At 42.6% G+C, this 70,016-nt stretch overlaps 4 protein-coding genes across 4 annotated transcripts; all 4 read left to right on the forward strand.

Annotated features, from left to right (window-relative positions):
- The first annotated feature begins 6,993 nt into the window (after positions 1-6,993).
- Positions 6,994-16,575, forward strand: LOC136053337 (protein maelstrom homolog). The gene is made up of 12 exons (XM_065744100.1): positions 6,994-7,125; positions 7,587-7,673; positions 8,369-8,465; positions 9,726-9,881; positions 10,405-10,446; positions 11,022-11,149; positions 12,498-12,552; positions 13,054-13,195; positions 14,318-14,380; positions 15,188-15,320; positions 15,595-15,673; positions 16,460-16,575. Exons 1-12 carry the CDS (start codon positions 6,994-6,996, stop codon positions 16,573-16,575), a joined length of 1,230 nt encoding a protein of 409 aa, XP_065600172.1.
- Positions 16,576-24,566: 7,991 nt separating this feature from the next.
- LOC136053338 (protein maelstrom homolog) lies at positions 24,567-34,167 on the forward strand. The gene is made up of 12 exons (XM_065744101.1): positions 24,567-24,698; positions 25,180-25,266; positions 25,962-26,058; positions 27,319-27,474; positions 27,998-28,039; positions 28,615-28,742; positions 30,091-30,145; positions 30,647-30,788; positions 31,911-31,973; positions 32,781-32,913; positions 33,187-33,265; positions 34,052-34,167. The coding sequence occupies exons 1-12, from the start codon at positions 24,567-24,569 to the stop codon at positions 34,165-34,167; spliced, it is 1,230 nt and encodes a 409-aa protein (XP_065600173.1).
- Positions 34,168-42,158: 7,991 nt separating this feature from the next.
- On the forward strand, positions 42,159-51,844 carry LOC136053339 (protein maelstrom homolog). The gene is made up of 12 exons (XM_065744103.1): positions 42,159-42,290; positions 42,852-42,938; positions 43,634-43,730; positions 44,991-45,146; positions 45,670-45,711; positions 46,287-46,414; positions 47,763-47,817; positions 48,319-48,460; positions 49,588-49,650; positions 50,458-50,590; positions 50,864-50,942; positions 51,729-51,844. Exons 1-12 carry the CDS (start codon positions 42,159-42,161, stop codon positions 51,842-51,844), a joined length of 1,230 nt encoding a protein of 409 aa, XP_065600175.1.
- A 7,987-nt stretch (positions 51,845-59,831) lies between these two features.
- Positions 59,832-69,390, forward strand: LOC136053340 (protein maelstrom homolog). The gene is made up of 12 exons (XM_065744104.1): positions 59,832-59,963; positions 60,405-60,491; positions 61,187-61,283; positions 62,544-62,699; positions 63,223-63,264; positions 63,840-63,967; positions 65,316-65,370; positions 65,872-66,013; positions 67,134-67,196; positions 68,004-68,136; positions 68,410-68,488; positions 69,275-69,390. Exons 1-12 carry the CDS (start codon positions 59,832-59,834, stop codon positions 69,388-69,390), a joined length of 1,230 nt encoding a protein of 409 aa, XP_065600176.1.
- The last annotated feature ends 626 nt before the right edge of the window (positions 69,391-70,016 follow it).

Consider the following 70,016-nt stretch of genomic DNA (forward strand, 5'->3'; position numbering starts at 1 on the left):
CTATCGATGATCCACGGAGCTGGAGCATTAACTCTTTAACTCTAAATGCACTACGTGATGTTACGATGTGGAATACCAGTACCAAAAATCATAAAACCATGACATTCCACCCCTTATTCCACATCACTACATCATGTTTGATATATATGTATAGAAGAACAGTGGTTAACATGCATTATATACACACACACACAACATATATAAGTATATACATGGAATTACCGACTGCACTCGCCCAACATCAAATTCCCTTGTGGTACACACTGAACATCCCCATTCTTCTGCATCACCCACCAAGTGGACCCAGGTCCCTGAGCAAAAACAGTTCCACGGAGAGGTTTGCCCTTTCCAGAAGCTGGAAGGACCCAAACTGCTTTTCCCAACATGTTCTTTACGTGTACTACAGGGACCTTATCTCCCTCTACAGTAGGTAGAGATCTGGATTGGGCAGGACCATCACGATTGATGGATCCTCGAGTGTTGACCAACCAGGTGGCTTCTGCCAAATGCTTCTCCCAGTGCTTAAATGTTCCGCCACCCATTGCTTTCAATGTGGTTTTTAACAACCCATTGTACCTTTCAATTTTACCAGAAGCTGGTGCGTGATAGGGGATATGATAAATCCATTCAATACCATGATCTTTGGCCCAAGTATTTACAAGAGAATTTTTGAAATGAGTTCCATTATCGGACTCAATTCTTTCTGGAGTGCCATGTCGCCACAGGACTTGTTTCTCGAGCCCTAAGATGGTGTTTCGGGCGGTAGCATGGGGTACTGCATATGTTTCAAGCCACCCAGTGGTTGCTTCCACCATGGTGAGCACGTAACGCTTACCATCGCGAGTTCGTGGCAAGGTGATATAATCAACCTGCCACGCCTCCCCATATTTATACTTTTGCCATCGCCCTTCTTCCCAAAGAGGTTTCATTCTCTTGGCTTGTTTAATTGTGGCGCACGTATCACAGTCATGGATAACCTGTGCAATAGCATCCATAGTTAAGTCCACCCCTCGGTCTCTAGCCCATTTATATGTTGCATCTCTTCCTTGATGGCCAGAGGTCTCATGGGCCCAGCGAGCTAAAAATAATTCACTCTTGTGTCGCCAGTCCAAGTCTGCTTGAGCCACCTTAACTTTGGCAGCTCGATCTACCTGATGGTTATTTTGTTGTTCCTCAGTTGCCCGGCTCTTAGGAACATGAGCATCTACATGGCGCACCTTTACAACCATATTCTTTATTCGGGCAGCAATGTCTCTCCACAGTTCAGCAGCCCAAATAGGTTTACCCCTCCGTTGCCAACCATTTTGTTCCCGTTGCTGTAACCACCCCCATAAAGCATTTGCCACCATCCATGAGTCAGTGTAAAGATAAAGCACTGGCCACCTCTCTCGTTCAGCAATATCTAAGGCCAGCTGGACAGCCTTTACCTCTGCAAATTGACTTGGTTCTCCTTTTCCTTCAGTGGCCTCAGCAACTCGTCGTGTGGGGCTCCACACAGCAGATTTCCATCTGCGGTGCTTACCCACAATGCGACAGGATCCATCTGTGAACAGGGCATATCTCTTTTCATTGTCTGGTAGTTCATTATATGGTGGGGCCTCTTTGGCACGTGATACCTCCTCTGCTGGTATTGTTCCAAACTTTTTACCTTCAGGCCAGTCCGTGATCACTTCTAGGATTCCTGGATGACTAAGGCTCCCCATCCGAGCTCGCTGTGTAATCAGCGCAATCCACTTACTCCAAGTGGCATCAGTAGCATGATGGGTAGAGGGAACCTTTCCTTTGAACATCCAGTTCAGCACTGGCAGTCGAGGTGCCAGGAGGAGCTGCGTTTCAGTACCGATTACTTCGGAAGCAGCTCGAACCCCCTCGTACGCGGCTAAGATCTCCTTCTCAGTTGGAGTGTAGCGCTCCTCAGACCCCCTGTACGCCCGACTCCAGAATCCAAGGGGTCGGCCTCGGGTCTCTCCAGGAGCTCTTTGCCACAAACTCCAAGTGGGACCTTCCTTTCCAGCAGCAGTGTAGAGGATGTTCTTTACATCCTGTCCCGTCCGCACTGGCCCCAGGGCCACGGCACGGGCTATCTCCTGCTTAATTTGCTCAAAAGCCTGCTGCTGCTCAGGGCCCCACACAAAATCATTCTTCTTCCGCGTCACCCGATAGAGAGGGCTCACAATGAGACTGTAGTTTGGAACATGCATTCTCCAAAAGTCCACTACACCCAAAAAAGCTTGGGTCTCTGTCTTACTGGTGGGTGGAGACATGGCAGTGATTTTGTTAATCACATCTGTAGGGATGTGACGACGTCCATCTTGCCACTTTATACCTAGGAACTGAATTTCCTGTGCAGGCCCTTTCACTTTGCTTCGCTTGATAGCAAAGCCAGCTCGCAGAAGGATCTGGATTATTCTCTCTCCTTTCTCAAAAACTTCTCCTGCTGTATTGCCCCACACAATGATATCATCAATGTATTGTAAGCGCTCAGGAGCACCGCCCTGTTCCAATGCAGTTTGGACCAACCCATGGCAAATGGTTGGGCTGTGCTTCCACCCCTGGGGCAAACGGTTCCAGGTGTACTGAACGCCCCTCCAGGTGAAGGCAAACTGTGGCCTGCATTCTGTGGCCAAAGGAATTGAGAAGAAGGCATTAGCAATGTCAGTGGTGGCATACCACTTGGCTGCTTTTGACTCCAGTTCGTACTGGAGTTGTAGCATGTCTGGCACAGCAGCACTCAGTGGGGGTGTGACTTCATTCAGGCCACGGTAATCTACCGTCAGCCTCCGTTCTCCACTGGCTTTACGCACCGGCCATATGGGGCTGTTAAAAGGTGAGTGAGTTTTGCTGATCACTCCCTGGCTCTCTAGCTGACGAATCAAATTATGAATGGGGAGCAAGGAATCCCTGTTGGTTCGGTACTGCCGTCTGTGCACCGTTTTTGTAGCAATCGGTACCTGTTGCTCCTCCACTTGGAGCAACCCCACAACAGACGGATCTTCTGATAGGCCAGGCAAAGCAGACAGCTGCTTAACGTTGTCTGCGTCCACAGCAGCTATTCCAAAGGCCCATTGATACCCTTTGGGATCCTTAAAATATCCCCTTTTGAGGTAATCAATACCAAGTATACATGGAGCCCCTGGGCCAGTCACAATAGGATGTTTTTGACAGTCTTTACCAGTGAGGCTTATTTCAGCCTCCAACATGGTTAACTCTTGGGAACCCCCAGTCACCCCAGAAATATAGATTATGAGAATGAGAAGGCTGCCTGATATCCTTGCAAAGCTGTTCTGTCCTGAAAAGGTCTCAGAAAGCATGAGAAGTGTAACAGTGGATGGAAGGCAAATATATTGCACCTATCTGCCGAAAGACAGTCTGGGGAACCATAAACTGATAAATTCCCGTGCTTCTTGGAAAGATCGTGGCTTGAGCCCTCTTGGAACACATTTTTTTGGGTATGTGAAGTAGGAGGAGAAGAGTGGCAGCGGTCAGCGTGGATTTGCCAAGCCAAAATCATGCCTCACCATCCCACTTGCCTTCCTTGATAGATTTGTGAGTGAAACAAGTATAACAGTGGCCATTTGCCTTGACTTTGGCTTGCTGGATTGTTGAAATGGACTTCTTTTTTTCCTTTGTACACTTCATTACACACGAAATAACTCCTAGATTTCCGAGGTACTATTAGAAGGAGGAAAAAATAATATATAAATATCTTAGCAAGATTTCTTTCAGCAAGCGTACTATTAATGATTTATCAGAATAATACTGTTCTGTTCTTCCCAGTTTGGCGAACAGATCTTGGTAGTCCTGCAGATGGGAAAATGGTTTGTGAGCACTTAAAATCTGGTGTTCTGTTGTTGCTTTCTTTTTCATGCACAGATAAAGCATATGCGTGTGTATTCTTCCGTCTGAAAGCTGAACATAACCAAATAGAAATATACTATTGACTGTCTGGAGTGCCACTCCATTTCTGCTCAGTTCCCATCTTGCGAGGGGTGTGAGTATCAACGTTAGGTATGTATACATTAATTCCTAGGAATTCATTAAGTGTTGTTCACTTCCCCATCTTCTCCCCAAATGTGTTGCAGGCACTGCTTTAGTGGATCACTGGGCAACATTAAATGGAATTGCTGCCATGTTGTTTTAGAGTAACTTTGTTCATCCTTCTGATAAACTGCTGTAAGAGGTTTCTTGGAAAGAAGGTCATTGCCACAAATCCTGAATGAATGAAGCAGCATTAGTGGCAACAAAGTTCCTGACAGTTTTTCAGTGTACACTGACCATATTTTGTGACATGCAATTTTTTGAGACATGTAATACATACATGGATGGGAAAGCACAGGTCTCCAGTTCTGGAGCTGGATTTCCAAGCCAGAGATCTAATAGTCAGGTGTTGGTATATTGAGTAATTTCACTGAATTAAGTAGTTAGTGAAAAAGTAACGTATAAACATTGGCACAACGCTTGCTTTTATCCCCTGGAACGGCCCCAATGCTGCAAAAATTATTTACAAATCAGCATAAATGCTTTAAAGGCCTCTTCTGCCAGCTAAGTTAAACAGCAGGCAACTGCATACTTAAAACATGAGTTTCTAGTTCAATCACAGGGAGATTTTCCCAGGGCCAGGGCTAGGAACACTGATGACACTGTGCTCCAAAGATGATCTCTGCCCTCTTTTTTTTCTCTTCCTTAACCTTATGTAGGAAAAACCTTTCCCTCCTTGTTGCTTATTCATTTTATTTTTCAACCACACATGTGGCCCTAGGAGTGCTATTACTGCAACCTTGTCCTTTTCAGAGTTGATGCACACATTATCTGAATTTTTTAAAAGGATGGACTGTTAAAGGGTGGGTCACAAAGCTGCACGAGAGAAAAGCACACTGTGAAAGAAACGAAAGCAAATGTGCACAGGTTCACTTCTAGCAACACTCACACAGTAATACAAAAGAAATATTCACCTTTGGGGCTAAAAAGCTAGATTCTGCAAAAGTTTGTATTTAAAAGATGAGTTATTTCTTGCAGTCTCACTTGAGACATTTAGTATTAATATATCAGGAACTAGTCTGAGGTATAAATGATTTTGCACAAGAGTGATAGTGACTTTAAAAAGTTATTCTCGTTAAATTCACATCAAGATTTTATATGTTTTTAGTAATGTCATTGGCTCTTCCCATAAATTTAAGAGCAAACCCATTCAGTGGTTCACAAACAGCATAACATAAACTGTTTAATTGGATTTGAACAAGATATAAGAGCCTCCAGAAGACTGAACTGCATCCGCTTTTTTTAACCGTCAGAGAAACCAGCCACCAGTGAGATGCAAAAGCAATCTGATCTGACCTTATCTGCCAGCAGTTCCGGCAGTGACAAACGCAATTAGCTAAGTTAAAGATTTAAGCCTAGACAGCAGTTACCTCCTTTCAAGCTAAACAGACTCAGTTACCTAGACAGAAGATAAAGAAAGAAGCTACACTGAGGGGAAAAGGCAAAGTTGTCCTTTGGAAACACATGGAAGTCTTTAGAAGTATTTTTGATCCTTGTGTCTAGGTTTACAGTAAATTCACTCCGTGGTAGAAGATTGGAAGGAATCTTCCAAGCCAGAGCTACATTTTTATTGAGATTTCTGGGACACCTTCAGTTAAGTTGGCTGCATGAGAAGCAGTGAGCTGGCTCTTGTTCTGCTACACCACGCAGGCTATGCAGGAACTGCAACCACATCCTGAAGATGATTCCCCATCAAGGTGGTCCCCATAGGTAAAGGGAACAGCAAGCAATGTGGCAGACATCACACACCTAGGAGAAGAAAAATCTGGCTAGAACTTAATCAGATCTTATGCTGACACTGCCATTTCAGTTACCCTGCTTCAGATCAAACTTACAGTCTTCCATTGCAGGCAATCATATTTCACAATCCCTTCTGGTAACAGATTAAAATTTTCTTCTACAGTTAATTGTGGTTGTTGCTCTGTTAATTTCCTTTTAGTTTTTAATTTATTCTGGCCAGTGACAAGTACTTTGAGAGAGATCAATAGAAGGCTTAAGGGAGGAAGCAACTCATGCTGCTCACCATGATGATATACATCTGATTGTTTCCAGCTTTTATCTTATTTGAACCGTGGCTCAGCATGCAAATTTTCAATGAAACAAGTATCAGGTACTCGATGAGATATATCAAAACAAACAAACAAACAAAAACCCACAAGAGTCTATACAGATGTCTCAGTTTTGTAACAGACAGCATCATAGAACGGTTTTATCCTTAAAGGTCATCCAGTCCAACTCTCCTGCAACGAACAGGGACACCTCCAGCTCCATCAGGTGCCTGACCTTGGGTGTCTCCAGGGATGGGGCATCCACCTCTCTGGAAAACCAGTTCCTGCTTCTCACCACCCTTATTGTAATAAATTTCTTCCTTATATTCGCTCTAAATCTTTTAGTTTGAAACCATTTCCGCTTGTCCTATCACCACAGGCTCTGCTAAAGAGTCTGTCCTCCTCCTTCTTACAGCTTTAGATAGAGAGGTCTCTCCCAGGTCTCCCTGGAGCCTTCTCTTCTTGGGGCAGAACAGCCCCAGCTCTCAGCCTGTCCTCATAGGGAAAGCATTCTATCCCCAGGAATCTTTTTGCGGCCCTAAGACATGAGCTCTCAAAATATTTTTAATAACTAAGCTTGCCTTTCCAAGCAAATGCACGCCTTCTCAGCTCCTCCACACTCCTGTTACGTATCTCAAAACCAAGCTCGGGCCACGAGGCTGCCCCCCAGGCTCGAGCTTCAACGAACTCCAGCTCAGGGCGGCGTCCCAGGGCCGCTGCTGAGGCCGTTAACTGCCTTTGAGAGCCCTCAAGGCCTTCGGCAACTCTGCACCTGCAGGAGGCGGCACTACCCACACATTAAAAGGAAAGCAGGCGCCCTCTAATCCGCCGTACTCCCTCCCCGCCAGCAGCGCCCCTTTGCAGCGCTGTGGTGGTGTGGCTGTGGAGGACGAGGCGTGTGGCCGCCATGTCTCGCTCGCAGCGCTCTCGCAGCCCTTACTATTTCTTCGTGCGTGAGCATCTGCCCCTGCTGCGGCAGCGCGGCCTGCCCGTGAGCCGAGTGAGCGATGGCATTCCTCACCTCAGCCAGGAGTGGGCGGTGAGGGGAGAGGGCTGTTGTTCAGGGGAGAGGGCTGTTGTTCAGGGGAGAGGGCTGTTGTTCAGGGGAGAGGGCTGTTGTTCAGGGGAGAGGGCTGTTGTTCAGGGGAGAGGGCTGTTGTTCAGGGGAGAGGGCTGTTGTTCAGGGGAGAGGGCTGTTGTTCAGGGGAGAGGGCTGTTGTTCAGGGGAGAGGGCTGTTGTTCAGGGGAGAGGGCTGTTGTTCAGGGGAGAGGGCTTGGGGAGAATGGAGGGCGGCCTCAGGGGAAGACCTCTGTGGGATGGCAGCGCCTTTGGGTGCTGAGGGAGCGTGTGCTCGTGGGGTGCCCTGCGTTGAAGCCAAACGGCTTTGTGAGGGAGTTATGTGAGAATTGACAGACTCCGTTTGGAAGCAAGGAAACGTTGATTTGTGGGGTTGCTGAAGGGAGAGGTACAGAGGCATTGATGGTTCTCTTTGCTTCAAGCTGCTGACAAAGGAGGAGAAGATGGTCTATGCAGAGAAGGCTCTGAAGTGGAAGGAAAAGAAATCCTTGCAAGCTGCAGCCAAGGAGGTAAAGGTGCAGGAAGGAGCAAGTGGTGTTTGCATCAATGGGGCTAATTGCTCATTCTGAGTACTGTAAACTGATAATTATCAGCCCTTGTCAGGCAGAGACAATTATCTGGAATGTGAATGTGGATGTTACTCACACTTTATGCCTAGATTGCATCGTGTAAGCCTCTGAGGTTTCTGGGCATCTGCCCAAATCTTTTTGCTGCCCTAAGAGCTCACTGTTCGTGTATGGATGTGCAGGACTTTATTAATAGAACTGCAACTCCCTCTTGGTCTCATAGCCACAGAAAAGTCTAGTTACTCAGGGATTTATCAGCTCAGATGAATACCTATCCTAATCAAAGGCAAATGAGCGTTTTGAGGTTTCTTTATCAAAGTTGTGGGAATTGTTGAAGATTTCAGTCTGAAAACTTCCTTCTATGCATCATTAAGTTGAACAAAACAATTTTTTTTAATACTTCTATTACACTTCAGAAGCTTAGCTGAAATTCCTTCCAACTGTGTGTTGATTGAGGTACTAAGATAACCGTTCTCTGTTAGTATTCTTGCCTTAGCCTTCAAGTCTTCAGGCACTTGTATACACACTAAGAATTTGTTCCACTTAGCCATAATGAGCAGTGGACATCCTGTCTTTCTTTGGTAAGAGGTGATGAATTTCATTAGAGTTAGTTGATGGAGTTTTCTCATCTTTTCTAGGGCCCTAAGAATCCAGTACCTGCTCACGTGACTACAGAGACGTACAGAGTGACATCTCTTCTTGATGCCTCTGCTATATCATGGATGAGTGATCAGGGTACAGTGATCTTACAGTAGCCGGTGCTGTTAGATAAAAGCTTGCCTTCTAAAGATATTCTGTGTTGTACCCGTACGAAGATAGTTTTCATTTTGGCAGTAGTTGCCTTTGTCAGATGTGTGCTTGTTCTTAGTGATGGTGTAGGCCCACGAAGACCTTTCCTCGTGTAGTTGGTGCAAATGCTCCTCTGCATCCCTTGAAATAATTCCACTACCTGTTTTTCTTTTAGCTTAATGGGTGTATTGTTACTAATACATTACTTACAGTTCCCTCAGGGCTTTTTGCTCTGACATTTGTGATTTACAAGGCCTAATCCAAGTTTGGGATAATAGAATGTTCGTACTGAGATCCAAGGGCAAGAAGCTCAAACTAATCTAACACCTATATAATATAAATGATATAAATGGGTAAGTACTTGGTCAGTACCTGTGGGACATCCTGGCTAGTTTCCACGTGTCTTGAAAAGCAAGCTTTTTACCATCTGTACCTTGTCTTCAAATGGATGTTTGGATTAGAATTAAGTAACAAGCATGTTTTATTGTGGAAAATGATAGATGGTGACACTTGCAATAGAAGTTAAACAGCCAGTTAATAGAAGCTGTATCTGTGCTGTTTGGTCAAGTTTCTGCTCAAGCCTTTTACCTAACCAGTCTCTTGAACATGTCATAGTTATGCAGGCTCAGAAAATAGTAGCTCTGTTGAAAAAGTGTAATATCTGTTAGCTTTCTCACTGCCAGAATCTATGCTCAGCTGTTGCTATAATGTAAACTTGATCAGGTTGATGATGGTGACTTGAGCTGGCATAACTGATCTTTCAGCTGAGTCCGAGATGCGTTTTATGATCTTGCTCCTTAATATTTCTCAGTGAAAGTCTTGCGTGGTTGCCCATACCGGATTCATTTTTTTTCTTTGTGAAAAGAGCTCCACTCAGGAGGTCTGTCTTCCTTTCCCACTGCAGCTTGTGGAAATCAAGATCCATGTAAAGTAGTGCCAGAACTTAAGCTTGGGACAGGTGGTGCTGAGTATCATAGAATCTAGCCTACTACATCATTTTAGTAGAACAAATAAGGTTTTTGTTTACTTGTTTTGATGAGGGGCACAGTGTAAGGGTGGGTACTATCTTTAACTTCAGAAACAGCATTATGTAGCGTTTGTGACTGTTAGTTAAAGTATTGTTTGGTCATTCAAAACCAATAGAAGATACTTTATTTTCTAATTTTAATTAAAGTAACAAAATTATATCTCTTTTTTTCCTTTCAGCTGTGGTTGCAGACATCTTCTATTTCCTGGACATCTACAGTCACGGCAAGCTGCCGTCCCACTGTGATCAGCGCTTCCTCCCTTGTGAAATCGGGTGTGTCAAGTACTCCCTGAAGGAGGGCATAATGGCTGACTTCCATCACTTCATAGATGCAGGTGATTTCCAAGGAAGGGGGGTAGCCTGGAAGTAGTTCATCTTGCTCTGGGTTGAGAGGGAAGTTTTCTAGTGCCAGTTGCTGCTGTGCTCATTAGATTTCTGATATTAAGATAGGTTTCTTTCTTTAGCTACAAGCGATTAGACTTCTACTTTAAATAACTGAGCATTGCTGTTTTCTGCTTGCTTTTGAACATCTACTTAAGTACTTGGTCTGCATGAAGCTTTGTAGAGGGCAGAATAAATCCAAAGGGCACTTCTGATGTTTGTGCTTTATTTCGTGCTGAGGAATGTTTGTTCTGGGCTTAACTTATAAATGCAATGCAATATACTCTTCAAATGAATGCAACTGAAAATATTTGTTTTCAAGAATAGTTGTGGTAGTTGTACAAGGCCACAGGGGAAGGTGAAGCTGCTCCTTTGTATAAATAAAAATCTGCTGCCTATTTCAGAGTTAAGGATCTGTCACTGTGGTGATGGATGACGGTTGTTTCTTTTTCTCCCATTCCTCGTGTTTTTCTGCAGAAGTACCACCACTTGGTTTTCGGTATCACTGCCAGGCTGCTAGTGAGTATCAGTGGAGGAGAAGAAGAGTGCTATGCAAGGCTTTACAGTTTTGGATTCTGCTTATCTGTTCTATATCCAGTTGTTTTGTAAGTCTCACCTGGAAGCTTCCCCTTCTGGGGACTTCCTGTCATCTTTTGAAGAGAAAGGGGTGAGAGGACAGCTTGCTGCAGTCACCTTGCTTATTTCTTGTACCCTCAAACAGCAGAGCTCTTCACTGCTGTGTTTCCCTCGTGACTCTTAAGCAGTGTTTATAGATTGTCTCTTTCCGTTAGTACAATTACTCCCCTTGTGTGCACAGGGAACAAACTTGGCTTATGTTATCCTACGTCAAGTATTTAGATAATGACCTCTCAAAAGGGGTAGATGTGCATGCATCTGCTCACAGCCCAGATTGCTAGCCTTTTTCAGGAAATAAGGTTTTCGTAGCTTCAATTACACATCTTCTCTGTAGGGAAAGAGAGGCATTGTTTTTAAGTATAGATGTATATACATCAAATTACAGAGGAGGGCAGATGGTGGTTTAAGAAACAAAATTTCTCATAAATTAAAATTTTATCCTCTTCACCTTTTGCTAGGTGATGCCACTCATAAGATTCCTCTGTCTGGATTTTGTCTTTCGCGTACTTGCTACCCAGTTGTCATACGTGAACTTCTTAAGTTTGCCCAGCCAGCTGGAGGTGCTTGTCCTCGTTTTTACTGCAAGGTATGATCAGGGTGTAAGGGAACTGTTGAACCACTGATCACCTGAGGTGAGCAGTGAGGCAGCTGTGGGAGCACAGGTGAAGGCAGTGCACCTGTATGACTGGAAGGGGTGGTGTCTGACTCCACCTCTCCCGGACCCCATTTAAGGGCTGACCACCATCAGGGAAGGATCTCTTGTTGCAAGAGATCCCTCCCTTGTGGAGTTTCTTTTGCGAGCTTCAATCTTTGGAAACAGCTGAGTGTTTCTCTTCTTATCAATTGTCTGTTTAGAAGGATTATCCAGAAGATAAAGTATACAATCTCTTTTGACTAACTATACCATTTGGTATTAGTAATTTGTCTTAACCTACACAAGGTCAAAGTAAGGCACTCAAAATCAAAACCTGAGTTCTCTTCCAGTGGGTAATCAAGGAGAGACTTTGCTCTAATGCGCATTCTGTGTGCAAATGAGTGATGGGGGAGGTTGGGACGATGACACACTCAAAGTTTTCTTCCATTATAGAAAGAAATTACCTTACATAAGTTTGGCAGTTGAAACCTGTTTTTTTTGTTTCCAGCTTTTTGCAGGAACTAAAAATGATATGGAACCTAAATAAGCAAGCTTCCTTTTTTGTTCTTTTTCCTTCCACACCTAGCCACACATACAAACCCCTGCTCTGTTAGAGAAAGAAGCTAACCTTTCCAGAAATGAGCGACACAATTTCTGCCTACTTATTCACAGCCTGCGTGTCTGGCTCTGTCTATTGATGAGCATTTCAGACTGTTCTGACACTGTTTGGAATTTTTAAGATTGTACTTAACTTGAGTGTACTGGATAATAGTTGGGTAATCTCGCTTCTCTGAGGATGTTTTTACACTTTAATGACTTTTCACGTGAGAATGCTGTACATCTTATTTTTGCTGAATTGCTGATGAGTGAAATAAAACACTGAGGTTCAGAGGAATGTAAGCATCGTGCCAACTATATATAATTTTTTTTATTCCCCTTGAGCCTAGTGCTAGTTAACTCATAAAAGGAGTGGAGGATCTAGATCTTGGGCTCCATATATAAATACAAGTGCTGTGCATGGAGGGAAAATAACATACAGCAGTTAGTAGAGATGGCTGTAGTATGAGTTAACAGTTAACTTGTCTCCATGTATTAGCCCAGAATTTCTCCTGAGATTTGGTTGGAAGACTGCCTTGGTATTTGATTCCTCTTCAAGGTAATTTTCCGGGAGGTTGTATATAAACATGGACTTTTGTTTTGGGAATGATTTTTTTTAAGTGCAGCCTGAGGTCTTGCAGATATTAAATTATATACTGTACTTATTATGTTCTTGAATGTGACTGAGATTTTCTTTTTCTAGTCTGATGGCAGATTCCGAATCAGCTGGTGTCTTGAACGAATGGCTAGTGTAGCAGGTGGGAAAACAGTTGTTTTTGGCTTTTGTTTCTCCAAGAAAGGAGGGTTATCTGATCATGGACTGCTGTATTTGTCAGAAGGAGTTCAGGTCTCAGGAGTTTCATAAAAGCTGATACTGATAGCTAGAACTGTTGCGTGTGCTTCTTCTCTTCCTCCCCATAAATGCTGCATGGTTAGTCAGCTAACCGGCTAATGAGCAGATGAAGAGTACAACCAGAAAAAGGTGCAGAAGCAGTGAGATTACTGAGAAGGTGAGTGTAGGGGAACAGATGGGGGAACTAGCAGCTTCTGAGGAAAGATGGCCTGTAGGTAGGATATAGTGGAGTAAACTGAGAGAGTATAGGACCTGCCTTGATAAAATGCCAGATATTATTAATATCAGTGGCAGAATAATTTGTTGAGGTTTACGTGACTGTAGGGATAGAAGAAGATGAAGAGTGAACAAAGGCTGGCTGAAAAGAGTGGATGTTATGCTGATGTGGATTTCCTCTGGGCTATAGGTGTTCGGAGATCTCTGGAGCTTCTTACTGTAGAAGACCTGGTAATAAAACTGCACCAGAAGGAATGCCAAAAGGAGCCATCCAACGCTTGGGTGTTTAGAGAGCTAAATGTTGTCCTGTGGGATTTTTCCAGTAATACCAGGTATGTTGGTTTCTTTTTCTGTGGAAATGGGTATTGTTCTGATGTGTCTGGGTGCCTTAAGTGCAGCTTGTGCACAGCTAGGCTAAATTCTTCAGGAAACCATCTCATCAAAAGATTTCTTATCACAGCGTGGCTAAAACAGGAGATGTGCGTTGCTATCTTTCAAAAAAAAAAAAAAAAAAAAGACCGGTGTCTCTAATGCTGAGTCTGGAGCTTGATTTAAAGGACAGTTAAAAAAAGAAAATATATTGTGATACTTGAAGTCATAGAAGTGAGGAGATTCAGAGCCTTGAGAAGCTGGATTTTAGTATGTACCTCACACTGCAACTGTGATGATGAGCTAGATGTGCTTTCTAGTGGCAGAAAACAAGCTCAAGAGTCAAGTTACATCTCACACTTTCCTGAAGGAATTCTTTTTATAATGCTAGAATGCATGTATTTCATAGGATTGTTTTTCTTCTTTTCCTTACATGTCTTGAACAGTAATGTTTTTACTACTTTTGGATCCTTGTGTTCTATTATATAGTACCTAGAGGCATTGCAGAATACTTAGCACTGATACAGTTAACAGTGGAGAAAAGCTGAAGTATGCTTCTGTTATAAAGAAGAATTAATAATTTGATCTTAATTCTATTGAATTTTTTGTCTACTAGCACTTATCCCTGAAAATCTGCTTATGCTATGGACATCTAGATCACTGAGTAATCACTGCTGTTTCTTTCCTTCTGAAAGAAACTACTACTTCACAGTAGAGGAAAGCATTAAAGAGAACGGAGGAAAAAAAAGTACTTCATAACATTTGCAGAATGAAACGGGGATGGTTGTATTAAGAGGGATTTTCGTTGTAGTGGGAAACTTAAAGATAATCAGAATTTAATGGGGTTTCCTTTTGTCTCTGCCACAGTGTCTGGAAGGTTGCTGGCTAAGTGCAGTTCTCAACTCTACATAAGTCATCTAGATCTGTTAGTAAATGTTGGTCATCTGTGTAATTTTAAATGGATGATCACTGAGACAAAAGATAACCTTTGATGTTTGCTCCTGTTCCTTCTGATCAGGCCAACTGTTCGCGTTGATTAAAGATGTAGATACTTAGACAGTAAACCTCCGTTTCATTTTATGTAGGTGCAAGTGGCATGAAGAGAATGATATACTTTACTGTGCTTTGGCATCCTGTAAGAAAATGGCGTGAGTATTTCACAGGAGTTGTCTGCAGTGTGATGGCATTTCATTTTGTTACACACGCTTTTTGGCCCCGATTGCTTTGAGCACGGTGATTCTGAATCTTGAGTTTTATTTATTTCTTGCACTTCCAGGACTTCATTCTGTTTTCACTTTAGTTTTTGTATTAATACTGTAAAGCAGTATGCTGCTGTAGCAGTTTGGTATAACGTGATGTCTATGATAATATCCATCACTTGGTCATCACTACCTTCGCTATTGGAGAGCTGAAAGAAATGTTCTTTGTTCAAATTCAGTGTTTTTCTTCAGAGGTTTACTAAGCTTCAGTTCGATGGGAAATTCTCAGTATATTTTAGTCCATCTCTAGAAATTTGTATACTGTTTTACATATAATGTAGATACGCAAGCTTCTCTTTTTTAGGTTGAGGGAAGGACAAATAGTTGGGAAAGAAATGCAGTTTAAGATCTCAGTCAATAGTAGTAATATTATTTGAGAGAAATAGTAATTAATTTTTTATTAAAAAAAACAACCAGTATTAAGCAAATTTCCAGTGATGGATTTAATGCTTATGAGTGGTTACATTTGACAGCATGGGGAAGTGACTGTGTTAATTTGATAGAATATGCTGGTGAACTTGGAAGCATTCAGGGTTGTTAGCTGCTTTGACAATATCCTTTTGCCCTCTGTCATCTCTGCGTCTTGATCTGTGGTGGCCTTGTCAGTTGAAGATCTAAGAATGCTGTGTTTCTGTATATAAGCATTACAACCCTATTAACAAAGCTTTTCTTGATTTCTTTATTTCCCTGGTCAAGTTATTGCATCAGTAGATCTTTCGCTGGTTCGTATGGAGTCTCACTGACAGCTGCTCACCTGCCTCTTGAAGACTTGTATTTCCGCTTCAGTCACAATCTGAGGCAACTGATACTGGATGCTGCACGTTTTCAGGTCAGGTTCTTCAAATTGTTTTCCTGTGTTATTTCAAGTTAACTCAAGTCTTCTAGACAGAACACACTTGGTAATTTCGGGTTAGCCATCTTCTGTTTTGGATGCTTTTTTTTTTTTGAGGAATACTTGGTAGACTGAGAAAAGGAAAATAATCTCTAGCTGGGCAGTTTCTTGTGGTGTGTTATTTATTACTACTACTCACAGGTATCACAAATAGTTACGCATGCCACTTTAGAGAAGACTTCTTATTTTGAATGCTTATTTCTTTCTGCAGGAAATGAAGGCCAGGGGTTCTGGAAGGGGTAAATGCATCCTTTCTCCAAGTCGAGTTCAAGATCTTGTCCCTTCTAGATGTGAGTTCGAGATTTCCTCATTTGTAAAGGGAAAGAGAGTATTTAAACATAATCCAGTTGCAGCTTTTTCAAATTTCTGGGCTCAGAAGTTACTGTCTGTCAGCAGCATAGAACTCAGCTCTGCGTGAGCTAGGTTTGTGCAGATATCATTGAATTTCTCTAGATGAAATAACTACACTGTTACTGGACCAAAAACTGTGGTCAGTAGGTCTATACAAAATCAGATTTTTCTCATGAATGCTGCTGTTTTATAACACCTTATTGTTTTGTCATATTTACTTCTTTCTTGCATGTTTAGATGCTTTGAGGCAGGGCAACCTTTAAAATACCATCTCTCTTCTGGAGTTGTACCATTTGACTCTGCACATACTTCTTGCAAGTATTTTGTTACTCCTGGATTTATAAAAAAAAAACTTTGCTCCAAGTCCTCTTCTTGGAGCTAAAATCTTTCTAATATAAAGTATGTGCACTTGATTCATTTGTGCAATATGTGGCTAACCTTCAAAATGGAACAGAATAAGGTTTGCAAGACAAATAACTGTAAGAACTCTGAGTTTGCACCTTATGTTTTTGCGTGGATAACACACACTGAATTAAATGCTGAAACTGTTCTAAATATAAATCATGAGATCTTACATGGACTTGGTGGTTATGGAGGGCAGAACCTGTTTCTCACTTTTCCTGTTAGAAATACTGAACACATTCCACTCCACAGCATATAAAAGAAAATTCCATTAGTTTATGCAAGCTTCAAGGATTTATTTCATTTGTAAACTATTTCATTAGGTGATTCTTCACTCCTTTTGAAGATGTCTTCTTATGGAACAAGTACCACACGCGGAAGAGGAGTCACTCGATGGCTGGAAAATACACGTGACCTGAGCTCATCTTTCAGCCACTGAAAATCTTCTTTACATCTCTATCTCTTTCTTTTTCTTAAGGAAATAAACTGCTGTCTGTCTGGAGAAAATGTTGGTTGTCTTTTCATCTTACGTGCAACTTTTGATTGTTCAAGTTCTTGTTGAAATGATGAAACTGTTACTTACTGGACTTAGAGAAGATCTACTGGAAGATGTTTTGAAGTTGTGTCCTCTCTAAAAAGAAATGCTATGGTAGTTCTGTTTCTTAATGGATGGAGTGCAAATTCAAGAGTGATTAGCAACATCATTGAATTAGAAATTCTTTAGTGGCCACTCCAGCTTTAAACAAGTGCTGCTTTATTTTTTTTCTTTAGTAACCCCCTTCACCTCATCTGTATATGGAAGATAAAATTTCAGTGTAACTCTCTACAAATGGAGAGAGCAGTGGAGGTATGACAGGATGCACTGGAGAGTATACAGTGTCATGGTCTCAAAGGATTGCTCAGAATTGGTTTCTTCCACCCACTGAGAACTCGAGTAGTCATTCGATGCAAAAAAGCAGATATTCTATGAAAAAGTGTGGTGACAGTTTGTCAAACGGTTTACGGGCAGGTTCGGCCCGGTTCTGTGACGATTGGTGCGGGGGACCCACGCCCCAGGGAAGGGGGAAAGGGAAAAGGGAGATGGGCCTAGGAACAAAACAGCGGCAGCGATCTGAGGAGGAAAGCTAATTTACTAAATAAGATATCGGAAAGCAAAATAACACAATGTAATACAATATAATTGGAATTAAAGCTAATAAATCAAATAAAATGAGCAAGAGAGAGTGTCCGATAAACCGAAGGCCTTACGCTAACGCTGAAGGCGGACGGCAGCGAGCACCCACTGCTGAGTCGATCCCAAAAGGAAAGAGGGTGTCCCGTGACCGCAGACAGTTTTTATCTTTCCCTCTGTGCGTAAACACGTAAGAACGCAAAGCATCGCAAAGTCCTCTGGGGAATGGAGTTGTTCTTCTCTTCTGAGACAGGTATACCTGGAACTATCGATGATCCACGGAGCTGGAGCATTAACTCTTTAACTCTAAATGCACTACGTGATGTTACGATGTGGAATACCAGTACCAAAAATCATAAAACCATGACATTCCACCCCTTATTCCACATCACTACATCATGTTTGATATATATGTATAGAAGAACAGTGGTTAACATGCATTATATACACACACACACAACATATATAAGTATATACATGGAATTACCGACTGCACTCGCCCAACATCAAATTCCCTTGTGGTACACACTGAACATCCCCATTCTTCTGCATCACCCACCAAGTGGACCCAGGTCCCTGAGCAAAAACAGTTCCACGGAGAGGTTTGCCCTTTCCAGAAGCTGGAAGGACCCAAACTGCTTTTCCCAACATGTTCTTTACGTGTACTACAGGGACCTTATCTCCCTCTACAGTAGGTAGAGATCTGGATTGGGCAGGACCATCACGATTGATGGATCCTCGAGTGTTGACCAACCAGGTGGCTTCTGCCAAATGCTTCTCCCAGTGCTTAAATGTTCCGCCACCCATTGCTTTCAATGTGGTTTTTAACAACCCATTGTACCTTTCAATTTTACCAGAAGCTGGTGCGTGATAGGGGATATGATAAATCCATTCAATACCATGATCTTTGGCCCAAGTATTTACAAGAGAATTTTTGAAATGAGTTCCATTATCGGACTCAATTCTTTCTGGAGTGCCATGTCGCCACAGGACTTGTTTCTCGAGCCCTAAGATGGTGTTTCGGGCGGTAGCATGGGGTACTGCATATGTTTCAAGCCACCCAGTGGTTGCTTCCACCATGGTGAGCACGTAACGCTTACCATCGCGAGTTCGTGGCAAGGTGATATAATCAACCTGCCACGCCTCCCCATATTTATACTTTTGCCATCGCCCTTCTTCCCAAAGAGGTTTCATTCTCTTGGCTTGTTTAATTGTGGCGCACGTATCACAGTCATGGATAACCTGTGCAATAGCATCCATAGTTAAGTCCACCCCTCGGTCTCTAGCCCATTTATATGTTGCATCTCTTCCTTGATGGCCAGAGGTCTCATGGGCCCAGCGAGCTAAAAATAATTCACTCTTGTGTCGCCAGTCCAAGTCTGCTTGAGCCACCTTAACTTTGGCAGCTCGATCTACCTGATGGTTATTTTGTTGTTCCTCAGTTGCCCGGCTCTTAGGAACATGAGCATCTACATGGCGCACCTTTACAACCATATTCTTTATTCGGGCAGCAATGTCTCTCCACAGTTCAGCAGCCCAAATAGGTTTACCCCTCCGTTGCCAACCATTTTGTTCCCGTTGCTGTAACCACCCCCATAAAGCATTTGCCACCATCCATGAGTCAGTGTAAAGATAAAGCACTGGCCACCTCTCTCGTTCAGCAATATCTAAGGCCAGCTGGACAGCCTTTACCTCTGCAAATTGACTTGGTTCTCCTTTTCCTTCAGTGGCCTCAGCAACTCGTCGTGTGGGGCTCCACACAGCAGATTTCCATCTGCGGTGCTTACCCACAATGCGACAGGATCCATCTGTGAACAGGGCATATCTCTTTTCATTGTCTGGTAGTTCATTATATGGTGGGGCCTCTTTGGCACGTGATACCTCCTCTGCTGGTATTGTTCCAAACTTTTTACCTTCAGGCCAGTCCGTGATCACTTCTAGGATTCCTGGATGACTAAGGCTCCCCATCCGAGCTCGCTGTGTAATCAGCGCAATCCACTTACTCCAAGTGGCATCAGTAGCATGATGGGTAGAGGGAACCTTTCCTTTGAACATCCAGTTCAGCACTGGCAGTCGAGGTGCCAGGAGGAGCTGCGTTTCAGTACCGATTACTTCGGAAAGCAGCTCGAACCCCCTCGTACGCGGCTAAGATCTCCTTCTCAGTTGGAGTGTAGCGCTCCTCAGACCCCCTGTACGCCCGACTCCAGAATCCAAGGGGTCGGCCTCGGGTCTCTCCAGGAGCTCTTTGCCACAAACTCCAAGTGGGACCTTCCTTTCCAGCAGCAGTGTAGAGGATGTTCTTTACATCCTGTCCCGTCCGCACTGGCCCCAGGGCCACGGCACGGGCTATCTCCTGCTTAATTTGCTCAAAAGCCTGCTGCTGCTCAGGGCCCCACACAAAATCATTCTTCTTCCGCGTCACCCGATAGAGAGGGCTCACAATGAGACTGTAGTTTGGAACATGCATTCTCCAAAAGTCCACTACACCCAAAAAAGCTTGGGTCTCTGTCTTACTGGTGGGTGGAGACATGGCAGTGATTTTGTTAATCACATCTGTAGGGATGTGACGACGTCCATCTTGCCACTTTATACCTAGGAACTGAATTTCCTGTGCAGGCCCTTTCACTTTGCTTCGCTTGATAGCAAAGCCAGCTCGCAGAAGGATCTGGATTATTCTCTCTCCTTTCTCAAAAACTTCTCCTGCTGTATTGCCCCACACAATGATATCATCAATGTATTGTAAGCGCTCAGGAGCACCGCCCTGTTCCAATGCAGTTTGGACCAACCCATGGCAAATGGTTGGGCTGTGCTTCCACCCCTGGGGCAAACGGTTCCAGGTGTACTGAACGCCCCTCCAGGTGAAGGCAAACTGTGGCCTGCATTCTGTGGCCAAAGGAATTGAGAAGAAGGCATTAGCAATGTCAGTGGTGGCATACCACTTGGCTGCTTTTGACTCCAGTTCGTACTGGAGTTGTAGCATGTCTGGCACAGCAGCACTCAGTGGGGGTGTGACTTCATTCAGGCCACGGTAATCTACCGTCAGCCTCCGTTCTCCACTGGCTTTACGCACCGGCCATATGGGGCTGTTAAAAGGTGAGTGAGTTTTGCTGATCACTCCCTGGCTCTCTAGCTGACGAATCAAATTATGAATGGGGAGCAAGGAATCCCTGTTGGTTCGGTACTGCCGTCTGTGCACCGTTTTTGTAGCAATCGGTACCTGTTGCTCCTCCACTTGGAGCAACCCCACAACAGACGGATCTTCTGATAGGCCAGGCAAAGCAGACAGCTGCTTAACGTTGTCTGCGTCCACAGCAGCTATTCCAAAGGCCCATTGATACCCTTTGGGATCCTTAAAATATCCCCTTTTGAGGTAATCAATACCAAGTATACATGGAGCCCCTGGGCCAGTCACAATAGGATGTTTTTGACAGTCTTTACCAGTGAGGCTTATTTCAGCCTCCAACATGGTTAACTCTTGGGAACCCCCAGTCACCCCAGAAATATAGATTATGAGAATGAGAAGGCTGCCTGATATCCTTGCAAAGCTGTTCTGTCCTGAAAAGGTCTCAGAAAGCATGAGAAGTGTAACAGTGGATGGAAGGCAAATATATTGCACCTATCTGCCGAAAGACAGTCTGGGGAACCATAAACTGATAAATTCCCGTGCTTCTTGGAAAGATCGTGGCTTGAGCCCTCTTGGAACACATTTTTTTGGGTATGTGAAGTAGGAGGAGAAGAGTGGCAGCGGTCAGCGTGGATTTGCCAAGCCAAAATCATGCCTCACCATCCCACTTGCCTTCCTTGATAGATTTGTGAGTGAAACAAGTATAACAGTGGCCATTTGCCTTGACTTTGGCTTGCTGGATTGTTGAAATGGACTTCTTTTTTTCCTTTGTACACTTCATTACACACGAAATAACTCCTAGATTTCCGAGGTACTATTAGAAGGAGGAAAAAATAATATATAAATATCTTAGCAAGATTTCTTTCAGCAAGCGTACTATTAATGATTTATCAGAATAATACTGTTCTGTTCTTCCCAGTTTGGCGAACAGATCTTGGTAGTCCTGCAGATGGGAAAATGGTTTGTGAGCACTTAAAATCTGGTGTTCTGTTGTTGCTTTCTTTTTCATGCACAGATAAAGCATATGCGTGTGTATTCTTCCGTCTGAAAGCTGAACATAACCAAATAGAAATATACTATTGACTGTCTGGAGTGCCACTCCATTTCTGCTCAGTTCCCATCTTGCGAGGGGTGTGAGTATCAACGTTAGGTATGTATACATTAATTCCTAGGAATTCATTAAGTGTTGTTCACTTCCCCATCTTCTCCCCAAATGTGTTGCAGGCACTGCTTTAGTGGATCACTGGGCAACATTAAATGGAATTGCTGCCATGTTGTTTTAGAGTAACTTTGTTCATCCTTCTGATAAACTGCTGTAAGAGGTTTCTTGGAAAGAAGGTCATTGCCACAAATCCTGAATGAATGAAGCAGCATTAGTGGCAACAAAGTTCCTGACAGTTTTTCAGTGTACACTGACCATATTTTGTGACATGCAATTTTTTGAGACATGTAATACATACATGGATGGGAAAGCACAGGTCTCCAGTTCTGGAGCTGGATTTCCAAGCCAGAGATCTAATAGTCAGGTGTTGGTATATTGAGTAATTTCACTGAATTAAGTAGTTAGTGAAAAAGTAACGTATAAACATTGGCACAACGCTTGCTTTTATCCCCTGGAACGGCCCCAATGCTGCAAAAATTATTTACAAATCAGCATAAATGCTTTAAAGGCCTCTTCTGCCAGCTAAGTTAAACAGCAGGCAACTGCATACTTAAAACATGAGTTTCTAGTTCAATCACAGGGAGATTTTCCCAGGGCCAGGGCTAGGAACACTGATGACACTGTGCTCCAAAGATGATCTCTGCCCTCTTTTTTTTCTCTTCCTTAACCTTATGTAGGAAAAACCTTTCCCTCCTTGTTGCTTATTCATTTTATTTTTCAACCACACATGTGGCCCTAGGAGTGCTATTACTGCAACCTTGTCCTTTTCAGAGTTGATGCACACATTATCTGAATTTTTTAAAAGGATGGACTGTTAAAGGGTGGGTCACAAAGCTGCACGAGAGAAAAGCACACTGTGAAAGAAACGAAAGCAAATGTGCACAGGTTCACTTCTAGCAACACTCACACAGTAATACAAAAGAAATATTCACCTTTGGGGCTAAAAAGCTAGATTCTGCAAAAGTTTGTATTTAAAAGATGAGTTATTTCTTGCAGTCTCACTTGAGACATTTAGTATTAATATATCAGGAACTAGTCTGAGGTATAAATGATTTTGCACAAGAGTGATAGTGACTTTAAAAAGTTATTCTCGTTAAATTCACATCAAGATTTTATATGTTTTTAGTAATGTTATTGGCTCTTCCCATAAATTTAAGAGCAAACCCATTCAGTGGTTCACAAACAGCATAACATAAACTGTTTAATTGGATTTGAACAAGATATAAGAGCCTCCAGAAGACTGAACTGCATCCGCTTTTTTTAACCGTCAGAGAAACCAGCCACCAGTGAGATGCAAAAGCAATCTGATCTGACCTTATCTGCCAGCAGTTCCGGCAGTGACAAACGCAATTAGCTAAGTTAAAGATTTTAGCCTAGACAGCAGTTACCTCCTTTCAAGCTAAACAGACTCAGTTACCTAGACAGAAGATAAAGAAAGAAGCTACACTGAGGGGAAAAGGCAAAGTTGTCCTTTGGAAACACATGGAAGTCTTTAGAAGTATTTTTGATCCTTGTGTCTAGGTTTACAGTAAATTCACTCCGTGGTAGAAGATTGGAAGGAATCTTCCAAGCCAGAGCTACATTTTTATTGAGATTTCTGGGACACCTTCAGTTAAGTTGGCTGCATGAGAAGCAGTGAGCTGGCTCTTGTTCTGCTACACCACGCAGGCTATGCAGGAACTGCAACCACATCCTGAAGATGATTCCCCATCAAGGTGGTCCCCATAGGTAAAGGGAACAGCAAGCAATGTGGCAGACATCACACACCTAGGAGAAGAAAAATCTGGCTAGAACTTAATCAGATCTTATGCTGACACTGCCATTTCAGTTACCCTGCTTCAGATCAAACTTACAGTCTTCCATTGCAGGCAATCATATTTCACAATCCCTTCTGGTAACAGATTAAAATTTTCTTCTACAGTTAATTGTGGTTGTTGCTCTGTTAATTTCCTTTTAGTTTTTAATTTATTCTGGCCAGTGACAAGTACTTTGAGAGAGATCAATAGAAGGCTTAAGGGAGGAAGCAACTCATGCTGCTCACCATGATGATATACATCTGATTGTTTCCAGCTTTTATCTTATTTGAACCGTGGCTCAGCATGCAAATTTTCAATGAAACAAGTATCAGGTACTCGATGAGATATATCAAAACAAACAAACAAACAAAAACCCACAAGAGTCTATACAGATGTCTCAGTTTTGTAACAGACAGCATCATAGAACGGTTTTATCCTTAAAGGTCATCCAGTCCAACTCTCCTGCAACGAACAGGGACACCTCCAGCTCCATCAGGTGCCTGACCTTGGGTGTCTCCAGGGATGGGGCATCCACCTCTCTGGAAAACCAGTTCCTGCTTCTCACCACCCTTATTGTAATAAATTTCTTCCTTATATTCGCTCTAAATCTTTTAGTTTGAAACCATTTCCGCTTGTCCTATCACCACAGGCTCTGCTAAAGAGTCTGTCCTCCTCCTTCTTACAGCTTTAGATAGAGAGGTCTCTCCCAGGTCTCCCTGGAGCCTTCTCTTCTTGGGGCAGAACAGCCCCAGCTCTCAGCCTGTCCTCATAGGGAAAGCATTCTATCCCCAGGAATCTTTTTGCGGCCCTAAGACATGAGCTCTCAAAATATTTTTAATAACTAAGCTTGCCTTTCCAAGCAAATGCACGCCTTCTCAGCTCCTCCACACTCCTGTTACGTATCTCAAAACCAAGCTCGGGCCACGAGGCTGCCCCCCAGGCTCGAGCTTCAACGAACTCCAGCTCAGGGCGGCGTCCCAGGGCCGCTGCTGAGGCCGTTAACTGCCTTTGAGAGCCCTCAAGGCCTTCGGCAACTCTGCACCTGCAGGAGGCGGCACTACCCACACATTAAAAGGAAAGCAGGCGCCCTCTAATCCGCCGTACTCCCTCCCCGCCAGCAGCGCCCCTTTGCAGCGCTGTGGTGGTGTGGCTGTGGAGGACGAGGCGTGTGGCCGCCATGTCTCGCTCGCAGCGCTCTCGCAGCCCTTACTATTTCTTCGTGCGTGAGCATCTGCCCCTGCTGCGGCAGCGCGGCCTGCCCGTGAGCCGAGTGAGCGATGGCATTCCTCACCTCAGCCAGGAGTGGGCGGTGAGGGGAGAGGGCTGTTGTTCAGGGGAGAGGGCTGTTGTTCAGGGGAGAGGGCTGTTGTTCAGGGGAGAGGGCTGTTGTTCAGGGGAGAGGGCTGTTGTTCAGGGGAGAGGGCTGTTGTTCAGGGGAGAGGGCTGTTGTTCAGGGGAGAGGGCTGTTGTTCAGGGGAGAGGGCTGTTGTTCAGGGGAGAGGGCTGTTGTTCAGGGGAGAGGGCTGTTGTTCAGGGGAGAGGGCTGTTGTTCAGGGGAGAGGGCTTGGGGAGAATGGAGGGCGGCCTCAGGGGAAGACCTCTGTGGGATGGCAGCGCCTTTGGGTGCTGAGGGAGCGTGTGCTCGTGGGGTGCCCTGCGTTGAAGCCAAACGGCTTTGTGAGGGAGTTATGTGAGAATTGACAGACTCCGTTTGGAAGCAAGGAAACGTTGATTTGTGGGGTTGCTGAAGGGAGAGGTACAGAGGCATTGATGGTTCTCTTTGCTTCAAGCTGCTGACAAAGGAGGAGAAGATGGTCTATGCAGAGAAGGCTCTGAAGTGGAAGGAAAAGAAATCCTTGCAAGCTGCAGCCAAGGAGGTAAAGGTGCAGGAAGGAGCAAGTGGTGTTTGCATCAATGGGGCTAATTGCTCATTCTGAGTACTGTAAACTGATAATTATCAGCCCTTGTCAGGCAGAGACAATTATCTGGAATGTGAATGTGGATGTTACTCACACTTTATGCCTAGATTGCATCGTGTAAGCCTCTGAGGTTTCTGGGCATCTGCCCAAATCTTTTTGCTGCCCTAAGAGCTCACTGTTCGTGTATGGATGTGCAGGACTTTATTAATAGAACTGCAACTCCCTCTTGGTCTCATAGCCACAGAAAAGTCTAGTTACTCAGGGATTTATCAGCTCAGATGAATACCTATCCTAATCAAAGGCAAATGAGCGTTTTGAGGTTTCTTTATCAAAGTTGTGGGAATTGTTGAAGATTTCAGTCTGAAAACTTCCTTCTATGCATCATTAAGTTGAACAAAACAATTTTTTTTAATACTTCTATTACACTTCAGAAGCTTAGCTGAAATTCCTTCCAACTGTGTGTTGATTGAGGTACTAAGATAACCGTTCTCTGTTAGTATTCTTGCCTTAGCCTTCAAGTCTTCAGGCACTTGTATACACACTAAGAATTTGTTCCACTTAGCCATAATGAGCAGTGGACATCCTGTCTTTCTTTGGTAAGAGGTGATGAATTTCATTAGAGTTAGTTGATGGAGTTTTCTCATCTTTTCTAGGGCCCTAAGAATCCAGTACCTGCTCACGTGACTACAGAGACGTACAGAGTGACATCTCTTCTTGATGCCTCTGCTATATCATGGATGAGTGATCAGGGTACAGTGATCTTACAGTAGCCGGTGCTGTTAGATAAAAGCTTGCCTTCTAAAGATATTCTGTGTTGTACCCGTACGAAGATAGTTTTCATTTTGGCAGTAGTTGCCTTTGTCAGATGTGTGCTTGTTCTTAGTGATGGTGTAGGCCCACGAAGACCTTTCCTCGTGTAGTTGGTGCAAATGCTCCTCTGCATCCCTTGAAATAATTCCACTACCTGTTTTTCTTTTAGCTTAATGGGTGTATTGTTACTAATACATTACTTACAGTTCCCTCAGGGCTTTTTGCTCTGACATTTGTGATTTACAAGGCCTAATCCAAGTTTGGGATAATAGAATGTTCGTACTGAGATCCAAGGGCAAGAAGCTCAAACTAATCTAACACCTATATAATATAAATGATATAAATGGGTAAGTACTTGGTCAGTACCTGTGGGACATCCTGGCTAGTTTCCACGTGTCTTGAAAAGCAAGCTTTTTACCATCTGTACCTTGTCTTCCAATGGATGTTTGGATTAGAATTAAGTAACAAACATGTTTTATTGTGGAAAATGATAGATGGTGACACTTGCAATAGAAGTTAAACAGCCAGTTAATAGAAGCTGTATCTGTGCTGTTTGGTCAAGTTTCTGCTCAAGCCTTTTACCTAACTAGTCTCTTGAACATGTCATAGTTATGCAGGCTCAGAAAATAGCAGCTCTGTTGAAAAAGTGTAATATCTGTTAGCTTTCTCACTGCCAGAATCTATGCTCAGCTGTTGCTATAATGTAAACTTGATCAGGTTGATGATGGTGACTTGAGCTGGCATAACTGATCTTTCAGCTGAGTCCGAGATGCGTTTTATGATCTTGCTCCTTAATATTTCTCAGTGAAAGTCTTGCGTGGTTGCCCATACCGGATTCATTTTTTTTCTTTGTGAAAAGAGCTCCACTCAGGAGGTCTGTCTTCCTTTCCCACTGCAGCTTGTGGAAATCAAGATCCATGTAAAGTAGTGCCAGAACTTAAGCTTGGGACAGGTGGTGCTGAGTATCATAGAATCTAGCCTACTACATCATTTCAGTAGAACAAATAAGGTTTTTGTTTACTTGTTTTGATGAGGGGCACAGTGTAAGGGTGGGTACTATCTTTAACTTCAGAAACAGCATTATGTAGCGTTTGTGACTGTTAGTTAAAGTATTGTTTGGTCATTCAAAACCAATAGAAGATACTTTATTTTCTAATTTTAATTAAAGTAACAAAATTATATCTCTTTTTTTCCTTTCAGCTGTGGTTGCAGACATCTTCTATTTCCTGGACATCTACAGTCACGGCAAGCTGCCGTCCCACTGTGATCAGCGCTTCCTCCCTTGTGAAATCGGGTGTGTCAAGTACTCCCTGAAGGAGGGCATAATGGCTGACTTCCATCACTTCATAGATGCAGGTGATTTCCAAGGAAGGGGGGTAGCCTGGAAGTAGTTCATCTTGCTCTGGGTTGAGAGGGAAGTTTTCTAGTGCCAGTTGCTGCTGTGCTCATTAGATTTCTGATATTAAGATAGGTTTCTTTCTTTAGCTACAAGCGATTAGACTTCTACTTTAAATAACTGAGCATTGCTGTTTTCTGCTTGCTTTTGAACATCTACTTAAGTACTTGGTCTGCATGAAGCTTTGTAGAGGGCAGAATAAATCCAAAGGGCACTTCTGATGTTTGTGCTTTATTTCGTGCTGAGGAATGTTTGTTCTGGGCTTAACTTATAAATGCAATGCAATATACTCTTCAAATGAATGCAACTGAAAATATTTGTTTTCAAGAATAGTTGTGGTAGTTGTACAAGGCCACAGGGGAAGGTGAAGCTGCTCCTTTGTATAAATAAAAATCTGCTGCCTATTTCAGAGTTAAGGATCTGTCACTGTGGTGATGGATGACGGTTGTTTCTTTTTCTCCCATTCCTCGTGTTTTTCTGCAGAAGTACCACCACTTGGTTTTCGGTATCACTGCCAGGCTGCTAGTGAGTATCAGTGGAGGAGAAGAAGAGTGCTATGCAAGGCTTTACAGTTTTGGATTCTGCTTATCTGTTCTATATCCAGTTGTTTTGTAAGTCTCACCTGGAAGCTTCCCCTTCTGGGGACTTCCTGTCATCTTTTGAAGAGCAAGGGGTGAGAGGACAGCTTGCTGCAGTCACCTTGCTTATTTCTTGTACCCTCAAACAGCAGAGCTCTTCACTGCTGTGTTTCCCTCGTGACTCTTAAGCAGTGTTTATAGATTGTCTCTTTCCGTTAGTACAATTACTCCCCTTGTGTGCACAGGGAACAAACTTGGCTTATGTTATCCTACGTCAAGTATTTAGATAATGACCTCTCAAAAGGGGTAGATGTGCATGCATCTGCTCACAGCCCAGATTGCTAGCCTTTTTCAGGAAATAAGGTTTTCGTAGCTTCAATTACACATCTTCTCTGTAGGGAAAGAGAGGCATTGTTTTTAAGTATAGATGTATATACATCAAATTACAGAGGAGGGCAGATGGTGGTTTAAGAAACAAAATTTCTCATAAATTAAAATTTTATCCTCTTCACCTTTTGCTAGGTGATGCCACTCATAAGATTCCTCTGTCTGGATTTTGTCTTTCGCGTACTTGCTACCCAGTTGTCATACGTGAACTTCTTAAGTTTGCCCAGCCAGCTGGAGGTGCTTGTCCTCGTTTTTACTGCAAGGTATGATCAGGGTGTAAGGGAACTGTTGAACCACTGATCACCTGAGGTGAGCAGTGAGGCAGCTGTGGGAGCACAGGTGAAGGCAGTGCACCTGTATGACTGGAAGGGGTGGTGTCTGACTCCACCTCTCCCGGACCCCATTTAAGGGCTGACCACCATCAGGGAAGGATCTCTTGTTGCAAGAGATCCCTCCCTTGTGGAGTTTCTTTTGCGAGCTTCAATCTTTGGAAACAGCTGAGTGTTTCTCTTCTTATCAATTGTCTGTTTAGAAGGATTATCCAGAAGATAAAGTATACAATCTCTTTTGACTAACTATACCATTTGGTATTAGTAATTTGTCTTAACCTACACAAGGTCAAAGTAAGGCACTCAAAATCAAAACCTGAGTTCTCTTCCAGTGGGTAATCAAGGAGAGACTTTGCTCTAATGCGCATTCTGTGTGCAAATGAGTGATGGGGGAGGTTGGGACGATGACACACTCAAAGTTTTCTTCCATTATAGAAAGAAATTACCTTACATAAGTTTGGCAGTTGAAACCTGTTTTTTTTGTTTCCAGCTTTTTGCAGGAACTAAAAATGATATGGAACCTAAATAAGCAAGCTTCCTTTTTTGTTCTTTTTCCTTCCACACCTAGCCACACATACAAACCCCTGCTCTGTTAGAGAAAGAAGCTAACCTTTCCAGAAATGAGCGACACAATTTCTGCCTACTTATTCACAGCCTGCGTGTCTGGCTCTGTCTATTGATGAGCATTTCAGACTGTTCTGACACTGTTTGGAATTTTTAAGATTGTACTTAACTTGAGTGTACTGGATAATAGTTGGGTAATCTCGCTTCTCTGAGGATGTTTTTACACTTTAATGACTTTTCACGTGAGAATGCTGTACATCTTATTTTTGCTGAATTGCTGATGAGTGAAATAAAACACTGAGGTTCAGAGGAATTTAAGCATCGTGCCAACTATATATAATTTTTTTTATTCCCCTTGAGCCTAGTGCTAGTTAACTCATAAAAGGAGTGGAGGATCTAGATCTTGGGCTCCATATATAAATACAAGTGCTGTGCATGGAGGGAAAATAACATACAGCAGTTAGTAGAGATGGCTGTAGTATGAGTTAACAGTTAACTTGTCTCCATGTATTAGCCCAGAATTTCTCCTGAGATTTGGTTGGAAGACTGCCTTGGTATTTGATTCCTCTTCAAGGTAATTTTCCGGGAGGTTGTATATAAACATGGACTTTTGTTTTGGGAATGATTTTTTTTAAGTGCAGCCTGAGGTCTTGCAGATATTAAATTATATACTGTACTTATTATGTTCTTGAATGTGACTGAGATTTTCTTTTTCTAGTCTGATGGCAGATTCCGAATCAGCTGGTGTCTTGAACGAATGGCTAGTGTAGCAGGTGGGAAAACAGTTGTTTTTGGCTTTTGTTTCTCCAAGAAAGGAGGGTTATCTGATCATGGACTGCTGTATTTGTCAGAAGGAGTTCAGGTCTCAGGAGTTTCATAAAAGCTGATACTGATAGCTAGAACTGTTGCGTGTGCTTCTTCTCTCCCTCCCCATAAATGCTGCATGGTTAGTCAGCTAACCGGCTAATGAGCAGATGAAGAGTACAACCAGAAAAAGGTGCAGAAGCAGTGAGATTACTGAGAAGGTGAGTGTAGGGGAACAGATGGGGGAACTAGCAGCTTCTGAGGAAAGATGGCCTGTAGGTAGGATATAGTGGAGTAAACTGAGAGAGTATAGGACCTGCCTTGATAAAATGCCAGATATTATTAATATCAGTGGCAGAATAATTTGTTGAGGTTTACGTGACTGTAGGGATAGAAGAAGATGAAGAGTGAACAAAGGCTGGCTGAAAAGAGTGGATGTTATGCTGATGTGGATTTCCTCTGGGCTATAGGTGTTCGGAGATCTCTGGAGCTTCTTACTGTAGAAGACCTGGTAATAAAACTGCACCAGAAGGAATGCCAAAAGGAGCCATCCAACGCTTGGGTGTTTAGAGAGCTAAATGTTGTCCTGTGGGATTTTTCCAGTAATACCAGGTATGTTGGTTTCTTTTTCTGTGGAAATGGGTATTGTTCTGATGTGTCTGGGTGCCTTAAGTGCAGCTTGTGCACAGCTAGGCTAAATTCTTCAGGAAACCATCTCATCAAAAGATTTCTTATCACAGCGTGGCTAAAACAGGAGATGTGCGTTGCTATCTTTCAAAAAAAAAAAAAAAAAAAAGACCGGTGTCTCTAATGCTGAGTCTGGAGCTTGATTTAAAGGACAGTTAAAAAAAGAAAATATATTGTGATACTTGAAGTCATAGAAGTGAGGAGATTCAGAGCCTTGAGAAGCTGGATTTTAGTATGTACCTCACACTGCAACTGTGATGATGAGCTAGATGTGCTTTCTAGTGGCAGAAAACAAGCTCAAGAGTCAAGTTACATCTCACACTTTCCTGAAGGAATTCTTTTTATAATGCTAGAATGCATGTATTTCATAGGATTGTTTTTCTTCTTTTCCTTACATGTCTTGAACAGTAATGTTTTTACTACTTTTGGATCCTTGTGTTCTATTATATAGTACCTAGAGGCATTGCAGAATACTTAGCACTGATACAGTTAACAGTGGAGAAAAGCTGAAGTATGCTTCTGTTATAAAGAAGAATTAATAATTTGATCTTAATTCTATTGAATTTTTTGTCTACTAGCACTTATCCCTGAAAATCTGCTTATGCTATGGACATCTAGATCACTGAGTAATCACTGCTGTTTCTTTCCTTCTGAAAGAAACTACTACTTCACAGTAGAGGAAAGCATTAAAGAGAACGGAGGAAAAAAAAGTACTTCATAACATTTGCAGAATGAAACGGGGATGGTTGTATTAAGAGGGATTTTCGTTGTAGTGGGAAACTTAAAGATAATCAGAATTTAATGGGGTTTCCTTTTGTCTCTGCCACAGTGTCTGGAAGGTTGCTGGTTAAGTGCAGTTCTCAACTCTACATAAGTCATCTAGATCTGTTAGTAAATGTTGGTCATCTGTGTAATTTTAAATGGATGATCACTGAGACAAAAGATAACCTTTGATGTTTGCTCCTGTTCCTTCTGATCAGGCCAACTGTTCGCGTTGATTAAAGATGTAGATACTTAGACAGTAAACCTCCGTTTCATTTTATGTAGGTGCAAGTGGCATGAAGAGAATGATATACTTTACTGTGCTTTGGCATCCTGTAAGAAAATGGCGTGAGTATTTCACAGGAGTTATCTGCAGTGTGATGGCATTTCATTTTGTTACACACGCTTTTTGGCCCCGATTGCTTTGAGCACGGTGATTCTGAATCTTGAGTTTTATTTATTTCTTGCACTTCCAGGACTTCATTCTATTTTCACTTTAGTTTTTGTATTAATACTGTAAAGCAGTATGCTGCTGTAGCAGTTTGGTATAACGTGATGTCTATGATAATATCCATCACTTGGTCATCACTACCTTCGCTATTGGAGAGCTGAAAGAAATGTTCTTTGTTCAAATTCAGTGTTTGTCTTCAGAGGTTTACTAAGCTTCAGTTCGATGGGAAATTCTCAGTATATTTTAGTCCATCTCTAGAAATTTGTATACTGTTTTACATATAATGTAGATACGCAAGCTTCTCTTTTTTAGGTTGAGGGAAGGACAAATAGTTGGGAAAGAAATGCAGTTTAAGATCTCAGTCAATAGTAGTAATATTATTTGAGAGAAATAGTAATTAATTTTTTATTAAAAAAAACAACCAGTATTAAGCAAATTTCCAGTGATGGATTTAATGCTTATGAGTGGTTACATTTGACAGCATGGGGAAGTGACTGTGTTAATTTGATAGAATATGCTGGTGAACTTGGAAGCATTCAGGGTTGTTAGCTGCTTTGACAATATCCTTTTGCCCTCTGTCATCTCTGCGTCTTGATCTGTGGTGGCCTTGTCAGTTGAAGATCTAAGAATGCTGTGTTTCTGTATATAAGCATTACAACCCTATTAACAAAGCTTTTCTTGATTTCTTTATTTCCCTGGTCAAGTTATTGCATCAGTAGATCTTTCGCTGGTTCGTATGGAGTCTCACTGACAGCTGCTCACCTGCCTCTTGAAGACTTGTATTTCCGCTTCAGTCACAATCTGAGGCAACTGATACTGGATGCTGCACGTTTTCAGGTCAGGTTCTTCAAATTGTTTTCCTGTGTTATTTCAAGTTAACTCAAGTCTTCTAGACAGAACACACTTGGTAATTTCGGGTTAGCCATCTTCTGTTTTGGATGCTTTTTTTTTTTGAGGAATACTTGGTAGACTGAGAAAAGGAAAATAATCTCTAGCTGGGCAGTTTCTTGTGGTGTGTTATTTATTACTACTACTCCCAGGTATCACAAATAGTTACGCATGCCACTTTAGAGAAGACTTCTTATTTTGAATGCTTATTTCTTTCTGCAGGAAATGAAGGCCAGGGGTTCTGGAAGGGGTAAATGCATCCTTTCTCCAAGTCGAGTTCAAGATCTTGTCCCTTCTAGATGTGAGTTCGAGATTTCCTCATTTGTAAAGGGAAAGAGAGTATTTAAACATAATCCAGTTGCAGCTTTTTCAAATTTCTGGGCTCAGAAGTTACTGTCTGTCAGCAGCATAGAACTCAGCTCTGCGTGAGCTAGGTTTGTGCAGATATCATTGAATTTCTCTAGATGAAATAACTACACTGTTACTGGACCAAAAACTGCGGTCAGTAGGTCTATACAAAATCAGATTTTTCTCATGAATGCTGCTGTTTTATAACACCTTATTGTTTTGTCATATTTACTTCTTTCTTGCATGTTTAGATGCTTTGAGGCAGGGCAACCTTTAAAATACCATCTCTCTTCTGGAGTTGTACCATTTGACTCTGCACATACTTCTTGCAAGTATTTTGTTACTCCTGGATTTATAAAAAAAAAACTTTGCTCCAAGTCCTCTTCTTGGAGCTAAAATCTTTCTAATATAAAGTATGTGCACTTGATTCATTTGTGCAATATGTGGCTAACCTTCAAAATGGAACAGAATAAGGTTTGCAAGACAAATAACTGTAAGAACTCTGAGTTTGCACCTTATGTTTTTGCGTGGATAACACACACTGAATTAAATGCTGAAACTGTTCTAAATATAAATCATGAGATCTTACATGGACTTGGTGGTTATGGAGGGCAGAACCTGTTTCTCACTTTTCCTGTTAGAAATACTGAACACATTCCACTCCACAGCATATAAAAGAAAATTCCATTAGTTTATGCAAGCTTCAAGGATTTATTTCATTTGTAAACTATTTCATTAGGTGATTCTTCACTCCTTTTGAAGATGTCTTCTTATGGAACAGGTATCACACGCGGAAGAGGAGTCACTCGATGGCTGGAAAATACACGTGACCTGAGCATATCTTTCAGCCACTGAAAATCTTCTTTACATCTCTATCTCTTTCTTTTTCTTAAGGAAATAAACTGCTGTCTGTCTGGAGAAAATGTTGGTTGTCTTTTCATCTTACGTGCAACTTTTGATTGTTCAAGTTCTTGTTGAAATGATGAAACTGTTACTTACTGGACTTAGAGAAGATCTACTGGAAGATGTTTTGAAGTTGTGTCCTCTCTAAAAAGAAATGCTATGGTAGTTCTGTTTCTTAATGGATGGAGTGCAAATTCAAGAGTGATTAGCAACATCATTGAATTAGAAATTCTTTAGTGGCCACTCCAGCTTTAAACAAGTGCTGCTTTATTTTTTTTCTTTAGTAACCCCCTTCACCTCATCTGTATATGGAAGATAAAATTTCAGTGTAACTCTCTACAAATGGAGAGAGCAGTGGAGGTATGACAGGATGCACTGGAGAGTATACAGTGTCATGGTCTCAAAGGATTGCTCAGAATTGGTTTCTTCCACCCACTGAGAACTCGAGTAGTCATTCGATGCAAAAAAGCAGATATTCTATGAAAAAGTGTGGTGACAGTTTGTCAAACGGTTTACGGGCAGGTTCGGCCCGGTTCTGTGACGATTGGTGCGGGGGACCCACGCCCCAGGGAAGGGGGAAAGGGAAAAGGGAGATGGGCCTAGGAACAAAACAGCGGCAGCGATCTGAGGAGGAAAGCTAATTTACTAAATAAGATATCGGAAAGCAAAATAACACAATGTAATACAATATAATTGGAATTAAAGCTAATAAATCAAATAAAATGAGCAAGAGAGAGTGTCCGATAAACCGAAGGCCTTACGCTAACGCTGAAGGCGGACGGCAGCGAGCACCCACTGCTGAGTCGATCCCAAAAGGAAAGAGAGTGTCCCGTGACCGCAGACAGTTTTTATCTTTCCCTCTGAGCGTAAACACGTAAGAACGCAAAGCATCGCAAAGTCCTCTGGGGAATGGAGTTGTTCTTCTCTTCTGAGACAGGTATACCTGGAACTATCGCTGATCCACGGAGCTGGAGCATTAACTCTTTAACTCTAAATGCACTACATGATGTTACGATGTGGAATACCAGTACCAAAAATCATAAAACCATGACATTCCACCCCTTATTCCACATCACTACATCATGTTTGATATATATGTATAGAAGAACAGTGATTAACATGCATTATATACACACACACACAACATATATAAGTATATACATGGAATTACCGACTGCACTCGCCCAACATCAAATTCCCTTGTGGTACACACTGAACATCCCCATTCTTCTGCATCACCCACCAAGTGGACCCAGGTCCCTGAGCAAAAACAGTTCCACGGAGAGGTTTGCCCTTTCCAGAAGCTGGAAGGACCCAAACTGCTTTTCCCAACATGTTCTTTACATGTACTACAGGGACCTTATCTCCCTCTACAGTAGGTAGAGATCTGGATTGGGCAGGACCATCACGATTGATGGATCCTCGAGTGTTGACCAACCAGGTGGCTTCTGCCAAATGCTTCTCCCAGTGCTTAAATGTTCCGCCACCCATTGCTTTCAATGTGGTTTTTAACAACCCATTGTACCTTTCAATTTTACCAGAAGCTGGTGCGTGATAGGGGATATGATAAATCCATTCAATACCATGATCTTTGGCCCAAGTATTTACAAGAGAATTTTTGAAATGAGTTCCATTATCGGACTCAATTCTTTCTGGAGTGCCATGTCGCCACAGGACTTGTTTCTCGAGCCCTAAGATGGTGTTTCGGGCGGTAGCATGGGGTACTGCATATGTTTCAAGCCACCCAGTGGTTGCTTCCACCATGGTGAGCACGTAACGCTTACCATCGCGAGTTCGTGGCAAGGTGATATAATCAACCTGCCACGCCTCCCCATATTTATACTTTTGCCATCGCCCTTCTTCCCAAAGAGGTTTCATTCTCTTGGCTTGTTTAATTGTGGCGCACGTATCACAGTCATGGATAACCTGTGCAATAGCATCCATAGTTAAGTCCACCCCTCGGTCTCTAGCCCATTTATATGTTGCATCTCTTCCTTGATGGCCAGAGGTCTCATGGGCCCAGCGAGCTAAAAATAATTCACTCTTGTGTCGCCAGTCCAAGTCTGCTTGAGCCACCTTAACTTTGGCAGCTCGATCTACCTGATGGTTATTTTGTTGTTCCTCAGTTGCCCGGCTCTTAGGAACATGAGCATCTACATGGCGCACCTTTACAACCATATTCTTTATTCGGGCAGCAATGTCTCTCCACAGTTCAGCAGCCCAAATAGGTTTACCCCTCCGTTGCCAACCATTTTGTTCCCGTTGCTGTAACCACCCCCATAAAGCATTTGCCACCATCCATGAGTCAGTGTAAAGATAAAGCACTGGCCACCTCTCTCGTTCAGCAATATCTAAGGCCAGCTGGACAGCCTTTACCTCTGCAAATTGACTTGGTTCTCCTTTTCCTTCAGTGGCCTCAGCAACTCGTCGTGTGGGGCTCCACACAGCAGATTTCCATCTGCGGTGCTTACCCACAATGCGACAGGATCCATCTGTGAACAGGGCATATCTCTTTTCATTGTCTGGTAGTTCATTATATGGCGGGGCCTCTTTGGCACGTGATACCTCCTCTGCTGGTATTGTTCCAAACTTTTTACCTTCAGGCCAGTCCGTGATCACTTCTAGGATTCCTGGATGACTAAGGTTCCCCATCCGAGCTCGCTGTGTAATCAGCGCAATCCACTTACTCCAAGTGGCATCAGTAGCATGATGGGTAGAGGGAACCTTTCCTTTGAACATCCAGTTCAGCACTGGCAGTCGAGGTGCCAGGAGGAGCTGCGTTTCAGTACCGATTACTTCGGAAAGCAGCTCGAACCCCCTCGTACGCGGCTAAGATCTCCTTCTCAGTTGGAGTGTAGCGCTCCTCAGACCCCCTGTACGCCCGACTCCAGAATCCAAGGGGTCGGCCTCGGGTCTCTCCAGGAGCTCTTTGCCACAAACTCCAAGTGGGACCTTCCTTTCCAGCAGCAGTGTAGAGGATGTTCTTTACATCCTGTCCCGTCCGCACTGGCCCCAGGGCCACGGCACGGGCTATCTCCTGCTTAATTTGCTCAAAAGCCTGCTGCTGCTCAGGGCCCCACACAAAATCATTCTTCTTCCGCGTCACCCGATAGAGAGGGCTCACAATGAGACTGTAGTTTGGAACATGCATTCTCCAAAAGTCCACTACACCCAAAAAAGCTTGGGTCTCTGTCTTACTGGTGGGTGGAGACATGGCAGTGATTTTGTTAATCACATCTGTAGGGATGTGACGACGTCCATCTTGCCACTTTATACCTAGGAACTGAATTTCCTGTGCAGGCCCTTTCACTTTGCTTCGCTTGATAGCAAAGCCAGCTCGCAGAAGGATCTGGATTATTCTCTCTCCTTTCTCAAAAACTTCTCCTGCTGTATTGCCCCACACAATGATATCATCAATGTATTGTAAGCGCTCAGGAGCACCGCCCTGTTCCAATGCAGTTTGGACCAACCCATGGCAAATGGTTGGGCTGTGCTTCCACCCCTGGGGCAAACGGTTCCAGGTGTACTGAACGCCCCTCCAGGTGAAGGCAAACTGTGGCCTGCATTCTGTGGCCAAAGGAATTGAGAAGAAGGCATTAGCAGTGTCAGTGGTGGCATACCACTTGGCTGCTTTTGACTCCAGTTCGTACTGGAGTTGTAGCATGTCTGGCACAGCAGCACTCAGTGGGGGTGTGACTTCATTCAGGCCACGGTAATCTACCGTCAGCCTCCGTTCTCCACTGGCTTTACGCACCGGCCATATGGGGCTGTTAAAAGGTGAGTGAGTTTTGCTGATCACTCCCTGGCTCTCTAGCTGACGAATCAAATTATGAATGGGGAGCAAGGAATCCCTGTTGGTTCGGTACTGCCGTCTGTGCACCGTTTTTGTAGCAATCGGTACCTGTTGCTCCTCCACTTGGAGCAACCCCACAACAGACGGATCTTCTGATAGGCCAGGCAAAGCAGACAGCTGCTTAACGTTGTCTGCGTCCACAGCAGCTATTCCAAAGGCCCATTGATACCCTTTGGGATCCTTAAAATATCCCCTTTTGAGGTAATCAATACCAAGTATACATGGAGCCCCTGGGCCAGTCACAATAGGATGTTTTTGACAGTCTTTACCAGTGAGGCTTATTTCAGCCTCCAACATGGTTAACTCTTGGGAACCCCCAGTCACCCCAGAAATATAGATTATGAGAATGAGAAGGCTGCCTGATATCCTTGCAAAGCTGTTCTGTCCTGAAAAGGTCTCAGAAAGCATGAGAAGTGTAACAGTGGATGGAAGGCAAATATATTGCACCTATCTGCCGAAAGACAGTCTGGGGAACCATAAACTGATAAATTCCCGTGCTTCTTGGAAAGATCGTGGCTTGAGCCCTCTTGGAACACATTTTTTTGGGTATGTGAAGTAGGAGGAGAAGAGTGGCAGCGGTCAGCGTGGATTTGCCAAGCCAAAATCATGCCTCACCATCCCACTTGCCTTCCTTGATAGATTTGTGAGTGAAACAAGTATAACAGTGGCCATTTGCCTTGACTTTGGCTTGCTGGATTGTTGAAATGGACTTCTTTTTTTCCTTTGTACACTTCATTACACACGAAATAACTCCTAGATTTCCGAGGTACTATTAGAAGGAGGAAAAAATAATATATAAATATCTTAGCAAGATTTCTTTCAGCAAGCGTACTATTAATGATTTATCAGAATAATACTGTTCTGTTCTTCCCAGTTTGGCGAACAGATCTTGGTAGTCCTGCAGATGGGAAAATGGTTTGTGAGCACTTAAAATCTGGTGTTCTGTTGTTGCTTTCTTTTTCATGCACAGATAAAGCATATGCGTGTGTATTCTTCCGTCTGAAAGCTGAACATAACCAAATAGAAATATACTATTGACTGTCTGGAGTGCCACTCCATTTCTGCTCAGTTCCCATCTTGCGAGGGGTGTGAGTATCAACGTTAGGTATGTATACATTAATTCCTAGGAATTCATTAAGTGTTGTTCACTTCCCCATCTTCTCCCCAAATGTGTTGCAGGCACTGCTTTAGTGGATCACTGGGCAACATTAAATGGAATTGCTGCCATGTTGTTTTAGAGTAACTTTGTTCATCCTTCTGATAAACTGCTGTAAGAGGTTTCTTGGAAAGAAGGTCATTGCCACAAATCCTGAATGAATGAAGCAGCATTAGTGGCAACAAAGTTCCTGACAGTTTTTCAGTGTACACTGACCATATTTTGTGACATGCAATTTTTTGAGACATGTAATACATACATGGATGGGAAAGCACAGGTCTCCAGTTCTGGAGCTGGATTTCCAAGCCAGAGATCTAATAGTCAGGTGTTGGTATATTGAGTAATTTCACTGAATTAAGTAGTTAGTGAAAAAGTAACGTATAAACATTGGCACAACGCTTGCTTTTATCCCCTGGAACGGCCCCAATGCTGCAAAAATTATTTACAAATCAGCATAAATGCTTTAAAGGCCTCTTCTGCCAGCTAAGTTAAACAGCAGGCAACTGCATACTTAAAACATGAGTTTCTAGTTCAATCACAGGGAGATTTTCCCAGGGCCAGGGCTAGGAACACTGATGACACTGTGCTCCAAAGATGATCTCTGCCCTCTTTTTTTTCTCTTCCTTAACCTTATGTAGGAAAAACCTTTCCCTCCTTGTTGCTTATTCATTTTATTTTTCAACCACACATGTGGCCCTAGGAGTGCTATTACTGCAACCTTGTCCTTTTCAGAGTTGATGCACACATTATCTGAATTTTTTAAAAGGATGGACTGTTAAAGGGTGGGTCACAAAGCTGCACGAGAGAAAAGCACACTGTGAAAGAAACGAAAGCAAATGTGCACAGGTTCACTTCTAGCAACACTCACACAGTAATACAAAAGAAATATTCACCTTTGGGGCTAAAAAGCTAGATTCTGCAAAAGTTTGTATTTAAAAGATGAGTTATTTCTTGCAGTCTCACTTGAGACATTTAGTATTAATATATCAGGAACTAGTCTGAGGTATAAATGATTTTGCACAAGAGTGATAGTGACTTTAAAAAGTTATTCTCGTTAAATTCACATCAAGATTTTATATGTTTTTAGTAATGTTATTGGCTCTTCCCATAAATTTAAGAGCAAACCCATTCAGTGGTTCACAAACAGCATAACATAAACTGTTTAATTGGATTTGAACAAGATATAAGAGCCTCCAGAAGACTGAACTGCATCCGCTTTTTTTAACCGTCAGAGAAACCAGCCACCAGTGAGATGCAAAAGCAATCTGATCTGACCTTATCTGCCAGCAGTTCCGGCAGTGACAAACGCAATTAGCTAAGTTAAAGATTTTAGCCTAGACAGCAGTTACCTCCTTTCAAGCTAAACAGACTCAGTTACCTAGACAGAAGATAAAGAAAGAAGCTACACTGAGGGGAAAAGGCAAAGTTGTCCTTTGGAAACACATGGAAGTCTTTAGAAGTATTTTTGATCCTTGTGTCTAGGTTTACAGTAAATTCACTCCGTGGTAGAAGATTGGAAGGAATCTTCCAAGCCAGAGCTACATTTTTATTGAGATTTCTGGGACACCTTCAGTTAAGTTGGCTGCATGAGAAGCAGTGAGCTGGCTCTTGTTCTGCTACACCACGCAGGCTATGCAGGAACTGCAACCACATCCTGAAGATGATTCCCCATCAAGGTGGTCCCCATAGGTAAAGGGAACAGCAAGCAATGTGGCAGACATCACACACCTAGGAGAAGAAAAATCTGGCTAGAACTTAATCAGATCTTATGCTGACACTGCCATTTCAGTTACCCTGCTTCAGATCAAACTTACAGTCTTCCATTGCAGGCAATCATATTTCACAATCCCTTCTGGTAACAGATTAAAATTTTCTTCTACAGTTAATTGTGGTTGTTGCTCTGTTAATTTCCTTTTAGTTTTTAATTTATTCTGGCCAGTGACAAGTACTTTGAGAGAGATCAATAGAAGGCTTAAGGGAGGAAGCAACTCATGCTGCTCACCATGATGATATACATCTGATTGTTTCCAGCTTTTATCTTATTTGAACCGTGGCTCAGCATGCAAATTTTCAATGAAACAAGTATCAGGTACTCGATGAGATATATCAAAACAAACAAACAAACAAAAACCCACAAGAGTCTATACAGATGTCTCAGTTTTGTAACAGACAGCATCATAGAACGGTTTTATCCTTAAAGGTCATCCAGTCCAACTCTCCTGCAACGAACAGGGACACCTCCAGCTCCATCAGGTGCCTGACCTTGGGTGTCTCCAGGGATGGGGCATCCACCTCTCTGGAAAACCAGTTCCTGCTTCTCACCACCCTTATTGTAATAAATTTCTTCCTTATATTCGCTCTAAATCTTTTAGTTTGAAACCATTTCCGCTTGTCCTATCACCACAGGCTCTGCTAAAGAGTCTGTCCTCCTCCTTCTTACAGCTTTAGATAGAGAGGTCTCTCCCAGGTCTCCCTGGAGCCTTCTCTTCTTGGGGCAGAACAGCCCCAGCTCTCAGCCTGTCCTCATAGGGAAAGCATTCTATCCCCAGGAATCTTTTTGCGGCCCTAAGACATGAGCTCTCAAAATATTTTTAATAACTAAGCTTGCCTTTCCAAGCAAATGCACGCCTTCTCAGCTCCTCCACACTCCTGTTACGTATCTCAAAACCAAGCTCGGGCCACGAGGCTGCCCCCCAGGCTCGAGCTTCAACGAACTCCAGCTCAGGGCGGCGTCCCAGGGCCGCTGCTGAGGCCGTTAACTGCCTTTGAGAGCCCTCAAGGCCTTCGGCAACTCTGCACCTGCAGGAGGCGGCACTACCCACACATTAAAAGGAAAGCAGGCGCCCTCTAATCCGCCGTACTCCCTCCCCGCCAGCAGCGCCCCTTTGCAGCGCTGTGGTGGTGTGGCTGTGGAGGACGAGGCGTGTGGCCGCCATGTCTCGCTCGCAGCGCTCTCGCAGCCCTTACTATTTCTTCGTGCGTGAGCATCTGCCCCTGCTGCGGCAGCGCGGCCTGCCCGTGAGCCGAGTGAGCGATGGCATTCCTCACCTCAGCCAGGAGTGGGCGGTGAGGGGAGAGGGCTGTTGTTCAGGGGAGAGGGCTGTTGTTCAGGGGAGAGGGCTGTTGTTCAGGGGAGAGGGCTGTTGTTCAGGGGAGAGGGCTGTTGTTCAGGGGAGAGGGCTGTTGTTCAGGGGAGAGGGCTGTTGTTCAGGGGAGAGGGCTGTTGTTCAGGGGAGAGGGCTGTTGTTCAGGGGAGAGGGCTGTTGTTCAGGGGAGAGGGCTGTTGTTCAGGGGAGAGGGCTGTTGTTCAGGGGAGAGGGCTGTTGTTCAGGGGAGAGGGCTGTTGTTCAGGGGAGAGGGCTGTTGTTCAGGGGAGAGGGCTGTTGTTCAGGGGAGAGGGCTTGGGGAGAATGGAGGGCGGCCTCAGGGGAAGACCTCTGTGGGATGGCAGCGCCTTTGGGTGCTGAGGGAGCGTGTGCTCGTGGGGTGCCCTGCGTTGAAGCCAAACGGCTTTGTGAGGGAGTTATGTGAGAATTGACAGACTCCGTTTGGAAGCAAGGAAACGTTGATTTGTGGGGTTGCTGAAGGGAGAGGTACAGAGGCATTGATGGTTCTCTTTGCTTCAAGCTGCTGACAAAGGAGGAGAAGATGGTCTATGCAGAGAAGGCTCTGAAGTGGAAGGAAAAGAAATCCTTGCAAGCTGCAGCCAAGGAGGTAAAGGTGCAGGAAGGAGCAAGTGGTGTTTGCATCAATGGGGCTAATTGCTCATTCTGAGTACTGTAAACTGATAATTATCAGCCCTTGTCAGGCAGAGACAATTATCTGGAATGTGAATGTGGATGTTACTCACACTTTATGCCTAGATTGCATCGTGTAAGCCTCTGAGGTTTCTGGGCATCTGCCCAAATCTTTTTGCTGCCCTAAGAGCTCACTGTTCGTGTATGGATGTGCAGGACTTTATTAATAGAACTGCAACTCCCTCTTGGTCTCATAGCCACAGAAAAGTCTAGTTACTCAGGGATTTATCAGCTCAGATGAATACCTATCCTAATCAAAGGCAAATGAGCGTTTTGAGGTTTCTTTATCAAAGTTGTGGGAATTGTTGAAGATTTCAGTCTGAAAACTTCCTTCTATGCATCATTAAGTTGAACAAAACAATTTTTTTTAATACTTCTATTACACTTCAGAAGCTTAGCTGAAATTCCTTCCAACTGTGTGTTGATTGAGGTACTAAGATAACCGTTCTCTGTTAGTATTCTTGCCTTAGCCTTCAAGTCTTCAGGCACTTGTATACACACTAAGAATTTGTTCCACTTAGCCATAATGAGCAGTGGACATCCTGTCTTTCTTTGGTAAGAGGTGATGAATTTCATTAGAGTTAGTTGATGGAGTTTTCTCATCTTTTCTAGGGCCCTAAGAATCCAGTACCTGCTCACGTGACTACAGAGACGTACAGAGTGACATCTCTTCTTGATGCCTCTGCTATATCATGGATGAGTGATCAGGGTACAGTGATCTTACAGTAGCCGGTGCTGTTAGATAAAAGCTTGCCTTCTAAAGATATTCTGTGTTGTACCCGTACGAAGATAGTTTTCATTTTGGCAGTAGTTGCCTTTGTCAGATGTGTGCTTGTTCTTAGTGATGGTGTAGGCCCACGAAGACCTTTCCTCGTGTAGTTGGTGCAAATGCTCCTCTGCATCCCTTGAAATAATTCCACTACCTGTTTTTCTTTTAGCTTAATGGGTGTATTGTTACTAATACATTACTTACAGTTCCCTCAGGGCTTTTTGCTCTGACATTTGTGATTTACAAGGCCTAATCCAAGTTTGGGATAATAGAATGTTCGTACTGAGATCCAAGGGCAAGAAGCTCAAACTAATCTAACACCTATATAATATAAATGATATAAATGGGTAAGTACTTGGTCAGTACCTGTGGGACATCCTGGCTAGTTTCCACGTGTCTTGAAAAGCAAGCTTTTTACCATCTGTACCTTGTCTTCAAATGGATGTTTGGATTAGAATTAAGTAACAAGCATGTTTTATTGTGGAAAATGATAGATGGTGACACTTGCAATAGAAGTTAAACAGCCAGTTAATAGAAGCTGTATCTGTGCTGTTTGGTCAAGTTTCTGCTCAAGCCTTTTACCTAACTAGTCTCTTGAACATGTCATAGTTATGCAGGCTCAGAAAATAGTAGCTCTGTTGAAAAAGTGTAATATCTGTTAGCTTTCTCACTGCCAGAATCTATGCTCAGCTGTTGCTATAATGTAAACTTGATCAGGTTGATGATGGTGACTTGAGCTGGCATAACTGATCTTTCAGCTGAGTCCGAGATGCGTTTTATGATCTTGCTCCTTAATATTTCTCAGTGAAAGTCTTGCGTGGTTGCCCATACCGGATTCATTTTTTTTCTTTGTGAAAAGAGCTCCACTCAGGAGGTCTGTCTTCCTTTCCCACTGCAGCTTGTGGAAATCAAGATCCATGTAAAGTAGTGCCAGAACTTAAGCTTGGGACAGGTGGTGCTGAGTATCATAGAATCTAGCCTACTACATCATTTCAGTAGAACAAATAAGGTTTTTGTTTACTTGTTTTGATGAGGGGCACAGTGTAAGGGTGGGTACTATCTTTAACTTCAGAAACAGCATTATGTAGCGTTTGTGACTGTTAGTTAAAGTATTGTTTGGTCATTCAAAACCAATAGAAGATACTTTATTTTCTAATTTTAATTAAAGTAACAAAATTATATCTCTTTTTTTCCTTTCAGCTGTGGTTGCAGACATCTTCTATTTCCTGGACATCTACAGTCACGGCAAGCTGCCGTCCCACTGTGATCAGCGCTTCCTCCCTTGTGAAATCGGGTGTGTCAAGTACTCCCTGAAGGAGGGCATAATGGCTGACTTCCATCACTTCATAGATGCAGGTGATTTCCAAGGAAGGGGGGTAGCCTGGAAGTAGTTCATCTTGCTCTGGGTTGAGAGGGAAGTTTTCTAGTGCCAGTTGCTGCTGTGCTCATTAGATTTCTGATATTAAGATAGGTTTCTTTCTTTAGCTACAAGCGATTAGACTTCTACTTTAAATAACTGAGCATTGCTGTTTTCTGCTTGCTTTTGAACATCTACTTAAGTACTTGGTCTGCATGAAGCTTTGTAGAGGGCAGAATAAATCCAAAGGGCACTTCTGATGTTTGTGCTTTATTTCGTGCTGAGGAATGTTTGTTCTGGGCTTAACTTATAAATGCAATGCAATATACTCTTCAAATGAATGCAACTGAAAATATTTTTTTTCAAGAATAGTTGTGGTAGTTGTACAAGGCCACAGGGGAAGGTGAAGCTGCTCCTTTGTATAAATAAAAATCTGCTGCCTATTTCAGAGTTAAGGATCTGTCACTGTGGTGATGGATGACGGTTGTTTCTTTTTCTCCCATTCCTCGTGTTTTTCTGCAGAAGTACCACCACTTGGTTTTCGGTATCACTGCCAGGCTGCTAGTGAGTATCAGTGGAGGAGAAGAAGAGTGCTATGCAAGGCTTTACAGTTTTGGATTCTGCTTATCTGTTCTATATCCAGTTGTTTTGTAAGTCTCACCTGGAAGCTTCCCCTTCTGGGGACTTCCTGTCATCTTTTGAAGAGCAAGGGGTGAGAGGACAGCTTGCTGCAGTCACCTTGCTTATTTCTTGTACCCTCAAACAGCAGAGCTCTTCACTGCTGTGTTTCCCTCGTGACTCTTAAGCAGTGTTTATAGATTGTCTCTTTCCGTTAGTACAATTACTCCCCTTGTGTGCACAGGGAACAAACTTGGCTTATGTTATCCTACGTCAAGTATTTAGATAATGACCTCTCAAAAGGGGTAGATGTGCATGCATCTGCTCACAGCCCAGATTGCTAGCCTTTTTCAGGAAATAAGGTTTTCGTAGCTTCAATTACACATCTTCTCTGTAGGGAAAGAGAGGCATTGTTTTTAAGTATAGATGTATATACATCAAATTACAGAGGAGGGCAGATGGTGGTTTAAGAAACAAAATTTCTCATAAATTAAAATTTTATCCTCTTCACCTTTTGCTAGGTGATGCCACTCATAAGATTCCTCTGTCTGGATTTTGTCTTTCGCGTACTTGCTACCCAGTTGTCATACGTGAACTTCTTAAGTTTGCCCAGCCAGCTGGAGGTGCTTGTCCTCGTTTTTACTGCAAGGTATGATCAGGGTGTAAGGGAACTGTTGAACCACTGATCACCTGAGGTGAGCAGTGAGGCAGCTGTGGGAGCACAGGTGAAGGCAGTGCACCTGTATGACTGGAAGGGGTGGTGTCTGACTCCACCTCTCCCGGACCCCATTTAAGGGCTGACCACCATCAGGGAAGGATCTCTTGTTGCAAGAGATCCCTCCCTTGTGGAGTTTCTTTTGCGAGCTTCAATCTTTGGAAACAGCTGAGTGTTTCTCTTCTTATCAATTGTCTGTTTAGAAGGATTATCCAGAAGATAAAGTATACAATCTCTTTTGACTAACTATACCATTTGGTATTAGTAATTTGTCTTAACCTACACAAGGTCAAAGTAAGGCACTCAAAATCAAAACCTGAGTTCTCTTCCAGTGGGTAATCAAGGAGAGACTTTGCTCTAATGCGCATTCTGTGTGCAAATGAGTGATGGGGGAGGTTGGGACGATGACACACTCAAAGTTTTCTTCCATTATAGAAAGAAATTACCTTACATAAGTTTGGCAGTTGAAACCTGTTTTTTTTGTTTCCAGCTTTTTGCAGGAACTAAAAATGATATGGAACCTAAATAAGCAAGCTTCCTTTTTTGTTCTTTTTCCTTCCACACCTAGCCACACATACAAACCCCTGCTCTGTTAGAGAAAGAAGCTAACCTTTCCAGAAATGAGCGACACAATTTCTGCCTACTTATTCACAGCCTGCGTGTCTGGCTCTGTCTATTGATGAGCATTTCAGACTGTTCTGACACTGTTTGGAATTTTTAAGATTGTACTTAACTTGAGTGTACTGGATAATAGTTGGGTAATCTCGCTTCTCTGAGGATGTTTTTACACTTTAATGACTTTTCACGTGAGAATGCTGTACATCTTATTTTTGCTGAATTGCTGATGAGTGAAATAAAACACTGAGGTTCAGAGGAATGTAAGCATCGTGCCAACTATATATAATTTTTTTTATTCCCCTTGAGCCTAGTGCTAGTTAACTCATAAAAGGAGTGGAGGATCTAGATCTTGGGCTCCATATATAAATACAAGTGCTGTGCATGGAGGGAAAATAACATACAGCAGTTAGTAGAGATGGCTGTAGTATGAGTTAACAGTTAACTTGTCTCCATGTATTAGCCCAGAATTTCTCCTGAGATTTGGTTGGAAGACTGCCTTGGTATTTGATTCCTCTTCAAGGTAATTTTCCGGGAGGTTGTATATAAACATGGACTTTTGTTTTGGGAATGATTTTTTTTAAGTGCAGCCTGAGGTCTTGCAGATATTAAATTATATACTGTACTTATTATGTTCTTGAATGTGACTGAGATTTTCTTTTTCTAGTCTGATGGCAGATTCCGAATCAGCTGGTGTCTTGAACGAATGGCTAGTGTAGCAGGTGGGAAAACAGTTGTTTTTGGCTTTTGTTTCTCCAAGAAAGGAGGGTTATCTGATCATGGACTGCTGTATTTGTCAGAAGGAGTTCAGGTCTCAGGAGTTTCATAAAAGCTGATACTGATAGCTAGAACTGTTGCGTGTGCTTCTTCTCTCCCTCCCCATAAATGCTGCATGGTTAGTCAGCTAACCGGCTAATGAGCAGATGAAGAGTACAACCAGAAAAAGGTGCAGAAGCAGTGAGATTACTGAGAAGGTGAGTGTAGGGGAACAGATGGGGGAACTAGCAGCTTCTGAGGAAAGATGGCCTGTAGGTAGGATATAGTGGAGTAAACTGAGAGAGTATAGGACCTGCCTTGATAAAATGCCAGATATTATTAATATCAGTGGCAGAATAATTTGTTGAGGTTTACGTGACTGTAGGGATAGAAGAAGATGAAGAGTGAACAAAGGCTGGCTGAAAAGAGTGGATGTTATGCTGATGTGGATTTCCTCTGGGCTATAGGTGTTCGGAGATCTCTGGAGCTTCTTACTGTAGAAGACCTGGTAATAAAACTGCACCAGAAGGAATGCCAAAAGGAGCCATCCAACGCTTGGGTGTTTAGAGAGCTAAATGTTGTCCTGTGGGATTTTTCCAGTAATACCAGGTATGTTGGTTTCTTTTTCTGTGGAAATGGGTATTGTTCTGATGTGTCTGGGTGCCTTAAGTGCAGCTTGTGCACAGCTAGGCTAAATTCTTCAGGAAACCATCTCATCAAAAGATTTCTTATCACAGCGTGGCTAAAACAGGAGATGTGCGTTGCTATCTTTCAAAAAAAAAAAAAAAAAAAAAGACCGGTGTCTCTAATGCTGAGTCTGGAGCTTGATTTAAAGGACAGTTAAAAAAAGAAAATATATTGTGATACTTGAAGTCATAGAAGTGAGGAGATTCAGAGCCTTGAGAAGCTGGATTTTAGTATGTACCTCACACTGCAACTGTGATGATGAGCTAGATGTGCTTTCTAGTGGCAGAAAACAAGCTCAAGAGTCAAGTTACATCTCACACTTTCCTGAAGGAATTCTTTTTATAATGCTAGAATGCATGTATTTCATAGGATTGTTTTTCTTCTTTTCCTTACATGTCTTGAACAGTAATTACTGTTTTTACTACTTTTGGATCCTTGTGTTCTATTATATAGTACCTAGAGGCATTGCAGAATACTTAGCACTGATACAGTTAACAGTGGAGAAAAGCTGAAGTATGCTTCTGTTATAAAGAAGAATTAATAATTTGATCTTAATTCTATTGAATTTTTTGTCTACTAGCACTTATCCCTGAAAATCTGCTTATGCTATGGACATCTAGATCACTGAGTAATCACTGCTGTTTCTTTCCTTCTGAAAGAAACTACTACTTCACAGTAGAGGAAAGCATTAAAGAGAACGGAGGAAAAAAAAGTACTTCATAACATTTGCAGAATGAAACGGGGATGGTTGTATTAAGAGGGATTTTCGTTGTAGTGGGAAACTTAAAGATAATCAGAATTTAATGGGGTTTCCTTTTGTCTCTGCCACAGTGTCTGGAAGGTTGCTGGTTAAGTGCAGTTCTCAACTCTACATAAGTCATCTAGATCTGTTAGTAAATGTTGGTCATCTGTGTAATTTTAAATGGATGATCACTGAGACAAAAGATAACCTTTGATGTTTGCTCCTGTTCCTTCTGATCAGGCCAACTGTTCGCGTTGATTAAAGATGTAGATACTTAGACAGTAAACCTCCGTTTCATTTTATGTAGGTGCAAGTGGCATGAAGAGAATGATATACTTTACTGTGCTTTGGCATCCTGTAAGAAAATGGCGTGAGTATTTCACAGGAGTTGTCTGCAGTGTGATGGCATTTCATTTTGTTACACACGCTTTTTGGCCCCGATTGCTTTGAGCACGGTGATTCTGAATCTTGAGTTTTATTTATTTCTTGCACTTCCAGGACTTCATTCTATTTTCACTTTAGTTTTTGTATTAATACTGTAAAGCAGTATGCTGCTGTAGCAGTTTGGTATAACGTGATGTCTATGATAATATCCATCACTTGGTCATCACTACCTTCGCTATTGGAGAGCTGAAAGAAATGTTCTTTGTTCAAATTCAGTGTTTTTCTTCAGAGGTTTACTAAGCTTCAGTTCGATGGGAAATTCTCAGTATATTTTAGTCCATCTCTAGAAATTTGTATACTGTTTTACATATAATGTAGATACGCAAGCTTCTCTTTTTTAGGTTGAGGGAAGGACAAATAGTTGGGAAAGAAATGCAGTTTAAGATCTCAGTCAATAGTAGTAATATTATTTGAGAGAAATAGTAATTAATTTTTTATTAAAAAAAACAACCAGTATTAAGCAAATTTCCAGTGATGGATTTAATGCTTATGAGTGGTTACATTTGACAGCATGGGGAAGTGACTGTGTTAATTTGATAGAATATGCTGGTGAACTTGGAAGCATTCAGGGTTGTTAGCTGCTTTGACAATATCCTTTTGCCCTCTGTCATCTCTGCGTCTTGATCTGTGGTGGCCTTGTCAGTTGAAGATCTAAGAATGCTGTGTTTCTGTATATAAGCATTACAACCCTATTAACAAAGCTTTTCTTGATTTCTTTATTTCCCTGGTCAAGTTATTGCATCAGTAGATCTTTCGCTGGTTCGTATGGAGTCTCACTGACAGCTGCTCACCTGCCTCTTGAAGACTTGTATTTCCGCTTCAGTCACAATCTGAGGCAACTGATACTGGATGCTGCACGTTTTCAGGTCAGGTTCTTCAAATTGTTTTCCTGTGTTATTTCAAGTTAACTCAAGTCTTCTAGACAGAACACACTTGGTAATTTCGGGTTAGCCATCTTCTGTTTTGGATGCTTTTTTTTTTTGAGGAATACTTGGTAGACTGAGAAAAGGAAAATAATCTCTAGCTGGGCAGTTTCTTGTGGTGTGTTATTTATTACTACTACTCCCAGGTATCACAAATAGTTACGCATGCCACTTTAGAGAAGACTTCTTATTTTGAATGCTTATTTCTTTCTGCAGGAAATGAAGGCCAGGGGTTCTGGAAGGGGTAAATGCATCCTTTCTCCAAGTCGAGTTCAAGATCTTGTCCCTTCTAGATGTGAGTTCGAGATTTCCTCATTTGTAAAGGGAAAGAGAGTATTTAAACATAATCCAGTTGCAGCTTTTTCAAATTTCTGGGCTCAGAAGTTACTGTCTGTCAGCAGCATAGAACTCAGCTCTGCGTGAGCTAGGTTTGTGCAGATATCATTGAATTTCTCTAGATGAAATAACTACACTGTTACTGGACCAAAAACTGCGGTCAGTAGGTCTATACAAAATCAGATTTTTCTCATGAATGCTGCTGTTTTATAACACCTTATTGTTTTGTCATATTTACTTCTTTCTTGCATGTTTAGATGCTTTGAGGCAGGGCAACCTTTAAAATACCATCTCTCTTCTGGAGTTGTACCATTTGACTCTGCACATACTTCTTGCAAGTATTTTGTTACTCCTGGATTTATAAAAAAAAAACTTTGCTCCAAGTCCTCTTCTTGGAGCTAAAATCTTTCTAATATAAAGTATGTGCACTTGATTCATTTGTGCAATATGTGGCTAACCTTCAAAATGGAACAGAATAAGGTTTGCAAGACAAATAACTGTAAGAACTCTGAGTTTGCACCTTATGTTTTTGCGTGGATAACACACACTGAATTAAATGCTGAAACTGTTCTAAATATAAATCATGAGATCTTACATGGACTTGGTGGTTATGGAGGGCAGAACCTGTTTCTCACTTTTCCTGTTAGAAATACTGAACACATTCCACTCCACAGCATATAAAAGAAAATTCCATTAGTTTATGCAAGCTTCAAGGATTTATTTCATTTGTAAACTATTTCATTAGGTGATTCTTCACTCCTTTTGAAGATGTCTTCTTATGGAACAAGTACCACACGCGGAAGAGGAGTCACTCGATGGCTGGAAAATACACGTGACCTGAGCATATCTTTCAGCCACTGAAAATCTTCTTTACATCTCTATCTCTTTCTTTTTCTTAAGGAAATAAACTGCTGTCTGGAGAAAATGTTGGTTGTCTTTTCATCTTACGTGCAACTTTTGATTGTTCAAGTTCTTGTTGAAATGATGAAACTGTTACTTACTGGACTTAGAGAAGATCTACTGGAAGATGTTTTGAAGTTGTGTCCTCTCTAAAAAGAAATGCTATGGTAGTTCTGTTTCTTAATGGATGGAGTGCAAATTCAAGAGTGATTAGCAACATCATTGAATTAGAAATTCTTTAGTGGCCACTCCAGCTTTAAACAAGTGCTGCTTTATTTTTTTTCTTTAGTAACCCCCTTCACCTCATCTGTATATGGAAGATAAAATTTCAGTGTAACTCTCTACAAATGGAGAGAGCAGTGGAGGTATGACAGGATGCACTGGAGAGTATACAGTGTCATGGTCTCAAAGGATTGCTCAGAATTGGTTTCTTCCACCCACTGAGAACTCGAGTAGTCATTCGATGCAAAAAAGCAGATATTCTATGAAAAAGTGTGGTGACAGTTTGTCAAACGGTTTACGGGCAGGTTCGGCCCGGTTCTGTGACGATTGGTGCGGGGGACCCACGCCCCAGGGAAGGGGGAAAGGGAAAAGGGAGATGGGCCTAGGAACAAAACAGCGGCAGCGATCTGAGGAGGAAAGCTAATTTACTAAATAAGATATCGGAAAGCAAAATAACACAATGTAATACAATATAATTGGAATTAAAGCTAATAAATCAAATAAAATGAGCAAGAGAGAGTGTCCGATAAACCGAAGGCCTTACGCTAACGCTGAAGGCGGACGGCAGCGAGCACCCACTGCTGAGTCGATCCCAAAAGGAAAGAGAGTGTCCCGTGACCGCAGACAGTTTTTATCTTTCCCTCTGAGCGTAAACACGTAAGAACGCAAAGCATCGCAAAGTCCTCTGGGGAATGGAGTTGTTCTTCTCTTCTGAGACAGGTATACCTGGAACTATCGCTGATCCACGGAGCTGGAGCATTAACTCTTTAACTCTAAATGCACTACATGATGTTACGATGTGGAATACCAGTACCAAAAATCATAAAACCATGACATTCCACCCCTTATTCCACATCACTACATCATGTTTGATATATATGTATAGAAGAACAGTGATTAACATGCATTATATACACACACACACAACATATATAAGTATATACATGGAATTACCGACTGCACTCGCCCAACATCAAATTCCCTTGTGGTACACACTGAACATCCCCATTCTTCTGCATCACCCACCAAGTGGACCCAGGTCCCTGAGCAAAAACAGTTCCACGGAGAGGTTTGCCCTTTCCAGAAGCTGGAAGGACCCAAACTGCTTTTCCCAACATGTTCTTTACATGTACTACAGGGACCTTATCTCCCTCTACAGTAGGTAGAGATCTGGATTGGGCAGGACCATCACGATTGATGGATCCTCGAGTGTTGACCAACCAGGTGGCTTCTGCCAAATGCTTCTCCCAGTGCTTAAATGTTCCGCCACCCATTGCTTTCAATGTGGTTTTTAACAACCCATTGTACCTTTCAATTTTACCAGAAGCTGGTGCGTGATAGGGGATATGATAAATCCATTCAATACCATGATCTTTGGCCCAAGTATTTACAAGAGAATTTTTGAAATGAGTTCCATTATCGGACTCAATTCTTTCTGGAGTGCCATGTCGCCACAGGACTTGTTTCTCGAGCCCTAAGATGGTGTTTCGGGCGGTAGCATGGGGTACTGCATATGTTTCAAGCCACCCAGTGGTTGCTTCCACCATGGTGAGCACGTAACGCTTACCATCGCGAGTTCGTGGCAAGGTGATATAATCAACCTGCCACGCCTCCCCATATTTATACTTTTGCCATCGCCCTTCTTCCCAAAGAGGTTTCATTCTCTTGGCTTGTTTAATTGTGGCGCACGTATCACAGTCATGGATAACCTGTGCAATAGCATCCATAGTTAAGTCCACCCCTCGGTCTCTAGCCCATTTATATGTTGCATCTCTTCCTTGATGGCCAGAGGTCTCATGGGCCCAGCGAGCTAAAAATAATTCACTCTTGTGTCGCCAGTCCAAGTCTGCTTGAGCCACCTTAACTTTGGCAGCTCGATCTACCTGATGGTTATTTTGTTGTTCCTCAGTTGCCCGGCTCTTAGGAACATGAGCATCTACATGGCGCACCTTTACAACCATATTCTTTATTCGGGCAGCAATGTCTCTCCACAGTTCAGCAGCCCAAATAGGTTTACCCCTCCGTTGCCAACCATTTTGTTCCCGTTGCTGTAACCACCCCCATAAAGCATTTGCCACCATCCATGAGTCAGTGTAAAGATAAAGCACTGGCCACCTCTCTCGTTCAGCAATATCTAAGGCCAGCTGGACAGCCTTTACCTCTGCAAATTGACTTGGTTCTCCTTTTCCTTCAGTGGCCTCAGCAACTCGTCGTGTGGGGCTCCACACAGCAGATTTCCATCTGCGGTGCTTACCCACAATGCGACAGGATCCATCTGTGAACAGGGCATATCTCTTTTCATTGTCTGGTAGTTCATTATATGGCGGGGCCTCTTTGGCACGTGATACCTCCTCTGCTGGTATTGTTCCAAACTTTTTACCTTCAGGCCAGTCCGTGATCACTTCTAGGATTCCTGGATGACTAAGGTTCCCCATCCGAGCTCGCTGTGTAATCAGCGCAATCCACTTACTCCAAGTGGCATCAGTAGCATGATGGGTAGAGGGAACCTTTCCTTTGAACATCCAGTTCAGCACTGGCAGTCGAGGTGCCAGGAGGAGCTGCGTTTCAGTACCGATTACTTCGGAAAGCAGCTCGAACCCCCTCGTACGCGGCTAAGATCTCCTTCTCAGTTGGAGTGTAGCGCTCCTCAGACCCCCTGTACGCCCGACTCCAGAATCCAAGGGGTCGGCCTCGGGTCTCTCCAGGAGCTCTTTGCCACAAACTCCAAGTGGGACCTTCCTTTCCAGCAGCAGTGTAGAGGATGTTCTTTACATCCTGTCCCGTCCGCACTGGCCCCAGGGCCACGGCACGGGCTATCTCCTGCTTAATTTGCTCAAAAGCCTGCTGCTGCTCAGGGCCCCACACAAAATCATTCTTCTTCCGCGTCACCCGATAGAGAGGGCTCACAATGAGACTGTAGTTTGGAACATGCATTCTCCAAAAGTCCACTACACCCAAAAAAGCTTGGGTCTCTGTCTTACTGGTGGGTGGAGACATGGCAGTGATTTTGTTAATCACATCTGTAGGGATGTGACGACGTCCATCTTGCCACTTTATACCTAGGAACTGAATTTCCTGTGCAGGCCCTTTCACTTTGCTTCGCTTGATAGCAAAGCCAGCTCGCAGAAGGATCTGGATTATTCTCTCTCCTTTCTCAAAAACTTCTCCTGCTGTATTGCCCCACACAATGATATCATCAATGTATTGTAAGCGCTCAGGAGCACCGCCCTGTTCCAATGCAGTTTGGACCAACCCATGGCAAATGGTTGGGCTGTGCTTCCACCCCTGGGGCAAACGGTTCCAGGTGTACTGAACGCCCCTCCAGGTGAAGGCAAACTGTGGCCTGCATTCTGTGGCCAAAGGAATTGAGAAGAAGGCATTAGCAGTGTCAGTGGTGGCATACCACTTGGCTGCTTTTGACTCCAGTTCGTACTGGAGTTGTAGCATGTCTGGCACAGCAGCACTCAGTGGGGGTGTGACTTCATTCAGGCCACGGTAATCTACCGTCAGCCTCCGTTCTCCACTGGCTTTACGCACCGGCCATATGGGGCTGTTAAAAGGTGAGTGAGTTTTGCTGATCACTCCCTGGCTCTCTAGCTGACGAATCAAATTATGAATGGGGAGCAAGGAATCCCTGTTGGTTCGGTACTGCCGTCTGTGCACCGTTTTTGTAGCAATCGGTACCTGTTGCTCCTCCACTTGGAGCAACCCCACAACAGACGGATCTTCTGATAGGCCAGGCAAAGCAGACAGCTGCTTAACGTTGTCTGCGTCCACAGCAGCTATTCCAAAGGCCCATTGATACCCTTTGGGATCCTTAAAATATCCCCTTTTGAGGTAATCAATACCAAGTATACATGGAGCCCCTGGGCCAGTCACAATAGGATGTTTTTGACAGTCTTTACCAGTGAGGCTTATTTCAGCCTCCAACATGGTTAACTCTTGGGAACCCCCAGTCACCCCAGAAATATAGATTATGAGAATGAGAAGGCTGCCTGATATCCTTGCAAAGCTGTTCTGTCCTGAAAAGGTCTCAGAAAGCATGAGAAGTGTAACAGTGGATGGAAGGCAAATATATTGCACCTATCTGCCGAAAGACAGTCTGGGGAACCATAAACTGATAAATTCCCGTGCTTCTTGGAAAGATCGTGGCTTGAGCCCTCTTGGAACACATTTTTTTGGGTATGTGAAGTAGGAGGAGAAGAGTGGCAGCGGTCAGCGTGGATTTGCCAAGCCAAAATCATGCCTCACCATCCCACTTGCCTTCCTTGATAGATTTGTGAGTGAAACAAGTATAACAGTGGCCATTTGCCTTGACTTTGGCTTGCTGGATTGTTGAAATGGACTTCTTTTTTTCCTTTGTACACTTCATTACACACGAAATAACTCCTAGATTTCCGAGGTACTATTAGAAGGAGGAAAAAATAATATATAAATATCTTAGCAAGATTTCTTTCAGCAAGCGTACTATTAATGATTTATCAGAATAATACTGTTCTGTTCTTCCCAGTTTGGCGAACAGATCTTGGTAGTCCTGCAGATGGGAAAATGGTTTGTGAGCACTTAAAATCTGGTGTTCTGTTGTTGCTTTCTTTTTCATGCACAGATAAAGCATATGCGTGTGTATTCTTCCGTCTGAAAGCTGAACATAACCAAATAGAAATATACTATTGACTGTCTGGAGTGCCACTCCATTTCTGCTCAGTTCCCATCTTGCGAGGGGTGTGAGTATCAACGTTAGGTATGTATACATTAATTCCTAGGAATTCATTAAGTGTTGTTCACTTCCCCATCTTCTCCCCAAATGTGTTGCAGGCACTGCTTTAGTGGATCACTGGGCAACATTAAATGGAATTGCTGCCATGTTGTTTTAGAGTAACTTTGTTCATCCTTCTGATAAACTGCTGTAAGAGGTTTCTTGGAAAGAAGGTCATTGCCACAAATCCTGAATGAATGAAGCAGCATTAGTGGCAACAAAGTTCCTGACAGTTTTTCAGTGTACACTGACCATATTTTGTGACATGCAATTTTTTGAGACATGTAATACATACATGGATGGGAAAGCACAGGTCTCCAGTTCTGGAGCTGGATTTCCAAGCCAGAGATCTAATAGTCAGGTGTTGGTATATTGAGTAATTTCACTGAATTAAGTAGTTAGTGAAAAAGTAACGTATAAACATTGGCACAACGCTTGCTTTTATCCCCTGGAACGGCCCCAATGCTGCAAAAATTATTTACAAATCAGCATAAATGCTTTAAAGGCCTCTTCTGCCAGCTAAGTTAAACAGCAGGCAACTGCATACTTAAAACATGAGTTTCTAGTTCAATCACAGGGAGATTTTCCCAGGGCCAGGGCTAGGAACACTGATGACACTGTGCTCCAAAGATGATCTCTGCCCTCTTTTTTTTCTCTTCCTTAACCTTATGTAGGAAAAACCTTTCCCTCCTTGTTGCTTATTCATTTTATTTTTCAACCACACATGTGGCCCTAGGAGTGCTATTACTGCAACCTTGTCCTTTTCAGAGTTGATGCACACATTATCTGAATTTTTTAAAAGGATGGACTGTTAAAGGGTGGGTCACAAAGCTGCACGAGAGAAAAGCACACTGTGAAAGAAACGAAAGCAAATGTGCACAGGTTCACTTCTAGCAACACTCACACAGTAATACAAAAGAAATATTCACCTTTGGGGCTAAAAAGCTAGATTCTGCAAAAGTTTGTATTTAAAAGATGAGTTATTTCTTGCAGTCTCACTTGAGACATTTAGTATTAATATATCAGGAACTAGTCTGAGGTATAAATGATTTTGCACAAGAGTGATAGTGACTTTAAAAAGTTATTCTCGTTAAATTCACATCAAGATTTTATATGTTTTTAGTAATGTCATTGGCTCTTCCCATAAATTTAAGAGCAAACCCATTCAGTGGTTCACAAACAGCATAACATAAACTGTTTAATTGGATTTGAACAAGATATAAGAGCCTCCAGAAGACTGAACTGCATCCGCTTTTTTTAACCGTCAGAGAAACCAGCCACCAGTGAGATGCAAAAGCAATCTGATCTGACCTTATCTGCCAGCAGTTCCGGCAGTGACAAACGCAATTAGCTAAGTTAAAGATTTTAGCCTAGACAGCAGTTACCTCCTTTCAAGCTAAACAGACTCAGTTACCTAGACAGAAGATAAAGAAAGAAGCTACACTGAGGGGAAAAGGCAAAGTTGTCCTTTGGAAACACATGGAAGTCTTTAGAAGTATTTTTGATCCTTGTGTCTAGGTTTACAGTAAATTCACTCCGTGGTAGAAGATTGGAAGGAATCTTCCAAGCCAGAGCTACATTTTTATTGAGATTTCTGGGACACCTTCAGTTAAGTTGGCTGCATGAGAAGCAGTGAGCTGGCTCTTGTTCTGCTACACCACGCAGGCTATGCAGGAACTGCAACCACATCCTGAAGATGATTCCCCATCAAGGTGGTCCCCATAGGTAAAGGGAACAGCAAGCAATGTGGCAGACATCACACACCTAGGAGAAGAAAAATCTGGCTAGAACTTAATCAGATCTTATGCTGACACTGCCATTTCAGTTACCCTGCTTCAGATCAAACTTACAGTCTTCCATTGCAGGCAATCATATTTCACAATCCCTTCTGGTAACAGATTAAAATTTTCTTCTACAGTTAATTGTGGTTGTTGCTCTGTTAATTTCCTTTTAGTTTTTAATTTATTCTGGCCAGTGACAAGTACTTTGAGAGAGATCAATAGAAGGCTTAAGGGAGGAAGCAACTCATGCTGCTCACCATGATGATATACATCTGATTGTTTCCAGCTTTTATCTTATTTGAACCGTGGCTCAGCATGCAAATTTTCAATGAAACAAGTATCAGGTACTCGATGAGATATATCAAAACAAACAAACAAACAAAAACCCACAAGAGTCTATACAGATGTCTCAGTTTTGTAACAGACAGCATCATAGAACGGTTTTATCCTTAAAGGCCATCCAGTCCAACTCTCCTGCAACGAACAGGGACACCTCCAGCTCCATCAGGTGCCTGACCTTGGGTGTCTCCAGGGATGGGGCATCCACCTCTCTGGAAAACCAGTTCCTGCTTCTCACCACCCTTATTGTAATAAATTTCTTCCTTATATTCGCTCTAAATCTTTTAGTTTGAAACCATTTCCGCTTGTCCTATCACCACAGGCTCTGCTAAAGAGTCTGTCCTCCTCCTTCTTACAGCTTTAGATAGAGAGGTCTCTCCCAGGTCTCCCTGGAGCCTTCTCTTCTTGGGGCAGAACAGCCCCAGCTCTCAGCCTGTCCTCATAGGGAAAGCATTCTATCCCCAGGAATCTTTTTGCGGCCCTAAGACATGAGCTCTCAAAATATTTTTAATAACTAAGCTTGCCTTTCCAAGCAAATGCACGCCTTCTCAGCTCCTCCACACTCCTGTTACGTATCTCAAAACCAAGCTCGGGCCACGAGGCTGCCCCCCAGGCTCGAGCTTCAACGAACTCCAGCTCAGGGCGGCGTCCCAGGGCCGCTGCTGAGGCCGTTAACTGCCTTTGAGAGCCCTCAAGGCCTTCGGCAACTCTGCACCTGCAGGAGGCGGCACTACCCACACATTAAAAGGAAAGCAGGCGCCCTCTAATCCGCCGTACTCCCTCCCCGCCAGCAGCGCCCCTTTGCAGCGCTGTGGTGGTGTGGCTGTGGAGGACGAGGCGTGTGGCCGCCATGTCTCGCTCGCAGCGCTCTCGCAGCCCTTACTATTTCTTCGTGCGTGAGCATCTGCCCCTGCTGCGGCAGCGCGGCCTGCCCGTGAGCCGAGTGAGCGATGGCATTCCTCACCTCAGCCAGGAGTGGGCGGTGAGGGGAGAGGGCTGTTGTTCAGGGGAGAGGGCTGTTGTTCAGGGGAGAGGGCTGTTGTTCAGGGGAGAGGGCTGTTGTTCAGGGGAGAGGGCTGTTGTTCAGGGGAGAGGGCTGTTGTTCAGGGGAGAGGGCTGTTGTTCAGGGGAGAGGGCTGTTGTTCAGGGGAGAGGGCTGTTGTTCAGGGGAGAGGGCTGTTGTTCAGGGGAGAGGGCTTGGGGAGAATGGAGGGCGGCCTCAGGGGAAGACCTCTGTGGGATGGCAGCGCCTTTGGGTGCTGAGGGAGCGTGTGCTCGTGGGGTGCCCTGCGTTGAAGCCAAACGGCTTTGTGAGGGAGTTATGTGAGAATTGACAGACTCCGTTTGGAAGCAAGGAAACGTTGATTTGTGGGGTTGCTGAAGGGAGAGGTACAGAGGCATTGATGGTTCTCTTTGCTTCAAGCTGCTGACAAAGGAGGAGAAGATGGTCTATGCAGAGAAGGCTCTGAAGTGGAAGGAAAAGAAATCCTTGCAAGCTGCAGCCAAGGAGGTAAAGGTGCAGGAAGGAGCAAGTGGTGTTTGCATCAATGGGGCTAATTGCTCATTCTGAGTACTGTAAACTGATAATTATCAGCCCTTGTCAGGCAGAGACAATTATCTGGAATGTGAATGTGGATGTTACTCACACTTTATGCCTAGATTGCATCGTGTAAGCCTCTGAGGTTTCTGGGCATCTGCCCAAATCTTTTTGCTGCCCTAAGAGCTCACTGTTCGTGTATGGATGTGCAGGACTTTATTAATAGAACTGCAACTCCCTCTTGGTCTCATAGCCACAGAAAAGTCTAGTTACTCAGGGATTTATCAGCTCAGATGAATACCTATCCTAATCAAAGGCAAATGAGCGTTTTGAGGTTTCTTTATCAAAGTTGTGGGAATTGTTGAAGATTTCAGTCTGAAAACTTCCTTCTATGCATCATTAAGTTGAACAAAACAATTTTTTTTAATACTTCTATTACACTTCAGAAGCTTAGCTGAAATTCCTTCCAACTGTGTGTTGATTGAGGTACTAAGATAACCGTTCTCTGTTAGTATTCTTGCCTTAGCCTTCAAGTCTTCAGGCACTTGTATACACACTAAGAATTTGTTCCACTTAGCCATAATGAGCAGTGGACATCCTGTCTTTCTTTGGTAAGAGGTGATGAATTTCATTAGAGTTAGTTGATGGAGTTTTCTCATCTTTTCTAGGGCCCTAAGAATCCAGTACCTGCTCACGTGACTACAGAGACGTACAGAGTGACATCTCTTCTTGATGCCTCTGCTATATCATGGATGAGTGATCAGGGTACAGTGATCTTACAGTAGCCGGTGCTGTTAGATAAAAGCTTGCCTTCTAAAGATATTCTGTGTTGTACCCGTACGAAGATAGTTTTCATTTTGTCAGTAGTTGCCTTTGTCAGATGTGTGCTTGTTCTTAGTGATGGTGTAGGCCCACGAAGACCTTTCCTCGTGTAGTTGGTGCAAATGCTCCTCTGCATCCCTTGAAATAATTCCACTACCTGTTTTTCTTTTAGCTTAATGGGTGTATTGTTACTAATACATTATTTACAGTTCCCTCAGGGCTTTTTGCTCTGACATTTGTGATTTACAAGGCCTAATCCAGGTTTGGGATAATAGAATGTTCGTACTGAGATCCAAGGGCAAGAAGCTCAAACTAATCTAACACCTATATAATATAAATGATATAAATGGGTAAGTACTTGGTCAGTACCTGTGGGACATCCTGGCTAGTTTCCACGTGTCTTGAAAAGCAAGCTTTTTACCATCTGTACCTTGTCTTCAAATGGATGTTTGGATTAGAATTAAGTAACAAACATGTTTTATTGTGGAAAATGATAGATGGTGACACTTGCAATAGAAGTTAAACAGCCAGTTAATAGAAGCTGTATCTGTGCTGTTTGGTCAAGTTTCTGCTCAAGCCTTTTACCTAACTAGTCTCTTGAACATGTCATAGTTATGCAGGCTCAGAAAATAGTAGCTCTGTTGAAAAAGTGTAATATCTGTTAGCTTTCTCACTGCCAGAATCTATGCTCAGCTGTTGCTATAATGTAAACTTGATCAGGTTGATGATGGTGACTTGAGCTGGCATAACTGATCTTTCAGCTGAGTCCGAGATGCGTTTTATGATCTTGCTCCTTAATATTTCTCAGTGAAAGTCTTGCGTGGTTGCCCATACCTGATTCATTTTTTTTCTTTGTGAAAAGAGCTCCACTCAGGAGGTCTGTCTTCCTTTCCCACTGCAGCTTGTGGAAATCAAGATCCATGTAAAGTAGTGCCAGAACTTAAGCTTGGGACAGGTGGTGCTGAGTATCATAGAATCTAGCCTACTACATCATTTCAGTAGAACAAATAAGGTTTTTGTTTACTTGTTTTGATGAGGGGCACAGTGTAAGGGTGGGTACTATCTTTAACTTCAGAAACAGCATTATGTAGCGTTTGTGACTGTTAGTTAAAGTATTGTTTGGTCATTCAAAACCAATAGAAGATACTTTATTTTCTAATTTTAATTAAAGTAACAAAATTATATCTCTTTTTTTCCTTTCAGCTGTGGTTGCAGACATCTTCTATTTCCTGGACATCTACAGTCACGGCAAGCTGCCGTCCCACTGTGATCAGCGCTTCCTCCCTTGTGAAATCGGGTGTGTCAAGTACTCCCTGAAGGAGGGCATAATGGCTGACTTCCATCACTTCATAGATGCAGGTGATTTCCAAGGAAGGGGGGTAGCCTGGAAGTAGTTCATCTTGCTCTGGGTTGAGAGGGAAGTTTTCTAGTGCCAGTTGCTGCTGTGCTCATTAGATTTCTGATATTAAGATAGGTTTATTTCTTTAGCTACAAGCGATTAGACTTCTACTTTAAATAACTGAGCATTGCTGTTTTCTGCTTGCTTTTGAACATCTACTTAAGTACTTGGTCTGCATGAAGCTTTGTAGAGGGCAGAATAAATCCAAAGGGCACTTCTGATGTTTGTGCTTTATTTCGTGCTGAGGAATGTTTGTTCTGGGCTTAACTTATAAATGCAATGCAATATACTCTTCAAATGAATGCAACTGAAAATATTTTTTTTCAAGAATAGTTGTGGTAGTTGTACAAGGCCACAGGGGAAGGTGAAGCTGCTCCTTTGTATAAATAAAAATCTGCTGCCTATTTCAGAGTTAAGGATCTGTCACTGTGGTGATGGATGACGGTTGTTTCTTTTTCTCCCATTCCTCGTGTTTTTCTGCAGAAGTACCACCACTTGGTTTTCGGTATCACTGCCAGGCTGCTAGTGAGTATCAGTGGAGGAGAAGAAGAGTGCTATGCAAGGCTTTACAGTTTTGGATTCTGCTTATCTGTTCTATATCCAGTTGTTTTGTAAGTCTCACCTGGAAGCTTCCCCTTCTGGGGACTTCCTGTCATCTTTTGAAGAGCAAGGGGTGAGAGGACAGCTTGCTGCAGTCACCTTGCTTATTTCTTGTACCCTCAAACAGCAGAGCTCTTCACTGCTGTGTTTCCCTCGTGACTCTTAAGCAGTGTTTATAGATTGTCTCTTTCCGTTAGTACAATTACTCCCCTTGTGTGCACAGGGAACAAACTTGGCTTATGTTATCCTACGTCAAGTATTTAGATAATGACCTCTCAAAAGGGGTAGATGTGCATGCATCTGCTCACAGCCCAGATTGCTAGCCTTTTTCAGGAAATAAGGTTTTCGTAGCTTCAATTACACATCTTCTCTGTAGGGAAAGAGAGGCATTGTTTTTAAGTATAGATGTATATACATCAAATTACAGAGGAGGGCAGATGGTGGTTTAAGAAACAAAATTTCTCATAAATTAAAATTTTATCCTCTTCACCTTTTGCTAGGTGATGCCACTCATAAGATTCCTCTGTCTGGATTTTGTCTTTCGCGTACTTGCTACCCAGTTGTCATACGTGAACTTCTTAAGTTTGCCCAGCCAGCTGGAGGTGCTTGTCCTCGTTTTTACTGCAAGGTATGATCAGGGTGTAAGGGAACTGTTGAACCACTGATCACCTGAGGTGAGCAGTGAGGCAGCTGTGGGAGCACAGGTGAAGGCAGTGCACCTGTATGACTGGAAGGGGTGGTGTCTGACTCCACCTCTCCCGGACCCCATTTAAGGGCTGACCACCATCAGGGAAGGATCTCTTGTTGCAAGAGATCCCTCCCTTGTGGAGTTTCTTTTGCGAGCTTCAATCTTTGGAAACAGCTGAGTGTTTCTCTTCTTATCAATTGTCTGTTTAGAAGGATTATCCAGAAGATAAAGTATACAATCTCTTTTGACTAACTATACCATTTGGTATTAGTAATTTGTCTTAACCTACACAAGGTCAAAGTAAGGCACTCAAAATCAAAACCTGAGTTCTCTTCCAGTGGGTAATCAAGGAGAGACTTTGCTCTAATGCGCATTCTGTGTGCAAATGAGTGATGGGGGAGGTTGGGACGATGACACACTCAAAGTTTTCTTCCATTATAGAAAGAAATTACCTTACATAAGTTTGGCAGTTGAAACCTGTTTTTTTTGTTTCCAGCTTTTTGCAGGAACTAAAAATGATATGGAACCTAAATAAGCAAGCTTCCTTTTTTGTTCTTTTTCCTTCCACACCTAGCCACACATACAAACCCCTGCTCTGTTAGAGAAAGAAGCTAACCTTTCCAGAAATGAGCGACACAATTTCTGCCTACTTATTCACAGCCTGCGTGTCTGGCTCTGTCTATTGATGAGCATTTCAGACTGTTCTGACACTGTTTGGAATTTTTAAGATTGTACTTAAGTTGAGTGTACTGGATAATAGTTGGGTAATCTCGCTTCTCTGAGGATGTTTTTACACTTTAATGACTTTTCACGTGAGAATGCTGTACATCTTATTTTTGCTGAATTGCTGATGAGTGAAATAAAACACTGAGGTTCAGAGGAATGTAAGCATCGTGCCAACTATATATAATTTTTTTTATTCCCCTTGAGCCTAGTGCTAGTTAACTCATAAAAGGAGTGGAGGATCTAGATCTTGGGCTCCATATATAAATACAAGTGCTGTGCATGGAGGGAAAATAACATACAGCAGTTAGTAGAGATGGCTGTAGTATGAGTTAACAGTTAACTTGTCTCCATGTATTAGCCCAGAATTTCTCCTGAGATTTGGTTGGAAGACTGCCTTGGTATTTGATTCCTCTTCAAGGTAATTTTCCGGGAGGTTGTATATAAACATGGACTTTTGTTTTGGGAATGATTTTTTTTAAGTGCAGCCTGAGGTCTTGCAGATATTAAATTATATACTGTACTTATTATGTTCTTGAACGTGACTGAGATTTTCTTTTTCTAGTCTGATGGCAGATTCCGAATCAGCTGGTGTCTTGAACGAATGGCTAGTGTAGCAGGTGGGAAAACAGTTGTTTTTGGCTTTTGTTTCTCCAAGAAAGGAGGGTTATCTGATCATGGACTGCTGTATTTGTCAGAAGGAGTTCAGGTCTCAGGAGTTTCATAAAAGCTGATACTGATAGCTAGAACTGTTGCGTGTGCTTCTTCTCTCCCTCCCCATAAATGCTGCATGGTTAGTCAGCTAACCGGCTAATGAGCAGATGAAGAGTACAACCAGAAAAAGGTGCAGAAGCAGTGAGATTACTGAGAAGGTGAGTGTAGGGGAACAGATGGGGGAACTAGCAGCTTCTGAGGAAAGATGGCCTGTAGGTAGGATATAGTGGAGTAAACTGAGAGAGTATAGGACCTGCCTTGATAAAATGCCAGATATTATTAATATCAGTGGCAGAATAATTTGTTGAGGTTTACGTGACTGTAGGGATAGAAGAAGATGAAGAGTGAACAAAGGCTGGCTGAAAAGAGTGGATGTTATGCTGATGTGGATTTCCTCTGGGCTATAGGTGTTCGGAGATCTCTGGAGCTTCTTACTGTAGAAGACCTGGTAATAAAACTGCACCAGAAGGAATGCCAAAAGGAGCCATCCAACGCTTGGGTGTTTAGAGAGCTAAATGTTGTCCTGTGGGATTTTTCCAGTAATACCAGGTATGTTGGTTTCTTTTTCTGTGGAAATGGGTATTGTTCTGATGTGTCTGGGTGCCTTAAGTGCAGCTTGTGCACAGCTAGGCTAAATTCTTCAGGAAACCATCTCATCAAAAGATTTCTTATCACAGCGTGGCTAAAACAGGAGATGTGCGTTGCTATCTTTCAAAAAAAAAAAAAAAAAAGACCGGTGTCTCTAATGCTGAGTCTGGAGCTTGATTTAAAGGACAGTTAAAAAAAGAAAATATATTGTGATACTTGAAGTCATAGAAGTGAGGAGATTCAGAGCCTTGAGAAGCTGGATTTTAGTATGTACCTCACACTGCAACTGTGATGATGAGCTAGATGTGCTTTCTAGTGGCAGAAAACAAGCTCAAGAGTCAAGTTACATCTCACACTTTCCTGAAGGAATTCTTTTTATAATGCTAGAATGCATGTATTTCATAGGATTGTTTTTCTTCTTTTCCTTACATGTCTTGAACAGTAATGTTTTTACTACTTTTGGATCCTTGTGTTCTATTATATAGTACCTAGAGGCATTGCAGAATACTTAGCACTGATACAGTTAACAGTGGAGAAAAGCTGAAGTATGCTTCTGTTATAAAGAAGAATTAATAATTTGATCTTAATTCTATTGAATTTTTTGTCTACTAGCACTTATCCCTGAAAATCTGCTTATGCTATGGACATCTAGATCACTGAGTAATCACTGCTGTTTCTTTCCTTCTGAAAGAAACTACTACTTCACAGTAGAGGAAAGCATTAAAGAGAACGGAGGAAAAAAAAGTACTTCATAACATTTGCAGAATGAAACGGGGATGGTTGTATTAAGAGGGATTTTCGTTGTAGTGGGAAACTTAAAGATAATCAGAATTTAATGGGGTTTCCTTTTGTCTCTGCCACAGTGTCTGGAAGGTTGCTGGTTAAGTGCAGTTCTCAACTCTACATAAGTCATCTAGATCTGTTAGTAAATGTTGGTCATCTGTGTAATTTTAAATGGATGATCACTGAGACAGAAGATAACCTTTGATGTTTGCTCCTGTTCCTTCTGATCAGGCCAACTGTTCGCGTTGATTAAAGATGTAGATACTTAGACAGTAAACCTCCGTTTCATTTTATGTAGGTGCAAGTGGCATGAAGAGAATGATATACTTTACTGTGCTTTGGCATCCTGTAAGAAAATGGCGTGAGTATTTCACAGGAGTTGTCTGCAGTGTGATGGCATTTCATTTTGTTACACACGCTTTTTGGCCCCGATTGCTTTGAGCACGGTGATTCTGAATCTTGAGTTTTATTTATTTCTTGCACTTCCAGGACTTCATTCTATTTTCACTTTAGTTTTTGTATTAATACTGTAAAGCAGTATGCTGCTGTAGCAGTTTGGTATAACGTGATGTCTATGATAATATCCATCACTTGGTCATCACTACCTTCGCTATTGGAGAGCTGAAAGAAATGTTCTTTGTTCAAATTCAGTGTTTTTCTTCAGAGGTTTACTAAGCTTCAGTTCGATGGGAAATTCTCAGTATATTTTAGTCCATCTCTAGAAATTTGTATACTGTTTTACATATAACGTAGATACGCAAGCTTCTCTTTTTTAGGTTGAGGGAAGGACAAATAGTTGGGAAAGAAATGCAGTTTAAGATCTCAGTCAATAGTAGTAATATTATTTGAGAGAAATAGTAATTAATTTTTTATTAAAAAAAACAACCAGTATTAAGCAAATTTCCAGTGATGGATTTAATGCTTATGAGTGGTTACATTTGACAGCATGGGGAAGTGACTGTGTTAATTTGATAGAATATGCTGGTGAACTTGGAAGCATTCAGGGTTGTTAGCTGCTTTGACAATATCCTTTTGCCCTCTGTCATCTCTGCGTCTTGATCTGTGGTGGCCTTGTCAGTTGAAGATCTAAGAATGCTGTGTTTCTGTATATAAGCATTACAACCCTATTAACAAAGCTTTTCTTGATTTCTTTATTTCCCTGGTCAAGTTATTGCATCAGTAGATCTTTCGCTGGTTCGTATGGAGTCTCACTGACAGCTGCTCACCTGCCTCTTGAAGACTTGTATTTCCGCTTCAGTCACAATCTGAGGCAACTGATACTGGATGCTGCACGTTTTCAGGTCAGGTTCTTCAAATTGTTTTCCTGTGTTATTTCAAGTTAACTCAAGTCTTCTAGACAGAACACACTTGGTAATTTCGGGTTAGCCATCTTCTGTTTTGGATGCTTTTTTTTTTTGAGGAATACTTGGTAGACTGAGAAAAGGAAAATAATCTCTAGCTGGGCAGTTTCTTGTGGTGTGTTATTTATTACTACTACTCCCAGGTATCACAAATAGTTACGCATGCCACTTTAGAGAAGACTTCTTATTTTGAATGCTTATTTCTTTCTGCAGGAAATGAAGGCCAGGGGTTCTGGAAGGGGTAAATGCATCCTTTCTCCAAGTCGAGTTCAAGATCTTGTCCCTTCTAGATGTGAGTTCGAGATTTCCTCATTTGTAAAGGGAAAGAGAGTATTTAAACATAATCCAGTTGCAGCTTTTTCAAATTTCTGGGCTCAGAAGTTACTGTCTGTCAGCAGCATAGAACTCAGCTCTGCGTGAGCTAGGTTTGTGCAGATATCATTGAATTTCTCTAGATGAAATAACTACACTGTTACTGGACCAAAAACTGTGGTCAGTAGGTCTATACAAAATCAGATTTTTCTCATGAATGCTGCTGTTTTATAACACCTTATTGTTTTGTCATATTTACTTCTTTCTTGCATGTTTAGATGCTTTGAGGCAGGGCAACCTTTAAAATACCATCTCTCTTCTGGAGTTGTACCATTTGACTCTGCACATACTTCTTGCAAGTATTTTGTTACTCCTGGATTTATAAAAAAAAAACTTTGCTCCAAGTCCTCTTCTTGGAGCTAAAATCTTTCTAATATAAAGTATGTGCACTTGATTCATTTGTGCAATATGTGGCTAACCTTCAAAATGGAACAGAATAAGGTTTGCAAGACAAATAACTGTAAGAACTCTGAGTTTGCACCTTATGTTTTTGCGTGGATAACACACACTGAATTAAATGCTGAAACTGTTCTAAATATAAATCATGAGATCTTACATGGACTTGGTGGTTATGGAGGGCAGAACCTGTTTCTCACTTTTCCTGTTAGAAATACTGAACACATTCCACTCCACAGCATATAAAAGAAAATTCCATTAGTTTATGCAAGCTTCAAGGATTTATTTCATTTGTAAACTATTTCATTAGGTGATTCTTCACTCCTTTTGAAGATGTCTTCTTATGGAACAGGTATCACACGCGGAAGAGGAGTCACTCGATGGCTGGAAAATACACGTGACCTGAGCTCATCTTTCAGCCACTGAAAATCTTCTTTACATCTCTATCTCTTTCTTTTTCTTAAGGAAATAAACTGCTGTCTGTCTGGAGAAAATGTTGGTTGTCTTTTCATCTTACGTGCAACTTTTGATTGTTCAAGTTCTTGTTGAAATGATGAAACTGTTACTTACTGGACTTAGAGAAGATCTACTGGAAGATGTTTTGAAGTTGTGTCCTCTCTAAAAAGAAATGCTATGGTAGTTCTGTTTCTTAATGGATGGAGTGCAAATTCAAGAGTGATTAGCAACATCATTGAATTAGAAATTCTTTAGTGGCCACTCCAGCTTTAAACAAGTGCTGCTTTATTTTTTTTCTTTAGTAACCCCCTTCACCTCATCTGTATATGGAAGATAAAATTTCAGTGTAACTCTCTACAAATGGAGAGAGCAGTGGAGGTATGACAGGATGCACTGGAGAGTATACAGTGTCATGGTCTCAAAGGATTGCTCAGAATTGGTTTCTTCCACCCACTGAGAACTCGAGTAGTCATTCGATGCAAAAAAGCAGATATTCTATGAAAAAGTGTGGTGACAGTTTGTCAAACGGTTTACGGGCAGGTTCGGCCCGGTTCTGTGACGATTGGTGCGGGGGACCCACGCCCCAGGGAAGGGGG

The sequence above is a fragment of the Cyrtonyx montezumae genome, unplaced genomic scaffold, assembly GCF_038088225.1.
Source record: "Cyrtonyx montezumae isolate F1298 unplaced genomic scaffold, pur_monq_1.0 scaffold_3, whole genome shotgun sequence".
Lineage (NCBI taxonomy): Eukaryota > Metazoa > Chordata > Aves > Galliformes > Odontophoridae > Cyrtonyx > Cyrtonyx montezumae.

Excerpts from the sequence above, each read along its gene's own strand:
- LOC136053339 (XM_065744103.1), top strand. The coding sequence starts at position 42,159 with ATGTCTCGCTCGCAGCGCTCTCGCAGCCCTTACTATTTCTTCGTGCGT. Across the intron at positions 45,712-46,286 it reads GTATCACTGCCAGGCTGCTA|GTGATGCCACTCATAAGATT; the intron begins GTGAGTATCAGT and ends ACCTTTTGCTAG. Across the intron at positions 50,591-50,863 it reads TGGATGCTGCACGTTTTCAG|GAAATGAAGGCCAGGGGTTC; the intron begins GTCAGGTTCTTC and ends TTCTTTCTGCAG.
- LOC136053338 (XM_065744101.1), top strand. The coding sequence starts at position 24,567 with ATGTCTCGCTCGCAGCGCTCTCGCAGCCCTTACTATTTCTTCGTGCGT. Across the intron at positions 24,699-25,179 it reads ACCTCAGCCAGGAGTGGGCG|CTGCTGACAAAGGAGGAGAA; the intron begins GTGAGGGGAGAG and ends CTTTGCTTCAAG. Across the intron at positions 28,040-28,614 it reads GTATCACTGCCAGGCTGCTA|GTGATGCCACTCATAAGATT; the intron begins GTGAGTATCAGT and ends ACCTTTTGCTAG.
- LOC136053337 (XM_065744100.1), top strand. The coding sequence starts at position 6,994 with ATGTCTCGCTCGCAGCGCTCTCGCAGCCCTTACTATTTCTTCGTGCGT. Across the intron at positions 15,321-15,594 it reads TGGATGCTGCACGTTTTCAG|GAAATGAAGGCCAGGGGTTC; the intron begins GTCAGGTTCTTC and ends TTCTTTCTGCAG. Across the intron at positions 15,674-16,459 it reads AGATCTTGTCCCTTCTAGAT|GTGATTCTTCACTCCTTTTG; the intron begins GTGAGTTCGAGA and ends CTATTTCATTAG.
- LOC136053340 (XM_065744104.1), top strand. The coding sequence starts at position 59,832 with ATGTCTCGCTCGCAGCGCTCTCGCAGCCCTTACTATTTCTTCGTGCGT. Across the intron at positions 63,968-65,315 it reads GTCCTCGTTTTTACTGCAAG|TCTGATGGCAGATTCCGAAT; the intron begins GTATGATCAGGG and ends TTCTTTTTCTAG. Across the intron at positions 68,489-69,274 it reads AGATCTTGTCCCTTCTAGAT|GTGATTCTTCACTCCTTTTG; the intron begins GTGAGTTCGAGA and ends CTATTTCATTAG.